General features: G+C 37.5%; 2 protein-coding genes across 8 annotated transcripts; one reads left to right on the forward strand and one right to left on the reverse strand.

Moving 5' to 3' along the window:
* The first annotated feature begins 4,974 nt into the window (after nt 1-4,974).
* LOC114456811 (BTB/POZ domain-containing protein KCTD12-like) lies at nt 4,975-6,460 on the forward strand. Its single transcript, XM_028438801.1, has one exon. The coding sequence runs from the start codon at nt 5,083-5,085 to the stop codon at nt 5,863-5,865; it is 783 nt and encodes a 260-aa protein (XP_028294602.1). The 5' UTR covers nt 4,975-5,082; the 3' UTR covers nt 5,866-6,460.
* A 13,845-nt stretch (nt 6,461-20,305) lies between these two features.
* On the reverse strand, nt 20,306-47,306 carry LOC114455986 (LIM domain only protein 7-like). Of its 7 annotated transcripts, none has more exons than XM_028437405.1 (29): nt 47,245-47,306; nt 47,043-47,143; nt 40,971-41,041; nt 40,432-40,501; nt 38,600-38,706; nt 38,205-38,235; nt 37,060-37,173; nt 36,813-36,978; nt 35,549-35,705; nt 35,264-35,323; nt 34,442-34,610; nt 33,769-33,917; nt 33,519-33,699; nt 32,742-33,383; nt 31,380-31,721; nt 28,466-28,580; nt 27,914-28,075; nt 27,637-27,803; nt 27,490-27,544; nt 26,773-26,808; nt 25,633-25,658; nt 25,425-25,529; nt 25,238-25,321; nt 24,443-24,600; nt 24,276-24,320; nt 24,101-24,153; nt 23,849-24,020; nt 23,561-23,749; nt 20,306-20,821 (listed from the first exon to the last, which is right to left on the reverse strand). In XM_028437405.1, exons 2-29 carry the CDS (start codon nt 47,109-47,111, stop codon nt 20,776-20,778), a joined length of 3,741 nt encoding a protein of 1,246 aa, XP_028293206.1. In that variant the 5' UTR covers nt 47,112-47,143; nt 47,245-47,306; the 3' UTR covers nt 20,306-20,775. The 7 variants fall into 7 exon arrangements, with proteins under 7 accessions (XP_028293206.1, XP_028293197.1, XP_028293227.1 ...); XM_028437396.1 differs by lacking the exon at nt 26,773-26,808 and adding an exon at nt 27,312-27,368; XM_028437426.1 differs by lacking the exons at nt 26,773-26,808; nt 35,264-35,323 and adding an exon at nt 27,312-27,368.
* Nucleotides 47,307-72,089: the final 24,783 nt, after the last annotated feature.

Here is a 72,089-nt window from a genome sequence, read left to right on the forward strand (position 1 = left end):
TGCAAGGAATGGAAATGCTTAAGCAGTGAAAAACGTCGAGGACAAAGAGATAAAGGGAAATGTTGGAAATCTCTTACCTCATCAGGACACCTTTCAGCTGCAGGCCCAGCCCTGTCTGTGTCGTGTGTGTGTGTGTGCATCTTTGTGTATATGACGTGTGTGTGTGTTTTATTGGAGTGTCTTTAGCATCACGATCAGTGGCTCTGCTGAATCTGAGCCAGAAGATCCATTAGAGCTGATTGAAGAGCACAAGGGTGCAGATTTAACCCTGGAAGAAGGTGACACACTGACACACACACGCACGCACACACACACACACACACTGGAGACAAGAATTATGGCACTGACAAGTAAAAAAAAAAATAAAAAATATGAAAAGCTTTCTTCCTAAAATCAGGCCATTCAAAAAAATAGGATTTTTAAATTTTTAAAACATTTTAATGTATTCTTCCTTAGGCACTAAACACAGATAATCTCAGTGTTTAGTGTCTCTAAGTACAGTTCACATTACTCATCTCTCTCTTACATAAGACTAACAGTGTGTGAGAAGCTTAGCAGAGTTGGAGATGGAAATACTGAAGCTTACATCAATCCAGTCAGTGAGACATTGAATCACATTATGGTCATATATATATATAAATAAAAAAAGGTGTTTTTTTTTTTTTTAAAGACAACATGGTTGTGTTTTGGTTTGTTGTGCAGGAATAAACAAAACATATCACCAAAACTTAGCACTCATTTCCATGTCACAATCAATCACAATTTAATCTAGAAGATGTATGATCACAATTAAAGTGATTACAAGTTCTGATTTTGAAATGTTAGCATGAGTATAACTAAAATGATAATATATACTTTTGAGAGTCATTATAGCAAAGAAAAATATTTTAAAGACTCTAATTTAGGTTTTTTTTAGGGACAGTGAACACTGATTCTTGCAGAATAGTAATGATAAAAATAGGTATTTATTATAAGAAATTCTTTACTTTGAGAAACCCATATCAATGAGTCACATTCTTTTAGCACAACACATCTATAGCTAAAGAAGGTGCATGACTTTACACTTTTTCAATGTTGGTGACATTATTACCACCTATTGGTTTAGTCAGTTCTCACTGTTTGCTTGTTTTTTTTTTTTTTGTGTTTACATTATTGACTGGCTGCCACTTCTTGCTGTCATTTCTTTTCCTTCCTGGTTAGAAATATTGATTTATTAAAGGTGACCACACATTTGGTTTTAGGTTTCTAAGTGTAGCCTTTGTGAAAATGAGCTTTTCACATGACAAGTGTGAGTTTCCTCTGGGTGAGTATAGATGATAATATCAGATAATGCAGTTCTTCAAGTTTAATTTGATTTTTTTCCTCAGAATTATGTACAATAAAATCAAGAATTTACAGATTTCATGTTTACACATAATAGTCTTGCTATTTCACTCTTGAACCACTAGATGGTGTAGTAGTGCTGAAAGGAAGGAATTGTCATTAGATTTCACGAAAATTAATATTTTTTGCCTCATTTAAGTGAGCTTTTTGTCATGGATTGTAAAAATCAGTGAGGCAGACTTTTGTTTTCACCTTAAACTAAAACCATCCAACAGTCTTAAGATATTAATCCTTGTGAAAGTTATGGAACAGTTATTTCAGTTGACATGGCTGGGGGGGAGAAAGCATTCCAAAGTCTTGTGTGAGTATAATTCAGCACTAAAATAGTCGGAAAGTTACTCTTTACATTTTTCTTTGTCCAATTATCTCATAACAGAATGGGAGAAAAGCCTGACCTTTACTGACGACGACTCAGGCAAAAGGTCAGAGACAGGAGAGCAAGTTGGATGTCATGAAGGGAAAAATTAAACCACAGCTTCTTAATAATGATAATTACATTTTAAAATACACTTTAATTTGTGCTTTAACTGTTTTAAATGTCGGTCAAATATATATATATATATAATACACACACTCTGCAGTCCACTTAGACTCCAAGTCAAAAGAATATAAGGCACAAATATTAGAAGACAGAATCTTTACTGTAATAATCCCAGGGGGAAATTAAATTTTTTACAGGGGCTTTATATAGAAATATTTGTGAAAACAAGTGCTAACAAAAAATACATACATGATTAAAAAGTAAAAGTAAAATGTAAACAGAGACCAAGACAACGATTTCATCAACACAAGAATCACAATAATGATTAAATATTAAATAAGGATAAAATATGAATATTTAAGATTAAACACAATTGCAAATATGCATTCAAATATAATACAAGAATAGACATTCGTCTCCAAATCTTGTTTATCAAAACGAGCACAAGTTTTCTCAGGGTACGAATAATGTGGGACATTGCTGGTTTGACACGTTATATTGAAATGTATTCGTAAACTTTTGGAATTTTAATTTTAAACTTTAACATTTCATTTCGAACGAATAAAGCATTTGTGTCAAAGTAGTAAATGGAGTTGATTTATATGGCGCTTTATCCCTACACTGAAGTAGTCTCACAGCACTTTACAATATCAGCTCATTCCCCATTTACACTCACTTTCACCCAACGGTCACCCCAAAAGTAATACAACATCCTGCAGTTTCCTTTGTTGTCCACTAGATGGGAGGCTAGTTTAACAATTAAATTGTCTAGAAAGCAGGAAAAAGAAGATGATGCGTTCAAGATTTCCAGGTAAATTGAAGACTCAAATTCAGCAAAAGCAACAATTTTGTGCCTAACGTGAGAAAGGATAGAACACAATTGTTTGTTCTGAAGTCGGATTAGACAGAGTTCAGAGTATATTACCGTTTTATCGTGTTGTATATTAAAATGTATGACATATAAGAGACATTCTTTGTAGAGTGTAAGATTTACTTATATTTAGTTTAAAAAAAAATCCACATTTGGTAAATATAATCTGGATTCAATAGTTAATGTGTAGCTAAGCACCAATAATGTTGTATTCATCCATCCATCCCTTGTTTTACTGTCAGCATTAGGTTTAAACCGAATAGGCATTAAAAAAAAAACACAAACTGTCATCAGAATAAAAGTTTTTCTCTGCTTTCCATCACAGGAAACAGCCTGAAGTAATGAGTGACATTGCCTAAAATAATTATTAAATGATCTGTAAAAAGGATGGTGAGAACTGCTTGTGCAGTCATTTAAAAATAGAGCAATGTCATAAGGTCAGGTCTCTGCTTATTTCCATTCCAGGGCTTCTGGTTACTCTCAGTTTTAGATGAGTAATGTCTAACAATATGTTTGGCCGTATATTGTGCTTGTCATTTCTTCCAGACTCTAATATGTGAAAGCACATCCCAGTCTGTGCCAGCTGCCAATCATCTGCTGTAGATGGATGCAATGTTTAGTGTCGATCCGTCTCGTCTCCTACATTGTGGAAGGTCTGAGAGTCTGCACACGGTCTCAAACCCAACGTTTATTTTTAGTTTCAGATAAATATTTGTACTTCAAACACATTGTAATGCCCTTTCTCTTAGACTGTAGGTATCCATCACAGCTGAGTCTGGTTCTGCTGGTAGTTTCATTCATATTAAAAGCAGGTTTCTTCATGTATCCGCTTACAAATAAACAATATAAATATATATTTTAATTTACTAGAAATGAGAAACATCCAGTTCTCCCAGATACTAGACATGGGCAACTGGCGGCCTAATTTTATGCAGCCCCGAAAGTAAATCTACAAAAAAGACAGAAAAACACTCATAACAAAAGTAAGAATACATTAAAAGATAAATAAAGAGATACAAAACGACAATGGTATTCAACAAAATTACTCCAAAAAAACAAAAAAAAGTACACAAAGACAAGAAAAAAAAACAATGACTGCAAACACACAGTACTAACAAGCAAAACGACAACATAAATACACATTATGAATCCATAAAACATACTTTACAGGAAAAATACACAAAAGGACAACAGAAATGCACAAAACGCATTCATAATAGCAAGAGCCAGAAACAACATCCACAAAATGACAGAAACACAAACACATTTACTATAAAAACTCTTTGTTTTCTGTGTTAACGCTCAGATTGGTCATTATTCTTAATGCTGATATGAATGTTGATAATGTGGCCCTTCGATCAAACACGTTTTTGTGGCCCCTGCTGTGAGACAAGTTGCCCACCTGTGCCATATACTGCTATGATTCTGTGAGTCCAATCACGATGCTTTAACAACATTGAGAGGCCAGCTATTGTTAATATAAAAACTGAGTATAGTTATTATAGTAAGTTTTATTTTTTATAACATCTACTACTGACTAGTTGTATATATAAAGTTGTGTATATATATATATATATATATATATATATATATATATATATATATATATATATATATATATATATATATATATATATATATATATATATATATATATATATATATAACAGGAAGTCTAGTTCGGTCCATTTAACAGTTGTACTTCAGCAGAAACACTGTGTAGCTGTTAACAACACGAGGCTGTCAATGAGTGTCATAAAGACATTACAGCAGACCATACATCATTTACCATCATCCATTATGGTTGGAAGAAGCTTTGAGAGGTTCACTGACCCTGTCTGGAATGAGAAAAATAAAAAAATAAAAATAAAAAATGCTTATTTATTCTAAAGATATGCGTGTGTTGCATATGTTTGATTTATAATGTTATACAAAAAGGAAAAAAATAATACTCTCATTTAGTAACAATATTTATTCATGGTAGCTTCCAAGATAAGGTCAAATTTAATTTGCACCTTATTCACATCACTGCCACTTCATTATATGGGTGCAATTTTCGTCATTAAAAAACAAAGATGCAAATTCTACATAGAGAAAAAAAAAAAAATGTATACAATAGCAAATGCATTTAAATAGGGTATCCTAAACCAAATATCGCATAATGTGAAATTATTCGTGGAAAGCAGTAATTTACGAGGTGCACTTGAAGGCATCATGTAGTCATTTGAACAGTTAATGTCTGAGCTGGCCGCGCGCCTTCCTTCTCCTCCCACACAGCCTCAGCACTATAAACATGAGTGGACGGTGAGAGACTCCCCAGGCTCGGGTCATCTGGACACAGGAGAAGATGGCACAGACTCACACTTTCCCCGACATTGTGGAACTGAACGTGGGGGGCCAGGTTTACGTGACGCGTCTGGAGACCCTCACTGCGGTGCCCAACTCTCTCCTCTGGGCCAAGTTTACGCAGAGCGCTCCGGCGGACCTGCCCAAAGACGGAAAGGGCCGCTTCTTTTTCGACAGGGACGGCCATCTATTCCGATATATTTTGGACTATCTGCGTGATTCGGAGATTTTCCTGCCGGAGTTTTTCAAAGAGCGGCGGCGGCTGCAGAAAGAAGCGGACTTCTTCCAGCTGCCGGAGCTGGCAACGCGCCTCGCAGAGGTCAGCAAAGATGACTCGTACGCGGAGGAAAGCGGAGACCCGGAGGAGGCCGAGCTGTCCAGCCCAGTCACCGTCTCCACGGACAGAAGCCCGCGGTCCCCGGGGGCCGACGCAGGCTTCATCACCATCGGATACAGAGGCAGCTACACCATCGGCAGGGACATCCAGGCGGATGCAAAGTTCCGCAGGGTTGCCAGAATAACTGTGTGCAGTAAGATCTCTCTGGCCAAAGAGGTTTTTGGAGAAACTCTGAACGAGAGCCGCGACCCGGACCGGCCACCAGACAAGTACACATCCAGGTACTACCTCAAGTACAACTTTCTGGAGCAGGCGTTTGACCGTCTGTCTGAGGCTGGCTTCCACATGGTGGGCTGCAACTCCACCGGTACCTGCTCCTACGGCAGCACCGACCCGGGAGAGGACAAACTGTGGACCAGCTACACCGAGTATGTCTTCTCCCGATAAACGTGCACATATATCTCCACCAGTGCGTCAGAGCGCACGGCAGGACCACAATCTTTTGAATTAAACACATTAGACATAAAATGATGTACAAGCCAGCTTTATCTGGTTCACTTTCTCACTATATCATTTCTTCCTAGTTCAGAATTTAGTGCACTTTTTTCCTCTATGCTCTGCACAAACTCACATACAGGTCATTATGGATTAAATCTAAAGCACTTTTTTTAATGTCTTAACATATTTTTGTAGGTTTCTTCTAGTCACATGCAGGGAACCTTTAACTTTTGTGGCCTTTTTGCTTTTTAATAATGAAGCCGTCAGATTAATTAGGAACTGCATTCTTTTTTTTAAATTGAATTGCTCACATGATCTCCAGATGTGATTGTACATCAGGCCATGTTCTGTAAATAGTAATAGATACTGCAATCATGATATCTGTCATCTTTTTGTCATTCAGAAATGTTGAATGTGAATGATTTTTTCTATCGTACACCCAGCATTTATAAAGTGCACACTTGGAGTGTTTCTGTGCCAAACGTGAGATTTTGTGAATGCTGTGAAAATGCTGCTGTAAATAAAGTGAGTCACCCTAAAAACACTGTATTCTGCCTTTGTCTTTAATAAAAATACAAATGTGATAAGCATGTATTGTTAAATGTATCATGCTTAATGGAGATTGCGTTAGTTGAGCAGAGTCAGTGTTGAATTTTATTGAAATGTGTTCGTGAAACATTGGGTTTCCATTATTGAGTTAAATTGTTTACGTCAACCACTTCTTAGTTCTGATTTACTGTTTTTCACATCTGACATTTACACCCTGCATTATCTCACAGGCCACCAATAAAAAAAAAAAAGATGACTGTAAAAGTAAATAGAAGCTTGAGGCAAACTGGGGACATCCTGATAAGTTCTGCAAAAATATTTAGAAAGTTTTCCTTTCGACTTGTTCCAGAACTAATGTTGAGTTTTAGATAAGATTAAAAAACATATACAAGTAGTAGCCGGCCTTAACTAGAACTTGGTCGATCTGGCAAAGCTTAGCTGCCTTCTTGGCTACAAAACAGACAAGCTTTGTCATCTCCCCCAGGCAGGATGGGAAGGAGGAGGAGGGGATTTCTCTTAGCTTGACAAGTACAGTAATCAAAGTCTTGTTGGATCCTTGGACGCAAATTCAAGGATCCCAGTATGAAGCCGGGCACAAAAAAAGGCTTTGAGTGGGTTGTGTTAGAGTGTACTCGAACGCTAATGTGCAACAAGGATGAAGAATCTACCAAATGAATCATTTATTTGTCAGATTTCCAACAGTTACCGAACACATTTCTGTGTGACGGATTTTTGTATTGTCTGAATTTTAAATCTAAATATACACATGAAAAAAATCCAAGTTTTTAGTGTTTGAAAGATTGGCAGGTCAACAAGAGTCTGCATATATCTGCTGATAGCTGATGTTGCCATCTGGACAGGAAAAGGAGGGATCAACTGTGACTCTGTGTCTATGTGATCTCTAGAAACAGGAAGTAGAGAGAAAATGAAATAACGTACTCAGCAATGTGAAACAACAACACTTACCCTCAGGGGCAACAGTACATAGATGAACCCATGTGAAACCACAGGTCACCCCCAACCAAACAAATAAACACAAAGTCTCTCAGGCTGGGCGTGGCACCTTTCTGTGTGCAGTTTGCATGTTCGCCCCATTTCTCTAGTTTCCTCCCACAGTGCAAAAACAAAAACATGTCCACAAGGTTGATCTAACGCTCTAATTTTGCATGTGTGTGTGTGAATGGTTTGTTGGTCTCCCTGCAACAGGCAGGCCTCTGTTACTGTGTATGTCCTACATCAGTGTTTCTCAAATGGAGGTACATGTACCCCTTGGGGTATGCAATGGAACTACAGGGGGTACTTGAGACAGACAGTGATTACTCTTGTGTTGTATTAACAAATAAATTGTCAGTCTTGGTCCCGAAATGATGCAAAACTATAGAAATCAATCTATTCAGGAGCCACTAAATCAGTGTTTATCAACCTTGGGGTCAGGACCCTATGTAATGTAGCCTCAACTTTAAATGTGGTCGTCTGAAATTTCTGAGAAATTAAAATAGATTATATATATATATATATTAATTATTATTCTTTTAAAAAATAAAAGAAAAAACACAATCTTAAACAACTGTATTTTTTTTAATTTTACTTTGTGAAATATAAATCTAGTTCAACTAAAATGCAGTAAAAAAATAAATCTGAGCTCAAACATGATTGAAAATTAATTCTTGAAAAAAAAATGTCTGTCTTGGTCACCAGAAATTCTTGATATCAAAATGGGGTCACGATCCAGAAAGGGTTGTGAACCACTGCACTAAATACTGCTTCTTTTGACTTATTTACAAAATGAGATTCTTTAAAATGTGTGTTATCACTAGTTCATTCCATCATTATGATCTATAGTTGTTTTTAAATCGCTTTTTCTAAGCAAAATGTAGCAGTCGGACAAAGGGAGCACTTGGATTCAGAAATAAGAGAAAGGGGTACTTGAGCCAAAAAGGTTTGAGAACCACTGGACTACATAATGCAGTGCCTTGAACAAACCTTTTAATCAAAAACACAATCTGATTACTCTGTCTGCAGGAGAGGATACATCACCGCAGGGACTAATGACGATGACCCCTAAAATCTGATTGGCCACCCCATCTAGATTCCCAAAAGACAAATGAAATTGTAGCTTGTAAAAATATATATATATATATATATATATATATATATATGTTGAAACAGGGATAAATGTACAACCTTGTGCAACACACATGGAATCTAATATTTATTTTTAAATCAGGTTAGGGCCACTTTCCTATTTTTTCACTTTCCTATCTGCTGTCGTGGCAGCAATTTTATATATTCGAACTATATAAAAAAAAAAAAAACATGTATTAAAGCTTACGTTTTTTCTTTTAGGAAAACATTAATTTGATTTACAAGTTGTTGCAATGATCAACACACAAATGATAAACTATTTTATTGAATTAACTACATATCACATACTTTTGATGTTTAACACATTTTGTAGCTTCAACATAAAATTATTATTTGCAACATGGGCATTTTTCTTAGCTCATTTAGGGTAAACAGTATTATTAACTGTAATATGAAAGGGTTGTTTTATTATTTGAAATTTATTGTGCCATCTTATTCTGTGCCCCTGCAGTGCCCCCTAACCAAAATTTCCTAGACTAACCTGTGTACGCGTATGAATGACATGCTGTGTCGCAATGCAGCACAGTATACCACAAGTAAAGATGATACTTAAACATTTTAAAAATAAGTAAATAAAATAATGCTGAAAAGCAGACTTTATGTTAGTATGTTCACATCTAGATTGTTCCATAACCCTAACAAACACTTCTTAAAACAAGGCCTTTAGGTACAAATTAATCGAGTGTACTGAAGTAAAGGTGTTAAATAGACACATGGAAACATGCCAACACTGATTTATTTTCCAGGATTCAAAATCACAAAGTTAAACACATATGACAGATGTAGTTAGTACTTAGTAGAGAATAATACTGCTGCATGTGATTAAGTTTTAGTATTAAATTAACCATCTTTCAATGTTTGTTTTCACTGACATATTGAGACAAATGTTGGGTGTATGGGTTGTGGTATGTTACATATAAAATGATATATTTTTAAAGATGCAATGACATGACATAATTGTTACATTTTACAAATGTTATATGTTTCATAATGAGTTAAAAGTTGTTTGTTAGTAGCTAGTAAAATAGGAAGATGATCATTTCTATGAAATGTAAAAAAAAAAAACAATTGCACAAATTAGGAGAAATAAAGTGGTGCATGTTGAAACTTACATTTTTTTTTTTTTTTTTAATCTTTTTGAGTTACTGCTAGCCTTCCTTTTTATTTTACCCTCTAATTAAAGTGAAATCTTGAACATTTGGTATTTAAGAAGTGAAACGAGTAGCCCTTTGGACTATTCACTACCAATGAAGTAGCTCAGTTTTAAAAAGGTTGGTGTCCCCTGTCTTAGAGTATGTAGCATTTCAATTTATTCAGGGCTTTTATTTCTGTGTGGATGTGTTCAATGGATTTAATCAATGTCAATGTCTAAGTAAGCTTTATTATCAATTCTACAGTATGTACAGGGCATACAGAGGATCAACATTTCATCTCACAGACCCTTAGTGAAGATGATAACTAAAAAAATATAACCATAAAATACATTTAGAGGGACATTAAACTAAGAGGAGATTGTAAGAAACTTATGAACGCTACAGCTGAAAGTCAACTATTTTCCCATCCTAAAAGGCCTGTTTGTGATTGCTTATATGAACAATTCTACTCCCAAACAGCCTCCAGGCATAAAAACTGCTCGTTGCAGGATGAGGATGAATTGTTTAGAGATAAACGTCAGGCAGAAAACTTCATGTTTATGCCCAAAAGTAACATCAGTGAGCAGGTTTGTTCAAGTTTCTTTGTCACCATGTTTAGTTTTAAATACCTTGTTTTACGTAAGCATGGTTCGTGTCTGTGGTGACAAAACACCTCCAAAACACATTTCACCCAATAAATGCTATTTTTCCCTGCAACAGGCTTAAACGCCTGCCAACATGTAAACTGTTCCTTCACACACACACACACGCACACATTACATGCACGCTGAGAGCGAAGGATAGATGAAGAGAGACACATTAGCCAATTTGCAGTCTTGGATAACACAGACGTGCTGTTTTTTCTCTCAGATTTGCTTCTTGGTGTTAAATCTTTCACACGTTTCCTCTCAGCGTCTGTATCTATCGACTGTGTCCGTCTCTAATGTGGTTGGTTCTTTCTAATGCTCCTCTGATGTAGACACATTGCACTGTGGCATAAAGAACAAAGCATGAATAATTAATCAAAAGCAGGTTTTGCTTTGTTTGGATCAGGTGTGAGAGCAAAAATAAAACACGGTCAAAGCCTCAGAGAGCTGTAGCCATACATGCATTCTGCAGTTATTACCATGCAATCTAACCTGCCCACTGACGGCCACTTATAGCAACGATCTTTAACAAAAGTACCAATCTGAGCATTACCATGGGAAAGAGGGTTTGTGTATTTTAATTGTCATTTTTTTGTTTTTTGGAATCAATTTTGTGTGTTTTTGTTTTCTCTATGTTTGTACAGTACATTTGTGTATTTCTGTACCAGTTTGAACATTTATACTTTGTTTTCTCTCATTTTGTATGTTTCTGTTCCTGTTGTCTTTTTGTGTATTCTTTTGACATTTTTTTGTATTTTCAACTTTTTTTTACTAGCTTTACATTAATTAACATAACAAATTTACTCCAAGAAAATTAACATCCTAATGTCATTAGGATACCCTCACATTTGTATTAATCATAAATGAAGCCAAGCTATCCTATCAACTAGAGTTCTAATGGTTTGGGACTCAAAAGCGACTCACATTTTAGACTTTTCAACAGTTGGTGACAATAACTTTTTTAATCTAAGGACATAATTCTACTAGGTAATCGCTGCTGTGCCCAAGCATGTTTGTTACTTAAAGTCTTGATTGTTTGGCTGTAGGTGGAATTGTGCAGTACTCGAGCATTACACACTTTACTGGTACAGCATGATTGGAGAAGTCACGCTCCTAGAATGCAACTTAAGTTCCTTTTTGTGTTTACCTACTCATCAGTAGCAAAGTAAAATGTTTCTCTTAGCTTTTTGAGAGCACACAAAACGACCATGGTAGTTGACAGAACGTTGTTCTCTCTACCTGCCATCTGCATGGGTTCTATTTTCCACCAGTGTTTATTTGTTTGTCTGTCTGCAGGACTACGTCAAAAATTACATTTTGGAGGGGATCCGGATTTCCAAAATCAAAAGACCCCATCTCTGATAATTGCTGACATTTCAAAAATTCCTATCTTGGTTCAGAACTGACTGTAAATGAATTGAAAATTGACAGTTATGTTGTTAGTTGGTTCCTCAATTACTTCAATTAGTTGGTTTAATCCAAATTGGTTCCATCGAGATTCTTTCCAAAAAAAAAAGGCGGTGCCCAGTACTCTTATTTTTTTACATGTTCATTAATTATACGCGCACATGAATAGAACTAGATTACAAATTGTTCGCTCCAACTGCCATATGCATGGGTTTTATTATTACAATAACCTTTTTTTCTACCCTTGACCAATTGTAATAATCTGTATTATAAAATGTAAACTGCACATGCTGTCGTTTTAAGACATTTGCGAATTTTTACATTTTCCGCAAAAGCTTGTGATTAAGCAGTGATAGTGGTTCTTAATAAAACCATTTGGTAGGCACATTATTCTTTGACAAGCTGGCTAGTCCATTACAAGAGAAAATACAGAGATGACATTGATAAATGATCTGGTTAAATATTGTATCCTCACTAGTTTAATATTCAATGAGTTGCATGGTATCCAAACCTTGATCAACTGAGTATCCCTTCATTTAGAGAACATGTATAGATTAACATGTATACATTGTTCTTCTGAGTGTTTGAATGGGAATTAATTCTTGCTGCCGACACAGTGAAACAGTTTTTGAAATCGCTTTGTAGTTGATCTCTAATAAGTCACTTTTAGATATTTGTAATTCCAGATCCGTGCTCGTTTTCAGGCTCTTCAATCGTTAACCTCAGTTGTTTTACCACTTGTTGAAACACTGCACTGTTTGATTAAACTCCCAGATGTTCCTCAGCTGCTAATAAGTACATTTATGGTAACTGTCATATTCCCACAGGCCAAGAATATTAGTATTTCAAATCTTAACGGCTTGTTTCCAATAAGAATCTGTTTTTTACATTTGTACAATCATTAAAACTTCTAAGAAAAAAAACAATATTCTCCTTTGAGTAGGTTTGTCTCATAATGAAGAAAATTCATTGATGACCTTTTGTTTCTTTGAACGACTGAAGGAAAACATCCTCCTTCACTAATGCTTCCCTTGAGCAGCATTTTGGTAGAACCGATAAAAATCTGTTATCCCGCAATTCATCATTTGAGTGATTAGTTCTCAAATTGCTTTTGTATAGCATATCACTACTAGTGTCACTCATTTAATAGCTTCATTCAAACTTAAAATGAGGCACTTGTGACTTTTCACTGCATCTCCAGTTTTAAACACTGGCATCTGTTGTCTATGTGTTTGTCTTCAAGTCAAGGGCAAGATTTAATTACAGCTTCACCAAAGAAAGAGAAACAGGAAATTAAAGCAACTCTAGTGAAAGCTGACATAAGCCTGCTTCATCATATCAAATCCTCACAGTAACATCTTTCACACAGCTCTGTGGGAATAAATACCAGAACATTCAACTATAGGTTTAATCAGACTATACAACTCAATAGGCCTTATGGCGCGTTCACACCAAACACGTTTCGGGCGTCAAAACTGCGCCTCATGCCCCTAGTTGGACTCCGACTCCCGTTCATTGGCTCTACATTATCTAGAGAGTGGCTTGGCTTTATTTGATGAAGCCAGACAACATCGTCCAAAGGCACCTCGGCGCCATTTCTGGATTTGCTTTCAGTACTACATCCGTCTCTCCTGGGCCCAATTTGACAACTTGCTGACCCGCATCGGCGCTCCCATCTCCAGTTAGTGTTTTTTTTCTTTTTTATTATTCTGAATTTGTAATGGTTGGGGAAAGCTCTTGATTGGTCGACATGGCGATAGACCCCAAAAGTTCAACAATCCCAACTCTAGCGTCGGCCACGTTGGAGGCGCCGGACGCACGTCAAAGGCTTGAAATCTCAAACTGTCCGGTGGACGCTGCGCGTAAAGCTTCAAACGGGACCTCTCTGCGCTCCGAGAAGCGCATCTACCCTATTGTGTATGTACACCTGACGCTTTTGATGCTTTCGACACATCTGGTGTGAAACTATCATTATTTATGAACCTTGCCTGAAATCTGGTGCAAATTTGAGTGCACATTTGGTTGTACGACAGAAATGTGATTCATGAAACATTCATATTTGACTAATCCTAGCATACAAATGATTGAGTGTTAAATGTGGCGGCTGAATTCCATTAACTTGTTACAGCCTCCAGTTTTGGAGGCCCCGCCCACTGAGGTCAAAAAGGAAGCTTTTATAAGATGAAAATCGGCATTCTTACATCTGAGGTGGAGCAAAACGTGCTTTTTGACAGTGTGGAAAAGGGAATTAAAAGAGCTAAATTAAACGCTCTGCGGGACAGGATCAGCAACTGAACAGGTGACGTTTAACCTTGTGTGTGCACTGCGACAAACTTCACAACAGAGATCCTAGAGACACACGGATATGACGTTTATCAACCTCTGTCCACACGCTTTAGGCAATAAACATATTAAAAGAACTTAACGATTGAAACACTTGTCTGTATTTATTATGCCTTTAGCCAATTTCATCTATAATTAATCACATCAATAATTAAATACTGCAGCACATTTGTAAAAGTTTAAGGAACTATTTACATTTGAAATAATAAATGAGGTCCTATTTCCTCCATAAAGCCCCCAGTGATGTGCTGTACGGTCGCATCACGTAAACCTGACCACCCACGTTTAGGCCCACAAAGTTCTCCAAGACAGAGCATAGCAGCTCGTTCCGTGTGGGTGGGTGAACCTATGCGCTTCTGCTTGGTAGCAGTTTATTAGCGGGGTTATAAGGTATTCCGTGAAAGGAAAAGTGTTAGTCATAATGTGTGCTTTTTTAAAATTTATTTTATTTTGTTTAATTTGTTGTAATCTGTTTAGCTCTATACTGAATGCGTGTCTGCTTATGCTTAAATGACAGCAGAAGCTTGTTTATGAATTAATTTTTAGTCTGTCAGATTTGGCTGTGCTGAACCACAAATCCACACACATTTTACGTACACAAGCTCAGACCTGAAGTGAGATCTGATCATAGTGTACGACCAACTCAGAAATGACTAATACCAAAGTTTGCTTAAACATGGTTGAGTGCACATCGCAGGCTCAGATCTGTTAATAAATGAGGGCCATGATCTTTTCAATCTGTGGCCTGTCGAACATCATCAAAATACACCTAAAAGAACCACATTCTCTCTAAAAAGCACACATTATGCATTGATATGTCCTTTATAAACCATCTTCATGAGAAATTAAGAGCGAATTTAGACTTTGTATTCAATGATTCATTTATTCCCAACACCCAGGCTCTACTGGAGTCAAACCAATCCCAGCTCACATCAGGCACAGAACACACCTTGGACAAGAATACCTCAGGAAGTTGGGTTGTTTATGATTTGTCAAATTAGTGGAAACAGCTTTAATTTTTTTTTTGGCAATGTTTGGTTTTAAAACAATGCCACAAGTCCTGCAGCTGAGCCAAGGCCTGACAAAAACAGCTGAGCCTGCAGACACAGATTAAAATATCTGATCCTCTGGTGGCTGTGTTATCTCGCTTCCCTGGCGACTACCTTAGAACAAAAGGATGAGAGCTTCTTTCTCTCTCTCTCTCTCTCTCTCTCTCTCACCATCTGTCTGTGCGGTTTAGCTTTTACCAGGTAGAAGGAGGGCTTTAAATGTCGCCAGTTACCACTGAGCTGCTCTCAGCACTCAGCAGCAGACCGGAGATTGGTGCAGCACCCATTGACAGAGCTGTGCCCTGCACTGAGCAGGTAAACTTAAAAGTAAATGGCTGCCAGCATCAATCAGCTGCAGGGAATAAAGGAGAAGTGAGGGGGCATCCGCCTCCCCTGCTGTAAATGCAGTGGGCTTATTCTCTCCCTCCCTCTCAGGACTGTTTGAAAAGGGCAAGATGCTGAAGATATCGCCTCATCATCCAACATCATTGATGCACTATCATATGGTTTCACTGAAGAAAACATACAGAATATATGCAGCTGTCAATTTTCTTACCTTTGTGCAACCTAATACTATAAGCAGAAAACCCGCATCATGTGTATAATATTTAACTTTTAAATTATTTGTGAATAATTAAGCTCATCTTCAAATTTTAAACAAAAGCCCAACATGGTGCAAACCTACGCCATGTGGCAAAAAAAACTCTGAATGATCATGGTACCATGTACCATGTTGAAAAAGCAAGTGAGATATCAGATTACCTGCCTTTTCAAACCCAGGTACTTAGTTGATATAAACATCTATGGCACAGGGATTGAAAAACAGGTATAAACTTTAAAAAGTAACTAAAAAAATGCTTTCATTATGGGCGGGGCTCCTTAAGCTGTTAAGACACAGGTACACTATGAAATCTCCAAAGAACAATCTATGCTATGCTTACCAGCTACTCAATACTCACTATACCCCTAATTCACTAATCTATCAATCTAACCTTCTCGCCACGGATTGCAAAGTCCACAGATGCTAATTTCAATAGGAGGGGCGGGGCCAACAGTGATGTAAGAAGCTACCAATACATCAAACCACATTTCTCAACCAAATGCAAAAGTTGTCACGCAGTCACTTACATTTTTACAACAAAACACAAAAAAATTCAAACACGATTGTCCAACTCTTGACATTTTAGTCAATCAACAACACTACTTCAAACCCAAATGAATCTGCTTTCAGTAGAAAAGAGGTTTTGGGGTTTAGTTATTCTTTAAATAGGGGAATTTATTCTGTTTCCCCACTAATCTCACAACACCACAGCGGGTTTGGTGGTTAGATGGATGCTAAGTGTAACAATTCACACAATGAGCACAGTGTTTTTTACAGTAAGAACTTCTCCTCACAGCCTCCGTACATATTAAGAATGTGTGAAATATTAAAAAAAAGACCTACCAACTAAGAAAACACAAAGCTCCACTCAGCTCTTTTAGCACCTTCTCTGATAAACCAAAGTGACCACAGCTGATTCCTGTTGGCTGTGTTTGATGTCTTTATGTCACAGATTATCTGTTATCCTTCCAGTTAATGCTACTGTTGGTATATTTCACTTTGGACCAAGATGTCTGCGAGGTACACTTCAGTCTTTTTTTGTAAGTGGCACCCAAAGATGAATGTTTCACAACAGATGACTGACACTCAAGCGTGGGAGGAATGTGCCACATGATGGTTACAACGATGACATTCAATGTCATTCTGGTTCTCAGTAGGATTATATAAACACAGAGGCATCTTATCGCGACTCTTTGACAGCAACTTAGTGTCAAACTATCTGCCAAATATGACTCCTCAGCTTTGATAAGACAGTGTATATATTTGTTTGCTCAGTACCAAAAAGACAAACTTCCCTCTAACTGTATTTTTAGTGCAACTCGTACTTTTCAGGTCTTAGTCATTACCCTTGTGTAAATAATGTACTCAGTACATGTCTATGTCCAAGAAAAGCCCAAGATTTGGAATTTCCCAAGCATTGAATACTATAGGGTCACCATTTTCCACTCATCTCATGTTATTACCTCTGCCGAGGAGATACAGTTTTCTGTCTGTCCATCTGGTAATGTGGAGGTTTGTAAACAGGATATAGCAAAAAGTTGAAAATTAAATTTAAATGAAATATGGTGTGCTGATATAAACTTGGCGGAGATTTGCGCTCTCTGAGTGCTCTTGTTAAAATAGGTTTACTGAAATAAATTACATTTAACAAAGAGTCGTCAACATCCCCCGACAAATTAGTTCTCATTATAACTCACAACCTTTTCTTAAATGTCCTCAATCTAAGTTAAATGTATACTCGCATCAAAATTTTAAATTACTATCTTAAATGCTTTCTAAGAAAAACTGTCCCTTTTGAAGATTCCTCAAACAGAGTAAAAAAAAAAAAGGGGAACAAGGGCAATGACTCTGATTGCGCACTTCTCATTTTAGAACTCCATCAAGGAATTTATACCCTAAAGCCACACACTGAATATGGTTATCCTATCTTAAACAGTTTCTGAGAAAAGCTGTCCCCTTTAACTCGGCTGGACAGAGCTCAAACCTACAGTATATCCCCTTTCCATATTTTGTGGTGGGGGATAATAATCTCAACTGTAAAGATTCTGCTGCAGTCAGCAGTTTGTGCACCTGTTTTTCGCCTGTGTGCAACCTATTAAAGTTTTACTAATGTATGTAAAGATTAACCATAATGCTATGAACTTACACACAGCCAATACAATATTACATCCTCCCGTCTAATATTGTGTAAAGGCATGCCTTAGTCCTGCATGTTTTGGATGGAACTACTGTGCTACCACACTTGTAATAAAAAAGCTTTCTTCATATTTTCCATGTGTATTCAGGCAGGTATGTTTAAACATGCAGGACTGTGGTCCTCCAGGACAGCAATTTAAGATTAATGTCCGTTTTGCAGCAACCTCCTAAAATCCCTCTATGTCTTATAGTTTAAATCTAATCACCTGCACCAAGATCATAAGAATTGAGGCCAAATACTAATGTAGTTTGGAGTTTTAAAGAAGCTGTAAGATATTTGAAGTAAAACCACAGTCATAATTGTGTAATATGTAGCAACAGTCTAACACAACTAACAGCTAATTAGAGTTTCTTGTCCAAGGAAAATTATTGTGTATGATGGAGAATTTGAATTCTTAACATTTATATTTCACACACTTCACATGTGGGTATAATGCTTCGGCTGATCGGTACAAAGCTATCCGAGGACATGGGCCTGCTCTGTTTCAGTGGACATTGATTATGATTAATCACAGGGAAAAGATGAACAAAGGATTACTTTTTCAAGAGCTTAGCCCGTGTGTTTACAGAAACTCTGGACATGATTGCTCTGCAAACATTGTCCAAAACCCATCTGCTCGTTCTTTCAACTCCGTGGATGAAGTTGAACTGACAGTAATGTCTTTAAACGTGTAGCATGCTCTGTAAGACCCTGTGCTGTTTCCAGTAAATTATACTGGTGGTATTGGAGTGGGTCAAACTGGAGTCACAAGTGTCATCTTTAACAGATGGAGCATATCATGAGCTGAGAAATGTCTCCACTTGAGCCTTAAGGGACGTGAACTCTCCTCTCTATTTACTAGGTTGTATAAAGCCATCAAAACATTTCCTTTCAAATTTCAGCGTCACACTTTAGGTTTAAATCTACAGAATGTTTTCAGCTGTAGTGAATACAAATGACACTAATCCTATGGCAGTCTCCACTCACTTCTGACTTTCCCCAGTCACCAACAATAAAAGGCAATGTGCTGTAGAGCTCTGTCTTGTTAAGGAAGTGCAAGCTATAAATTGCAGCAACTATCACCATTGCACAACTTCCTCATACAGATAAAACACGGTCCTTATTTAAGAAGCTTTGCTGTTTGTTCTACCAACAAATTAGTTGCGTTTACAAATCTGTCTTTTTATTTAAGTCACCAAAGTAGACACTTGTCTAATTTAAAAACTGGACTGATAGTGTAAGTAAAGGCCTGAAGGTGATTATTTTAGAGCACTCTCCCATAGTCAGGCCTGTTGATTGTTTAAATTCCTCTGTTATACCAACATGTCTATACCCACATCTTACGAACAGCAGATTATCTGAATGTGTACAGCAAACGCATAGATTTCCCCTCTTCTGGCTAAGAAAGAAAGTTAAACTTGCAGAATTACTTATTTGAAAAGAAAATAACATGTCGGTGTTTTATAATGAGAAACTACAGCAGTCAGTTTGGTTTGTGCAGCTTTTACAATTGCATTACGGACATTCACCAAAAATGACTAAGTAGTTTGCTCTGGACAGTGTTGTGGACGAAAAATGTCACAGAAGAATTGTTTTACTCAGATTTGCTATCGTCTGATGATAAGACAGAGCTTTCATGTTTATTAGAGTGCAAAGATGGTATGTTTGAAGGATTGCACAGAAATCAAGGCCCCAAAAACAAACAGGAACTTCTTTCATGTGTAGTGGTTTAGGAGTTGGACATGGATAAAAAGTACGACATTTATGAGCAAAATGTAGGACCTTGAACTTATAAAACTGTTCAATCAAACCAATGATGGCCTGGTTATTATCCCTATTTGGATGATTAGGAAAGAAGCCCTTTTTGGGGACAGCAGCGAGGATTCAGCTGGCTTTTCACCGAAAGGTTTGTTTGATCTTTTTCATTTGAACAAGACTGTTCAAATCTGCACTGCATTACTGTGAAACCAGCAGTGTCCTCAGCTGCCTCTGAACACTCATTTTAACACTAACCGATGACCCTAAGGTTTCAATTGCCGAAAACTTAAGGTGGGGAAGAAGTTCAGGAGCAAATCTCAATTTAACACTGAATAACAACAACAACAACAACAATAAAAGACAGCCAGCAAGCTTTCTCCTTTATTCTAGGGTGATATTAAACATGTCAACATTAACAGATGCCTTAAATCTACTGGACATCAATGATATAGAGTAAGTGTATTATACTAAATTAAAGGTGAATGATGTTCACATTAGATTTCTGACAATGTTAAACCAATAACGCCACCATGTGGCAACTGTAAAAATTTCAATTTAGATAACATTTTTAATATCCAGTGAACTTTATTTGCAAAAAAGTTTCAATTAAGACGTGACAAACACTTCTATCATTATAATAAGTGATATCTCCCACTGTGCAGTTTAGGACAAAGTGCTTCAGTACATTTAAAATGTGCTCACATTAACCAACACACTCGAGCACTATCGGGGCAAGATTAATTACATATCAAAGTGACAAACAACAACTCCAACTTCAGCATGCAAGCATAAACCCTACAGTATAGCCTTCACTACTTAGGTGTGTTAATTAAATGTAAATAATTAGCTTGATTTAGGTCTGCCTCAAAGTTGATCAAATTATATATGTATATATAAATATATATATATACACAAAAAACTACTTTAAGCATCTGCTTTGCTTTGAAATGACAGAGTGAAATTATAATCACAGGATGAAATGCTGAGTTATTAAAAAACAGAGTGATTTTGTTTGCTCAATGTTGGGTGATTACCAGACTTTGTGTTGACTCTAATCCTCAGTGGAATGGTGGATCACAGGCTGAGTGGAACACATCCTAAAAGATAAAAAAATAAAATAAAATATTTAAATCTGAAACATCCTATACATGCATCACAAGAGCAAAGGTTGATAATGCTTAAAAAAAAAAAAAAAGAAATAGCATTTCTAAACCACTTATTTCCACAGCAGTTATCACAAATTCAGATGATCAAATACTATGATGTAGTTCCCCATGTGCAAAATAATCAGCCATTTCCTGCTTAAAGTACATACTGTTTTGTCAGAGCAAGTTGAGGTCAGACTGTTGCAAAGACTTATAGTCACATTAGAGCTCAGTTGACGTTCCTGTTCCTGATTGGAACCTGGACTCATTTCTTAGTCTACAGTGACAAAGATGTTGAACTGACTTGTCAAAGGTGATGCCCAACTTATACAGAAAAACTAAAGTCTTTTTTTTAACTAGTCCTTCGTCATCTTAAAGCCACTTTTTCTGTCAGTGACCTTTGAGGTGGAAAGACGAGGCAGAAGTGAATCATTTTTCACAACTAGATACTAATGAATGTAGTCTGAACTTCTGCACCCCTTCAGCCTGTGAGACTTTCACAAAAAACATTGAAAAAGCAAAGCAGGTCAGAGGTCAGGCCACATTCTGTGCTTTATATGAGAAGCTGTCAAAAGTAGCATGTGTGCAAAAACTATAGCAGGTGACATAGTAGTAAACCTACACTAAAAGGAGCCATTTTGCCTCATCTCACCTGAATTAAAGTCCATCCGGAGCCAAAAAAAAAAAATGTCTTTTCAATGAAGACAATACATTTCTATACATAGTTAAAATGAAATTTATTAATAACATCTCAACATTTATTTTTTGTTAATGTATTTAAAGGGAAAAAAAAAAAAAATAACTTCAACTTGATAACACATGATCATGTCTGTCAACACGCTAAATGCTACTTTTTTTTGCCACATATCAAGCATGCATATTAAGCTAGCACGTTGGCAGTAAAATTAATCTGTTCCCACAATTCCCAAAATCTCTATTTTCTTGCAGAATAATCTTTTTTTAGGGATTTGAAACTTAAGGTTAGCCACAGTTGCAAGGTAAGTTAATAGGAGGTGAAGGAGGAAAGTGACAGTTATTGCACAATGTGATTTATTTTTAGGTTGGCAAATTGTTATATCATTATTTATTTGGTGCAATGCCATTAATAATTAAAAACCTCGATAAGAAAATAAAAACATTTATTTTAATATTTTTTTGAAAGCTCTAAGGAGCCATTGCAAAAGAGTCAAAGAGCCACATAATGCTCCAGAGCCGCAGGTTGCAGACCCCTGATCTAGTGTATCCTATTTGCTATAATGACCACCTACATTTATTTTAATCTCTTTCAGGTCTAAACTCATGCTTAAAAGAATATGGCTAATACTGTTTTACAGTGTTAGTTTAGACACAAGCTAAGAACTATACAGTTTCTTTTAGCATATGCTGAGTTAAAACTAAAATACAATCAAAATAAAATACCTTACATTAATTTTTGAGTAAATTAGCTGTGTTGATTAAACAGCATACTTTAAAAACTCTAAATGACTCAAGAAGACACTAAAAACTATTAATATTGTAATTCTTCCAAAGAGGACAATCCCACTTTGCCAATAAAGCAAACTTTTGTCGACTGCTTCGGATAAAAACAGAAAAGTTACGCTTAGGCTCATTTAAGGTTTAAAATGGTAACAAACAAAAACCGTTGGCGTACTTCCTGCTTTTCATCTGCCTATTAGGTTAGAAATAGGTGGTGACCGTTAAATGTGTCTGTGTTATGCTCTGATCAAACACTCAGACATCCACTCACACTGAACATGATGTGTGGCTGTGCAACTAACAGCAGCTTTACTTCCAGGACTCACTGAAGGTAAAGTGTGGCCCCATGGAGATGGTGTTATTTTGAGGAAGCACAGATGGCAACTTGTTTAAGTGCAAAACAAAAGCGTGTCACAGAGTGCAATGATTATGAATGCAAGCAAACTGCATTATATTGTCAACTTGTTTATTGGCAGGTATTAAAAAGCTCAAGTTAAATGGTCCCCTTCATAAATGTATCAAACTAATGTATTGTTTTGAAAATAATTTGGCACCTATTTCACACACTCGGCACACCCACTTTGTAATTGTAATTGGCATGAAAATTCTATAAAAAACTGTCAATTACAATTTAATTAAACACAAACCTGTGGAACCATGGTGCAGTTCTATGGCTTACACATATGTAGTTAATAATGATATGTTTCATATCAACTTTTCCAACTACCTGTCACTTCTCTTGAGGATCATTTTATCATTAAAACATTTTTAATCTAGGGATATACTGACACCAAAAAGGCTCAGACACCCACACCAAAAATATTAATACCAATGTATTTTTTATTGATTAGGAACCCTATCAAGGTAACTAAAGATGATATTATTTAGTGTATTTGACAGCTGATTTAGAAACATGGGTAAAAACTGACCCGTTATCATAAGAGATGCTAACAAAAAGCTAACACAAGAGGAAGGATATGTTTTATTGACTTATTTATCAAAAGCTCAGTAATTGTAATTGAACTCTAGTAATTGAATTTCAGGGATAAAATAATATTTTGTACTTGGAAAAAATACTAGTCATAATTATAAGTAATTGAGTTGTAATTGAACATGGATAATTGAAGTAGTAATTGTAATTGTAATTGACCCCAACCCTGGACTTCACAGGAGGGAACATGTGCATGAGTGAAAGATGTTTACATAAACGTGTACCCGTCTTGGTGAGGAGACTCCGTGGCTGTAATTTTCTGGGATAACGTGGATCCAGTGCTGTAACGGGAGCAGGAGTTCCTGCTTGGAGCACAGAAACCTGCTGCTGCTGATTGGGGGCGAGAGTAGCTGAACGAAGTGCTGGTGATTGGGGAACCACGCCAAGTGTCCAGGTTGTCCAGAGACTCATACCTGGGGATGAGAAGTCACAGTTAAAGAACAGAGCCACACAGGTTGCACAGCGTCTAAACTCAATGTGCAGTGGAATTTAAGTCGAAACTCAGGACCCACCTCTTCATGGGAATACCAATATAAACAGGCTCCTTGTAAAGGCTGCTGCTGCGTCGACGTATCCAGCTATTATCAGTCAGAAGCTGATTCCTTTTCTTCATCTCCTGTAAAATCCGCTGTCTATCTTGCTCGGCCTTGGACATTGTCTGTCCTTTACTTTTCCTCTGATCAGCTGAATACATTTCACAAAGTTCATCCAGTGTATTTTCAAGAATTTGAAGAAATCAAATAATAAGCGAGAGTATTACTCACCTCTGGCCTGTTGCTGACTATCAGTTAACACTGAAGTAGAAAAAGACTTCACCCTGTAGAAGACACAGAATACATCTTATTCCTTAAAGAGGAATTCCATTTTTTAAATAAAAAAAGTATTGAGTTTGTACATTTAAACTGAACGCTCACAGAAAAAACTGAAAAATACTCTGACCTGTGTGCAGGGGAGAGCTGAGTCATACCACAGGAGGAAACAGCCCTAAGGAGCAAGAGAAAAAATTCAAGAGCAGCGAAAAAGCCTTAACAAAAAGTACAGAAATGTACAAGAGGTTTCAAGAATTGACAGAGGACATTTTTAGAAAAAAAAATAAAGTTTAATACCAGTCTTTTTCCGGACTGTTGTTGGTCTGCGTGCGATAAGCATTGCATTGAGGATTTGCTTCAGATGATTTTAGCTGTGCTCTGTCCTCCACTTCTCCATTCACACAAAGCTGGTTTATGACTAGACTTTCACCACTGGAGGCTGGTTTAAATGGCATCTGAGTTATAACGTAGAAAAAAAACCAATATGTTCAGAAATGTAGGCTGTGGAGTGAAATCAGGGCCAAGCTACGTCAAGTTTTGTCTTGTTTGTCTAAATACCAATTGGCCATTTAATTTAAATACACAATCTAAGTATAGTCAGTTTAACAGATTCCTGATAATGTTTGTGTGTGGGGGGTAAATGTGAGATGGTATTTGTGCCTCCAAGTCGTTTCAGACTGAGCTTGGATGCATCAGTCCAGTATGTGATGTGGGTATGTGGTGGATCAGTAATGGGCCGCAGCCCATTGTTTGGAAACCCCTGCTTTAATGCATAAGGCATCCAGTGGTATACAAAACAGATAAAAACCATTGCTGTAACAAATAGAATAAGGAATTAATCAAAATACAGGATTCACTTAATGGGTTTTCCCCCTATTAAACATGATAATCAATTATATTAAATATTAGCCATTCACAAATGAGTCGTATCACAACAATGCACAAAGCATAAATCTGCTCACTTTAAAGCAAACCATGTCTCATAGTGAAAATCTCTTGTTACCTGTAAAAACAGGTAAACCTAATAAAAGTGACTTTAATATCTCTGACCATTGTTGTTTTTGTGGCACTGAGAATTGGAAAACTAATTACCTCTGGATTCCTGACTTCCATTACTTCCTGTTGTGCCTTCTGCCACTCAGCATGAAGCCTCTCCTGATCTCGCTGGTATTGCTCCTTAATCATATTAAGGAAAGCACAAAACAAACGTGTGTGGGTTTTACACTACACTGTATTTTACAATTGTTCCATTTCAATCATGTGAGAAATAAACATCTACCTGTAGGAGGCGCTCCTGTTCTTCCTGCCACTTCTCCTGCCGCCTGCGCTCCTCCTCTCGGTCCCAGCAGCTGGGTGAGGTGCTGCTGATGGACGGGACCTGAAGCTGCTCATATCCACAGAAAAAAATTAAATCACAAAATATGATTGAGGCACTGAATTGCATTGATCATTTCCAAACTGCAGAAACAATTGATGATGTAACTTACATCAGATATTGCTGATTCAGAACCACCTGTGAGAGAGGTTGATCATTCAGCAATAATAAAAAGAAAAATACAGCAGATAACTTTACAATATATGATCATGTTAGATTACAATGCATTGATTCCCCCCCCCCCCCCCCCCCCCCCAACATGATCAATAATGAAAAAGCGCTGATTGACAGACCAAGAAAAATGCAGGATAGGAAGAGGAAGGAATTCAGTATTTAATGTAACTTGCTATAACCGAGGCAATATAATGTGCTCAATTGTTAATAGGTCTTTTGAATTCGGTCAATGATGAACGTTGACTGAAATTTGAAAACATGGGGTTTTTAATTATTGTGCATATAATAAAAGATGGGCATAATCAGATTTTGATTAGGTTTTCTAAATGCAAGTATGATTCCCAAAAACTTTACATTGGAACCTATTTTTTGCATCTCAATGTTAAAATGCACATTTAAGATAATTCAGGGTCTTTGGTTCAACCCACAATAAATGACTACAGTGCTCTTTATTATCACGTTCAGATTTTAACAGTAAAATATGCGTCATCGACACCACTGCTATGAGCTTTTGTCTCAATTGAGGGTTTGAAATAAAAAAATCACTATTGCAGGCTACAGCATTGGAATCCCTTTAAGATGAAATGGAAAGTTTTTTTCCCCACTAATAAAAAAGCAAAGAGTTGTATTAAATGTATAATAATCATATTTCCTTTACTGCTGTCATATCTTGGTTGAGCAGTTGGTAGACAGTGTCTGTCACGTCTTCTTTTTTCACAATGACTTAAAGGTTTCTTTTTATCAGAAACTGGTCACAACAACAAGGTATGAATACACCCTTACCGGTTAAATATACTGTGTCTGATAAAAAGAAACATTTAAGTCAAGCAGTTGGTCCTGACCACATTTCAGGAGCAGCAAGTCTGAATAATTTATCAGAATAGATTAAAATTCCAATTGTTAAACTAAGATGAACAAATTCACAGCAAAGAGATTGCATTAAAAAAAAAAAAAAAGTTCTATGCAAATGGGACAGACATGCTTTGATGGTGCTTTACCACAAACACTGCACTTTCAGAATCAGGCGCTTGACATGCTGATAAAAACAAAAACAAGCAACACAGAGTGCAAACATTACCACACAAGTAAACCCATGAGCTGAATCCTGCTGAGCCTGAAGAGAGAAGCCATTGTAAGCCAAACATTTACACTCGATCGACACCACACAGGAGCGGCCATGCAAATCAGGCATCGTGCCAATGATCATTGGATTGTTGCTAATCGGGGAAAAGTATTTCACAGGCTGTGCTAGGCATGTTATTAATGATCATTGACATGATCAATGTTGACAACTCCGAAAAAGCTATTAAAAGCTTTTCCAAAAAAGAAGGGCACAGTTTGTTCGAGCAACATTCTGCATAATTAATTTCTAACTGCGACATCGTCAGACAATGAACTTTGGCTGACATTTGTCAAACGGAAACATTTCTAAATAGTCAACAGTATACAACAGAATAATATCACGGAGTAATGGTGATATCCAATATCTGTGTCATCATACTACAAACCTTTAAAGCCTATTCCGACATAAAATTGCCTGCCAATAAGAGCATTTAGCCAAGCACCAGCCACAAAGCTGAGATAAGAAGCCAGCATACATGTACTCATACACATTACCTTTAATTTTGAAAAACTCTGCCCTTCTTGTTTGATTTTGCTTAGTAATACCAAACTCTAGGAAAAAGGGCAGACATAATGAAGACCAGAAAATGTATATAAAAAATATATTTCTACACAAACCACGTCCATATTTTTTTGTTATTTTTGCATTTACAGATGTGATGCATGTTGATACCTGTACTCCTGGCTGTCCTGGCATAGTCAGAATTCCCTCCACTTTTGACCTCAGCCTGTTAGTTGCAGTCAGACAAATTATGTTAAAAATAATTTTTGACTCATGTTTAATTCATCAGTGGGGAAAGAAGAAAACAAAAAGTCTCACATCATTTTTCGACCCATTGCATTTGGACACTTTCAGTCGTTTCATTTCACCAGAGGCAGCAGATTCAGCAGGTTGATCAGGACAAACTCTCGCTGATGTAATCAAATTGATACTCATCTGCTTCTGGCTGGGTTGAATAGGTTCATTCCTTTCGTTGGTGCTCCAATCTAATAAAATCCCAAGGACACACTGAGAATTAGTGTTTATCAAACGTAGAAAGTTAAACAAATGACTCCCAACCATCTCATTTATGGGAACAAAGATCTCCTTCTCTTACCCTTATTCCCATAGCGCCGAATGTCCATTGTCAGACCACCAGTTTCCAATGCACATACCAACGTATCTTTCCACTGGCTGTAGTTCATTTGGGCCACAAAAACACCATTGACTGAAACGATCTCATCATCCACACACAGGTGGCAGATCTCAGCTGGACTGCCTGATTTAAAGTGAAGAAAGAAGACATGGAGAATGATACTGCATGATTACATACAAGGTTCATAAATTCAGTCCACACAAAGTGAGACCCATGCACAAGTAAACTGCTGGCTCAGCATGAGACAACTGTCAACTATTTCCAAAGTGATGCTTTCTTTATATCTAAACCTTTGGAAAATACAAAATAGCTGCATATTCAACACAATTGACACATGCAATTTTGTATAAATAATGTTTCAACTTCTGAATAGCACATTTTTGCCCTCAATGTTGTATTATTGATTCTGCTCACACTATCTTCAAAGACCAACTCCTAACACTTTATCACCCAAATGTGATCAATGCTCTAGTCACATAACTCCTCTGATCCAGAGCCACATTTGATTCTTACCAGGTAGGATGAATTTTACTCTCGCCCCTGTGTTGTCCCAGTGCGTGTGGAAGCCAAAGTCTGGTACGTTGTTGGGTTGAAGAGTGAGGCTCACTCTCATGTCACTGTGATCCACCTGCAACACACAAAGGTAAAGGTGACACCCAGTGATCCAATGTCCTGTGCTTCACGGTTGTAATTAGAGACAGAGCAGAGCGCTACACTCATGGAATGAAATGACTCCTTAAATCACCCTGTTGTAGGAAAATACTGGGAATGATACACTTTTTTTTCACAAATAGATATGTACATGTCAGTTTCAGACGAATAACAACAAACAAAATAAGGCATTTTCTAATATGATCCATTTAAAGGTGCAAATACACTCTAAAACCAGTGGTGCACAAAATGTCCAATGCAATTAGTGTCAATCGTCCAGTGGAATAAAACTATTAAGCTATGTGTGAGCACCTCTACTATAAACTGCTCTGCTGACTTCAACATAAGCTACACTAAGGGGAAGATTTACTACAGGTTTGCAGCTGTAAAAATGTGTGCAAATGTCACTACGTTGTGTGCTGATAAACTGTGCAAATACGCAATCAGGCACAATGCATTCAGCACTTTCTCCACTGATGAATATGCAAATGTTTCCGGATCAGCTGTGCGGAGCAAAATATTGGGAGAAAATACAAATACATTAATAAGGTGTACAAATTAACAAATTCATTAAACCTGGAACTGTTTGCGGTGCACATTTTTGCCTATAAAGTTAGTACCTCCCTAAGGCAGGTGGTAACTCACAGTTTCACATGCAGAGATGGCTGCTGTGAATTCTTCCAAGAACACGCAGGGAAAACAAAAAGAAAATGAAAAGAAAGGATGTTTGATGCTTAAAATTTCTTTCAAAAGTAAGTGATCGAGAATAATTACAATAAAGCTGTAGTGTATAATAACAGCCACCTAACAGAGCAGCAGAGTAATTGTGAGGTAAGAGGTGTGTGGCTCTAGTGGGCACCAGTGGGAACGTTCCGATGCGCTTAGAGCGACTGAGGTGATGGTTCTGTGGTTTACATCAACATCAAACACGCTTTCCAAAACACTGATGGCGAGAGTCAGCCTAGACACAGCGCGGACCAGCTGCTCTATCTCAGAATCAACTTTTATGGCCATGTATGATATACACATGAGGAATTTGACTTTGTGAACTGTGCTCTCTAAACATTAAATAACAATCAACAAGAAAATATAAACCGTAATTAAAGACTAATAGGTGCAAAACTAAATAAGATAATATAACAAGACAATAATAGGATAGTAGTGCAGTGATTAGTGCAAAAGACGATGAATTAAACATGAGTTAATTCTTTTTCAGTATTTACAATGAAGAGTGAAGGTGAACGTTTAAATTAAAGAGTATACACATATATATGTACATTCGCAGTTCTCTATCAAACACTATCTCAATGTTATAGATCATCTCCAACATCAAATTACTTCTTTCTTTTGACATCGGCTTCGAGCTCAGAAAATTTAATTTACATCTGTTTAGAACGTTTTGAGATATCCTGCTCACAAACACATTAACAGTCAGACGGCGGTGAAAACATTACCTCCTTGGCGGATGTAAAAAATAACGTATGTTTTTAAGTCCATTTGAGTAACATTTATATTCATTTGATAGCCATGATTGTATAAATTCAGTGTATTAACTAAAATAAATGAGTGTTTGTGCAGTTATCTGCTCATAGCAGAAAGGGAAGTGCATGCACCTGCTGCTTCAATGCACCGTCACCACCGCTTCAAATTTAAATTTGTGCTTTCACCCACTCAGCTCTCCTACAGTTCCCATATTGAACAAAACACATGCATAATGCTCATTTAATAAGGGCAGTCTAAATCATGTCTGCACATGCACTGATCTGCGCTGAAATCAATTAACTTGATTTGTATAGCGCTTTATAACTATGACATCCTTTATCCTGTTCTGTTCTCCTTTTTCTGTCCACTAACCCCAACCAGTTGAGACAGATGGATGCCACCTCTGAGCCTGGTTCTGCTGGATATGTCTTCCCTTGCTGATGCTTATTCACGTGAAACTGAACAAGCAAAGAGATGACAATGAGATAATTATTGTTCTAATTAGCAATACTTAAATAAAGTTGAACTGAATAACCACTGAGGTAGTTCCAAAGTTCTTCACAAAAGATCATTCACCCACATTCACAATCACACACCTATGCGACACAGCTGCCATGCAAGGTGCTAGCCAACCAATGGGAGCAACTTAGGGTAAGGTGTTGTGCCCAAGGACACATCAACACAGACCGGTATAACTCTGGGATGGAATCCACTACCTCTTGATGAGAAGACTACCCCTCTATAGAAGGGGTCGCAGGAGGTTTTACGCCCTTTAAATTAAAATCTCAGTAAATCTGTCCCAAAGTGTTCTCTCTTAATCTGATGTCATCAAAAAAACATTTTAATGGCACTTCGGCTTGACATATCTTAAAAATATGGCTGAAGTGAAAGCCATTGTTCAATCAAGCTTTCAATAAACCATGAAGGTGTCCATGGTCGACTATACTGAATGTCACTCACAAAATTTAATACCCTTCATTACGTTATCAAACGCAGCACAGGTACTATTCTCCTGCTCGGTTCCAAAGGCAGAGAAGCTTGCGAGTTTCCCGTCATGATTATAGGTTATTCCTTTGTCTACTATCATATCTCTTTGAAATCATTAGGAAACTAAACTCGTCTCCTGGATCAAAACTAAGTTGTGTCCTTTAGAATTGTGTCAATAAAAATAAGAAATTGAAATGCAAGTATTTATTTTCCTTGCATTTCACCGGTAATTAACTTCAACCGAATAGCCACAACATGTATCCTCCAGGGGCAAACGCTGCTTGTGTGGAAAAGAAATGGAACAAACCTTGTGGAATTCAGAGCTTGCAGTTGATGGCAGACTCAGGCTTTCACTGTGGCAAAGCTGCTGGCTTGAAAAGGGTTGAGGCATAAGGTGGTTTTGCACAAATGACTGATGGGAGTTGCTGCTCGTCTGTAAGGAAGCCGAGCGGAAGTAACTGGCACCATTGACCTCCTTCCCTTGTCTTGCAAAGGTCTGCCTGGCCTGATTGGCTTTCCTCTGTCTCACTGATGGCTGGTGTTGGGAGTGCGGGTAGTTGCTTGAAGTTTGTTTTTTGAATGATGAATTTGTGGTTGATGACTCTACTTTCTCACCGATCAAAAATGACCCCTGATCATCATCATCTACCTACAAAAAAGAGAAACAAACAAAACACAGGTCCTCAGAACATTAAAGGAAAATTGTGGTTCTTTGATCAACTTTAATTAAAACCAGTGCTGATGTCATACAAAAGTTGTTGGGTGAAGCCATTCATTATCAAACAATTATGTTTCCTCTTTAAATATATAAAAAGAAACTACCCAAGGGTATGTAAACAGGCCAAGGTAAGAAATAAAATGTGAATATTTGTAGTAGGTTTACATTTTTTTAGAAACAGGATGGCTTTTTTTGGGGGGGGGGGGGGGGGGTTGTGCATTTTCAAAGGTATAAATCTTTTTCCTGGTAAGTTCTGTTTTTTGAGAATCCACATAATTATTTAATTTGAAATTGTATTGTGGTACTGGTCTTGTCCCTGCTATTTGAGGATGTTGCAATGACAATTTTTCTAAATACTGTAATACAGGGTAAAAAAAAAAGATACAGTTTTGATATACCAAATACACCATTTGCAAGCACTACTTATGGCATTTACAGTCAAAGTCTCCAATGTCAATATTTCTGGCAATTCAGATGTCTTTAGGAAAGACAAACCTACCAAAGGGACTCATAGGAATGACTGTTCTGTCTCTGTTCACAACAGTGGAGTAGCATTTTAAATATTAATGAGAGTTATCATGATAAGTTGGGTAACATAAGCTTGCTTTAACTTAGTGCACACATATTAAACAATTAATTCAAAGTATGCCAAAAAATTGAGATTTCAGAAAGCATGAATTAAAAAAATTGGAGTTCAAATTGGCTTTACAAATTGAATAAATTACAGCATAAAAAAATCAGAGAACTAGAATTTCAACGGCAGGTTTTAAGACAATCATGCACAAACTTATTCTTGGTCTTATTCAGACAATGTGAGGTCCGTACACAATGTTCAAGTTTTTGACACATTTGCAATACAATACAGATGACAAAACATAATATTCAAGTTACTATTGGGGACTTTACTTCAAAAGTATGAAAAAGCTTCAGCTGTAAATCTTATGAACTCACATTGCACATTCTTGGTAGTGAAGAAACCCTGGACTGGTTAGTCCCAAATGGTCTTGCTGTGATGGCGGCGGACAGACGAGATGAAGCCAGGGACCGGCGGAAACCTCGGGGAAGACCGGCTGAGCCGGACCACGACCCAGCCCTAGTTAGGTACTTCTGCACATTTGCCTGCTGCTGGGATGTAGTTCTTTCCATGACTGGGTCACAAGGTACCATCTGGCTTTTTTCTTGAGACTTAATGTGAATTTGATGCAAAGAATCCTGCAAAGCATTTGGTCCACTCTGATTTGATGAATCTAATACCAATGTTTGAACTTTCAGATCTCCACTGACTCTAGATTGTTCTTGACTAGTCAGTAAAGGGGTTGAATTCTTTCTCATGTATGATTTTGTTGTCTCATTGCACTTAATAGTTGTGAAAAGAGTGGAGATTTGGTTTGTTTGGACGCTTTTAGGCTGGCCCATCTGTACAGGGGCATGAACAGCAGGTGGGCAGAACTGTACTTTGATGTGGTTTTGAGAAACAGGAAGGCATTTCAAAGAGTGGGAAACACCTGTGGGATCTGAAGCCAAGGAGGAGAAGTGGTTTTCTACTACCAGGACACTTCTTTCAGGTTTAAACATGGCTCCAATTGGCGATACCTAGGATGAAAGATCATCTCTCGATAAATGGTTTCTGGTGTAGCAATGAAAATTAATAAGATTCCTAATTATTACAATTTTTTTTAATAGCCAAAGGCATTTAATAATGAGAGGTAAATTAAATGGCAAATTTACCTGAAAGTCAATTGAATTACAGGAACCAAATGCAGCCGTCTTGCTAAAAGACGACTCAGTGGCGTAACTTCTGGATAGCGGCACACGAGTTTGTGGTTTAGGCTCAAAGCAAAATGATTTTGTTGGAGAGGTAGAGTGAATTCGAGGGGCGGGGCCATCCTTCCTTGGTGACTGCAGGTCTCTGGTGGATGAACATGAAACATTTAGAAAAAATGTGGCTTCTTACACTAACCCTGCAAAGAGAGATTACCTTTTGTACAATTTACTGTGAGCTTTATTTTTCTCATAGTTCATAGCAGCTCCATTGCTCATCTGGTTAATGACGTGTTCTCTGTCTTGTGACTTTATAAAGAGGTCAGGCTTGGTGCTCCTGCGACGATTCTTCCACTTAGTGAAGTCCTGACAACAATACAGACCAAAATTATGACCTGTGTGCAGACAACCATAATTCAGTACCATAACTATAAAAGCCTTTCTATCGCCTCTGTTTATACAGTTTTTTTTCCCTTCCTTATAAGAGCACTAAATGGCTTCTATGGTCATTTACCTGGCACTTTACCTAAACCAGTCTAAATTTGTCACATTATAATGTCTGGATAGAGCTCAGTGGGAAAAACATTTTTTTTGTAAAAACTTGACAAAATTCTACATCAACTAATGTAGGATGTTTCTGAACCATTTTCTTTATATAAACAGGAAGGCTTAGGCATCGACTTTGAACAGTTCTGAGATTTTACCAGTTAATGCTGTGATGTTAAAATGACCCACATGGTATTTTATCAATATATAGTTATTAAACTTTTCCTGTCCAATTAATGTGTGAAATATCAATATAATACAAGTTTAGGGTTGCTTAGTTTATATTTTAAACAATTTTTATTTCACATCATTTGATTTCTGAAATTAATAATCACTTTACTTACATCCTGCCACTTGACTTCACTGTCCTTGGCAGTCACTGTGCACTTTCCAATGCTTTCTTGAATCCATGCCCGTGCCAGCTCAACTTCTTGGCCTTCATAAGGATTGGGTAATTCATTGGAGACTTTACGGGCTGGGTATACCATTGGAATATCACTCAGAGATTTGCTCCTGTTTCAAAAGACACAAATCCCTGACAAATTGATGGATTTCAAAAGTTCAAACACTAGACGACTGTGGAACTTACTATTGCATTAAAATTATAATTTTGAGCATCATGTAGCAAAACAAGCATTATCATTTGTAGCACCAATGCAGCAGCACAAACCTGAAGTCATAACAAACAAACATGTCGGGCCGAAGCACAGCCGGCTATAACAGTGCAAAGTGAATTTCAATCAACAGAAGCCTTAGCCCTGAGCATGCAGCACAGTCAACTGATGCAGTATCCATCGCCGGCAACAGATGTTACCGTCTGGAATATACAACAGCAATGACTGGTAAAAGCAATAGCACTGCTGTGGGCAACAGGAGATGTGAGATGTAGCAGTGAAATTATGTACAACAGCATTTAGCTGGTCGTATATCAAAACTGACAAATGGTTGAAAGGAACAAAGATGGTGATCACAAACAATCTTGCTTGTTGCACCTTCAGTCAAATCTGTTAGGAAATCATTTTTGGGCAAGTCAACCAAGGGATTCTTCATGAAGACAAGAGCTGCTTGACACATGACTGTGCTTATAGGCAAAGCAAAAAGCATGTTTGACAAAGCAGATACACAAACAAGTGTTGCATACTTTGGCTCCAAAATTCTGAACTCACCAAATCCAGCCAGGATTGACCTGACCTGTTCTCTCATGTCTGACTTTGACTAGATTTGTACTACAGAGCAAAAGACACAAACATGGAAACTGAAGACCTCAAGGTTATCTGGCTTAAATAAAGTTAAAGGCAATTACATTAAATTAGGCAACTATTCATTCATTCTGTTAGGACATTACAAAAATGACCACAAAATGAAAGGGACATGGGCAACACCCATGGACTGGCTTTAGAAAAACACAATAGGTCCGTTAAGAGTACGTCTGTGGCACTAGCTTAGAGTACCTGGAAAGTGGGCTCCCGCAGGTATTTCCACCGTGTTCTTTTCCTTGTTGTCTTTGCAGAAGCAGTTGTGGTTTTGTAACACCTTTGATGTGGTTCAGTGAAGACCGCATGCTCTCCATCCTAAATACCTGCTCAGCTTCTGTGTCACTCCCACAACCTGAAGAGACAAAAAAAAATGGTGTGAATAAACAGTTAAAGACTGGAACAGAGGTCACATCTTCATCATGACTTAGCTTTCCCAACAAGTCTTAAGGTAGCATCAGGTCAATCCACTTTGCTGCATACTTTTCCAAGGGAATGTGAAAATGGAAATAAATACTCAAGGCATATTAATCACATTCAGACAAATGCCAAAGACATGAGAAGAACAAAAGCTCAGAATATTGTCAATTTGCCTAATTTGAAAATAGGCATGAATTCCTTAGTTATTCTGTGTGTTCCTATTTATTGTCTCCTCACCCCTTTTTCAGAGTTGACGTTTCAACAGTTTATTAATACTTAACTCATTTTTAATAATTTGTTTACGCAATTTCAGTACAGTAAATGTCTCTGCTACATTTACTGTGAAGCACTTTGGTCAGTTTGTGACAGGGGTTTGTAAAGACATTGCTGGGAGGCCTAAAATAAGAGGATTTCTGCTTGTTCCAACACACATGAATTTAATCAATGTTCATCATGCAGCTCTGCAGAAAGCCTGCTGACAAGCCTCTCAGTACAGTTCAGGACTGAGTTTAGACAGTTTATGGTTATTTATAATTGGCTGTATAAATGACCTGATACACTGATTGAGGCCTCACTCTTATTCCGAATTAAAACATTAAGGCTATGGCCCACTTTACTCATAAAAAAAAAAGCTGTACACCACCATCTATCATAGTTTTCAATTCAAAACACACTAATGATTTGCACGTGGTTGGAAAAAACAATTACCATTTAAAATGGATGCCATAAGTGGCCATGTTACCTCAAACGCCACTCGGGGGCGCAGATAAACCAGTATTTACATGGACAACTTATGAATTAATTTTAACTTTCACCATTTATGCTTTTAACATGACCACATGGATTTACAAGTGTTGTAATATTCAATTGGACATTATCCCTGTAAAGCATCTTTGAGCACTGTAAAAGCGCTATACAAATAAAATGTATTATTATTATTACATTGTTTTAAGATTTCTACATTAAATACGTATTGGTAATTTTTTGTTTTGGCACATCAGCACATTTGAGGAAGTAAAGGGAACGGCACCAAGAAACCAACCTTCACTACTTGGTTGGACAGTCCGTGAGTCCAAAGAATCAATGCTGTCCACTGAATTTTCTCTCTTATAGCCAAGGCTGGAGTGCAGGCTCTCTTCTCTCTCTAGGGAGTTGTACTCTTTGGACTGACTGTCTCTCACCAAAACATTACTGCCATCATCCAGAACCTACATTTGACAAAGGTACCAATTACTTTAAAGACAAAGCCAGGAGATTAAATACAAATAATCCAAGAAGAGGAAATTTACTTTAGACAAGGCCAACCCTAAAAGTCCCTCAAAGGCCTTGAAATCAAGCGGAGGACCATTGTATAATGAATCCAGCTGAGCTTTGCGACCAAGCCAGTAGATCGTGATGAGAACCTGCGGCAAAAACAGGAAGAAATGCAAGAAGTGGCAGTCACTGAGACACTTCACAAGAACCTCTGAAAGATTATATTGGAGGTTCAGAACACAGAGGAAAAGCCTGTATATTATTTTTTATTATTAGCGTCACTTATTTCACCAATGCATTCCCAAGCTTTCAATCAAATTCCAGATATTTACCGGTACTTCTATTATGTATGAACTAGAAGAAAAAGAATCCCATCATATAGGAAGAGCAATTAAAAATATTTCCAATTACTACTAGTGTGAAAGAGCAGGACAAGTCATGAAATGGATGTTTGATTTATGTACACTAAAATTAAGAATTCCTTCTCCTTCAAAAGTCAGTCTTTTGTGGGTTGAAATAGCCATAATCATCCAGAAAGCATCAGTAGTGTTTAAAAAAAAATACAGTATTATGATTTGCAGCAGTAAGGCAACACTATAAATACATAATATTCAAGTACCAGCATCTGTTTTCTGGATGGCAAACTCCTTTTCAACTGTGGGTCTCAATGGGCACAAATTGACCCTAATTGGTTAATTCAAAGGGAAATGCCATGGCCATTAGAATGAATGAGCATTGTGACAAACAGCCTCAGGGTCCCCATAGCAAGCTATTGTGTGATTTAAATGAGGCTACCCTGATAATCAAAGAAACTCACAAACTTTAAAAGTGAAAAATACCACCAGTGCACACAAGCGTGGGCATACAGACAGATAGGACTTGCATGTCCCAATTATGCATACCACAAAGTCACAGCTAAGAGTGTTATTTACAGAAATAGAATGTGGAGAAGTGAGGGAAATTGTGGCAAAATCAAACTCCGATTCAAACCCTTCTTTTTGTTAAAGAGCAAAGTTAGTTTTCTAGTCAATGACTGCCAATTAAACCAATTTATGCACAAAAAATATACATTTTAACACCAAAAACAGGATGCAGTGCTGCTCGTCTTTAAAAGAGTGTCATGAATAGTTACTGAAAGGAATGTCTGGGACTAATAGTCATGAAGACAAATGCAACTTACATTTTTAAGTCTTCTGCTACTTTCATCTCGTCTGAAATCAGAGTAAAAAAAAAAAAAAAAAACGATTAATTGAAAAGTGATCTCAATTAAGTTACAACTAAAACTAATTGATTCATGTTGCTAAAATATAAATAATTGATGCCCATTAAACAGCAGCTTTTAGAAAACTGTCAGTATTCATTATCAGCTGTTTAATCATAGCATGAACCAAAAAATATCAAAGCTTTAATGAATGCAAAACCAGCTGGTTTACACTTAACTGACCTTTAGAAAGTCTAATGCAAATATTCATGCTTTTCAAATAACAATATTAATCCTATTCAATTCTGTTCCGCCACATTATGTCATAACAATAAGCACTGTGATACTTGTTCACTCCTGTATGAATGCTATACCTGAAGGCCACACGAGTAGACGGATCCTGCAGGTCACCAGGATGAAAGAGCTGTGATTCATTAAGGCCCAATTTTTCACAGCCTTTCAGGAACACCGACACATTATCCTGTACCATAATAAAAAAAAAAGTAATGAACCATTTTAGGAGAATAAAACTACATGCATTGAATTTTGGTGATTGGACGACATGTGTTGCATTGTAACTACTTTTAACACAACTATAGGATGTGTGATATCACGTGTGGAAAGCGCGGAAAGAATGGAACATTTGAATCCCTCTACACCGCGTTGTGATCTACAAGATGATTGTACGGTGGATGGGAAGTGTCAGGTGAATGCATTTACAGAAACGAACACGAATGCAAACAGGTCACAACACGAATGCAAACCGGCCACAACGGAAGTGTTTCCGACGGACCGGTATTACAGTCGGACGGGTATTATGATATGATAGCCTGATATGAAAAATATAAGAGTATCCTAATCAACTTTCACTTACTTTCATACGCGTTTTGATGTCTTCTTCTTGTTCTTCTCTGTTCTGGTGGGTTAAAAACATCCGCCAGAAACGTGTCCGTCTGTAATACCGGTCCGTCGGAAACACTTCCGTTGTGGCCATTTTGCATTCGTGTTGTGACCTTTTTGCATTTGTATTCATTTCTTTAAATGCATTCACTTGACACTTCCCGGCCACCGGGTTTCCGCAACGGAAGTGTTTCCGACGGACCGGTATTACAGACGGACACGTTTCTGGTGGATGTTTTTAACCCACCAGAACAGTTAAGAACAAGAAGAAGACATCGAAACGCGTATGAAAGTAAGTGAAAGTTGATTGGGATACTCTTATATTTTTCACATCAGGCTATCATATCATAATACCCGTCCGACTGTGCGACTGTAATACCGGTCCGTCGGAAACACTTCCGTTGTGGCCGGTTTGCATTCGTGTTGTGACCTGTTTGCATTCGTGTTTGTTTCTGTAAATGCATTCACCTGACACTTCCCAGCCACCGTATGATTGGGCTCTAACAGAAGAAGCAAGTCTGAGAGGCCATCTACCCACATTCACTGATAATATAATCTGAAGGCACTTGCTGTCTTTTTTTGAGATAGCTTTGAATGTGTTTGAGGTGAATGAAAAAAAACATTTTAATAGTGTATGACAGCACAAAAAGGCTAATATGTTTTCATGAGTCAAAGTGAAATATTTTGTGCGGTTAATTACCAACGGCAAACATCTTACAAAACTATCATTTATCTATTGTGGGCCTGAGGAAAAGGTTATTTGAAAAATAGCAAAAGTCACAGTTCCTTAAATATCACTCTTGCAGTGAAATACATATCAATTTGATAATTTAATACAGTAAAACGTGCACGACCACCAGCATGACCCTTCAGGCTGCGAAACGAGCTCCTGAATCTCAACTACATCCCACAATCACTCCAATCTCTGCATCCAAAGCTGAGGGGGGAATGTGTATCAACCCTCAATGGGAAACTATACTATTGATCTATATATGCCCTTGCTGTAGGCAGATTTGGTAATTACACCAGCATGATGCTGCTTATTAGAAGAAAAAAGAAAAAATCTTATATATCATTGACGTGTAGCATTAAACGAAAACATTCACATTTCTAGACCTGACATACAAACATTTTATTTATTTATATACTTTTACCATTCATTCACTTTAAGTGGCACTTTATCTTACTGGCTTGGCAGGAAACCACATCATACACCAACACTTCCTGACTAGCATGTGTCTCCCTTGCATGCTCTGATTATAGTCTTCCATACAGCTGCTAAGGTGGAGTAAAGTCAGAGACTTACCAGGCCAGCAATAGGAGTAGAAAGCCTGTTCACACGCTTGATGACACCAGGCCTTAACTGGTTAATCAGGCTGCAATTCAAACCAGTGAATTAGGACACACATACATTGGCATTGTGACACATTGAAACCAATGAACTCATCATCACATCCGTTGTATAAGAAAGACATTTATATTAATTGGCTCTAAGTTTCAATATAGGCTGGACAAAAGGGAAATAACCTCAAATCAGAATCCCATTGTTAAAGTCTTTAAGTTTAAATTCACAATTTATAAAAATGTCTTCAAACTGCAGGACTTCTAAGCTATAGTGATTCAGTTACCTCTGAAAACAGCCACTAACTGAACAAAAGCAATTTCGCTTCATGTCAGCTGAGTGCCAAAACATTTAACCTGAAATTTCAGAGAAAAGTCAGAATAATCACGGAAGTCCTTAGTTAGTTTAAGGTTATGATAATTGTAAATTGTCAGTTAAGCATAAGATTTGTTTGGAAAATTCTTTCAAGACGATATGAACACATCCAGGTTGGTTTTACTCACTCGCAAAGCAGGACTCCGTTCTCTAAGGCCGCTCGAAAGTCTTTGCAACCAAATGATTTTCCAGTAACTTGCTAAACAAACACACAAAGAAACATCCCAAGTTAAATTCATACCCATTGAATATGAGATGTTGCATCCCAAAGGGTTATTCTTCAAGTACAACTTTCACACAAAAACCCAAGCTTTGCTCAGGTCAAAATGGCAACCCACTACATTATGCCTTGCAATTAACATTTTGCTTATTAATTTCCCCGATACTGAATGAGTAAACAGGAACCAGTGTCTATTGACAGTGGCTGTTCTGTTACTGGGCCACACAGAAAGACATAGTCTTGTTGAATGGAACAAAGAAGCTGTTACACATGTAAAAAAACAAAACATTTGTGTTTAGCGTGTCAAAAAAACAAGGAAAGATTGGGTCTGATAAAGTTATAAATTTGTGTTATAATGGTTTATTAGCATCTCCATCAGATTATTTGATCATTTTTATTATTTATTGATCTATGTAATGAAATTACAGTATTTCAGTATTTCATTTCAATCTGGAGATCAACACCAGCCTTCTGTCACATATTTCATTAAAAAACCCATTGCTACACCAATTTGTTGCGTTTGTAAAATATTGATTTATGTAGTATACTTGGTATAAAAATGCAGGCAATCACTTTCATAATTAAATTAATTTCTTTCTAGAAACTGTAATTAAGAGGATTTTATGCTATGATCAATACAAAGCCCATCATATTGCCCTGCATAATACTAATAGACTGTTGGTTTTGGCTGGTAATCCAATACACTTAATCATTCAAAGCACTCGAGCAAATAAGACAATCAAATGTGAGGTTTAAAATTCACCAAACAATAATTGTTTTTTTTCTGAAGTCAATAGAACTGGAATAATAAAAGAAATTCTAAAGCTGTAAAGGATTTAGAAAAAAAAAAAAAAAATCCTCACAACACTTAGCATCAGACTGCTGTCAATGCAGACTACAGTGTGCATTGACAGCAGTCTGGTGTCAAACAGAGACTAAGAATAGGCTGAGGGAGGCACATCTAAACCTAAGTAGTTTTGCTTTTCAGTTTCAGACACTTAAGGTTTCGTTTGTGCTTTATTCAACAACAGACCTTCAGTGGGGACTTACAGTTCATGTTTGAAATGAGATGAAAAGCAACAGGTAAAAAGAATAAATGATCTGAGAGTGTAATTCAGTTACATTGTATTTAAAAAGTGCCAAATACAACACAGACATCTGATGGCACTTATTATATAAAAATTAATTGTTGAATTAAATGTAACATACAATTTAAGATAGTATTTCTATCTAAATTATTAATAGTTAGACATTTCCGTTCAAATATGTTATCGTTTTAAAAGGAAAAAGTAAAATCAGTGGGAAATACAGCTGAAAAATCTGTAAGCATACTTGCCTTATTGGGTTTCCACAGGAGAAAGTGAAAATGACAAAACATGAATCATTGTGTAAATTACCAAATAATTCAGTTAATTGTACATTTTTCCAAAATCCTGCAATTTTTCTCAAATTATTGCACAAAATCTCCCCAAATTAAATACAAATTGGTCAAAAAATAAATAAATCAAAGAACATTTTGGTATCTGTCACTGATTGCTAAGATATTGTTGATGCCTTCCATACTTTGTTTAATTTATAACTGGAAGTGGAAACTTGGCCACAATAATAATGAAACTGATTGTTTTCCCACCTAAAATCTGCTGCCCACTTGTGTTCAAACTGGTCTGTATTTGGCCCTTGAACTAAAATGAGTTTGACACCCCTGAACTACATTGTTCATAGGGTTGGAAGAAATAATCGATGTATTGTCATTGAGACATAGTAATCGATAATCAACTCGTATAGTTCCAATAATTGCTAATTTAAGTTACAAGAAATACTGTAGGAGGATATCTTAATGGATTAACTGATGTTTTAAAAGTGCTATAGTAATTGAGGTGCTTTTTAGTTCAAACATTAATATATAATTTAAAACAGCCTTTTTTCTTTTTTGTATATGTTCCAGTAAGGATGCTGCTACTTTGGCATTTTACTATGCAGTTCTAACTGAGCGGTTTACAAATGTCCGCTGCTGCTTTAATAAAAGGTACATTTATCTCCTGCCTAAATGCAATTGCTATGTTTTTAAAAACAGCAATTCATAAGTGGTCACGGTGAGAAACAAAGAAATACTGCAAATAAGTGGGGATGCATTGATTCATAATCAAATCACATTCCCTATACTTGTAATGGAATGGTGCGTAAAGACTCCCACCCCTAATTGTTCATGCATCATTTGAAACTTCATACTTGATTTCCCTGATAGCATACATACATCTCACCGACGTCGGCACAATGAATAAAGTTGCACTGGCGAGACGTAATATAGAGAGCGTTTGCTCATTGGGCAGACGTCGCGGAGAACTCAGCGTTTGGCCGATGTATTAAAGATGCTAAGCGCGGCCTCTACAGCTTATATTAATCTTTATTTAGCTCGGATCATTCAATTAGTATAAATATCTCCATAGTCCAGTATTTACTTAAATCCGATAGGAATATGGCAATATCACAACAACAAAAAAAACCAATATACTACCACTAAATAGCTTATTGTGTGTGGACAAAATAAAGAGAGACAGTTCATGATAATAAATCCATTGCATAGCCAAAAGAGCCCCAGCACAAAAACAGCTTCGTGGAAGTGACATTTTACAGTTCTACAATTTTATAAGTGGTATCACCGATTTGGGAGGGAAAAAAAACCAAACTGATGCATTAGGAGCAGAATGCTGACGCACTATCTGAGGCCAACATCAGCGAGACATGTGCGTGCTATCTGGGTTGGGTTATATACTAATGGGTAGCTGCCGATTAGGTCTTAATGAATCAATTTTTCTAAATTTTAGGGCTGTACTACGAAACTGGATAAATACATCTGGGATGTCTCTGTTATAAATCCCGGAAGTTAGCATAAAGGGAGGAAGTCCAACTTGGTAGTATAGGTCCTTAAGGTTTAGTAAAAGCTGTAATATTTATTTACAAACAAGCCAAAAATCATTGTTTTTAGGACTTCCCAAGATTGTTAACAGTTTTGAGAATAAATTATTAGCAGTACGTTTTTGACCTTGCTAAATTTGAGAAGTTTAAATAACAGACTTTAAACTGTCAAATAGGTTTAAATGTTTGTTTTACAGTGTTAGACGTTGCAAATCTCTAGGGGGAGAGAGAGGGACAGACATCTGATCATTTCTTAAAAATGCAGAAAGTAGGGATCCACCAAATATTCGGCTATTCGGTTTAGTGAGTTAAAAGCAAGGCCGAATAGTAGCGTGTGACACAATCAAACAACGTGTAGTGATTTTGAGTCGGAAAAGTGTGTGTGTGTTGCTGCAGCAGCTCATCCTTTACTCGCACAAACACAGCCAGACTCTGTCCGCTCTCCGTCACCGCGTGAAAGTTGGAAACTATCCGAGTCCGTTGTTAGCGGTGAGCCACGACTCCGTAAACATCCCCGTCGTTTCCTCCTTACACTACACTGGGTCTTGCTGCATAGGCTGGTGTAGCATTAGCATAGAGTGCTAACAGCTGATGTGTGTAAACAATGGGTTCGTGGCTCCAAGCAGTGACTCTCAACACGATCGGCAGCAGAAAAAGTAGTGCAGTTTGGGGGTCCAGTAGTGCAGTTTGCATTTACATATATGGCAATAAAGTATAATATATATTCTATATTAAACAGCAGTGTTGTTTTAGCTGTTAGATAGTTGGAGAGGGAGGAGCTCACATTCTAGGAGGTGTGTTAGGGGACGTCACCTACCAACGTGGGCAAAATCTAACTCGCCCATTTGGAGCTGACTTTTTACAAAATGTGAAATAACAAGGGAGGGAGGAAACAGAACATTTTCAACTGTGGCCCTCTGAATGAGGCTAAAGGGATGCATATCACTGTAGCAAAACCATTATAGAATGAATTTTTCATCATACTTCCCCTTTACTTTAGTTTTTTTTTTTTTTGGAATGCATGTTCTGTTTTATTTGAAGGACTAATATAAATGAAAAACTTTGTTGTGCTTTTTATGAAAAGCAAAGGCTACTGAAATATTTAAAAAATGTCATAATATTCAATAAACATTTACTTTCTTTAAAAAAACATGTCTAAAAATGTATTCTAGGCTATTTATGCACAGTTTAAAAAAAATAGAGTGAAAAACTTAACCGCATTCGATATTCGGCCAAGCTTTTATATTTTATTCGGCTTCGGCTTCAAATTTTGATTTCGGTGTATCCCTAGCAGAAAGTAAAGTATGCTTTTAATTACGTGGTCAAGCTTTGAAAAGAGGTTTGTTTGTGGACAATACAAAGCATACAACGAGATAAAATGAATGATTTTACATAACAGAGACAAGCACAAGGCAGGATAACTTTGTAATGAGCACATAAAAATGAGACCATTAAGATTTAGCCTCGTAGAGGGCTCCAAAAGGCTATTCTTCTCACTAATTAGTACCCCCAGGAATCCACAATCACAATTCTTTTGAGTGCATGTGGGCATCGGGCACAGAGTGGGTGTTTCTCTGAAGAATCCTACAAACATTATAGCACAAGGAATAACTATGCAACAATGTACAGCATAAAGATTTTGTCTTTATTGTTGCAACAAACTCTAATTAATTGATCATTTTATTATTCAATGGTCCCCAAGAGGAGTGGAACTAAATACATCTCAGCGACATATTTATTTTGTAATGACGGCTTCACTTGTTGATGTTAGTAAAAGCTTTAATATTCTGTAAGATCACGTTCACCCCAGATGAAAATTACGCATGTCAGTGAGTGAAAGAGAATTAGTGCTAGCTAATAGCCCACAGCATGTAAAGAGTCAGGGGCCATCTAATTTATCTGCAATGTAACATTTCACATCCTCCAAATGAATGTCAGCAGTGTCACCCTTAAGCAAAATGACCATCGGTATTAATAAGAGCTCAAATGGTTGTTCCTCCATCATGTGCAGAGTAAAAGTACACGAGATGTCATGCTAATAAGTTGAACTGCAATGATCTCCACAACAAACTAAATTGCCTATTTGTCTGACCCATTGTTACACAGATCAAGCAAATCATTAAATTGTAACCATTGCTGTGCTAATGATAAAAGACCACAGCAACTCTCTGATTTGCAACTTGTGAAGACTATTGGATTAATGATAGCACAACTGCACTGCATAAGACAGCATGAGCATACATAAACATCTCTGTTTACCAGCACTGAAAAACAGATTTATAGCAAAGGCTGACAAAAAAGCCATGAATATGTTCCTCACAGTGATCTACAATATTATTACCAGTCCTATTAGGAACTGGTCATCATTCTGTGTCAAGTGTGTTCCAGATAGGTTAATGTTCATTAAGGGACTTCTGCTGTGTTTGGAAAAGCACACACGGAAACAAGGCTGAAACTGGTTTGTTCAAAAAAAAAAAAAAAAAAAAAAAAACCCACATCCTCCATAAGGCAGCATGCCTGCCTACACAGTGTGAAACAGTGAAGTGCAGAGATGCTAAAAGCTACCTGATTAAATCAAATTCAAATCAAAAGCACATTAGAACAATACGTGAATAGTATGACAATAAAAAGTTAATCCTAAGTGATGTCATGCTTTTCATCATAGGATGATTTACTCGTTCATTTCATGTTTTTTTTTTTTTTTTTTAAACAAGCATTTAAAAAAAAAAAAAAGTTTTTTAGAAAGAAAAAATAAATAAATTCAGATTTTTGTGTAATGCTCTTCCTTAATTAGGATTGTGACTTAATAATTTATATTTTTTTTTTAAAAAAACCCAAAAAAATCGTAATTAATGTGGCAAAACTTGATTTATGACCAGATGATCTTCTGAAATGTGGCCTACTTTGACTCTACACGTCAAACAAACATGATGCAACAACACTTTTTTGGTCTTCGTGTAAACGTTTCAGTTTCCTCTAAGACGCTTTTTCTATCTAACTATAGGCATGAATGTTATCAGAATGAACCAAGAGACAGGCTTTTTGTTTTGAATGTGTCCTGTACCTCAATCCAGCGTCGAGCCTCAATGAAAGCATGAGCACAGCTGACACTGGTCTGCTGTCGCCACTCCATCTCAGTTTTTACACCAGGCACAGTCCTTAACTCTGGTAAAAAATAAATTAAATTAAATTAAAGATTTGAGGACTTAGGTACACAAAAAGCAAACTTTACTGATCCTATTGCTTTAAACGGCGTATTTAATCACCAGGAGGCGCGTGAAGCTCTTCACCGGTGGTCACACTCTTCTACTAATTGACATCCATGGTTGGTTACTTTCCACATAAACGGCAGGTCACCATTCAGCCAATCGGCTGTGTCGAAATTTCAAGTCTCCGCCCACTCAAAGAAACTTTTGTAGACAAAGTTACAAGTAATGCAAGGGCTCACCTACCCCCTATCGGTCACATGATATACTACAGTTTAAATAAAGCCATTGACAGTGATTTTTTTTTTTTTTGTTTTTTTTTTGTAATAAATAAAGAAATAATGCCAGAGAAAGAAAGATAAAGGGGTTGCAGCCTGTTGGAATATGATAATTAGTTTCTGGTGTGCACAAGTAACATATATGTTTATTTTTTCTTCCTATGTCCCTTTAGGGGCTCTGTACTCTAGATGGGTACACCCTGGAAAGCCATCACTCTATGGTGACGCCAACACAAAAAGACAAATCATCACATTTACTGGACCCTAACAGAAAATTCAGATTATTGTATCAAGTCGGGTGGAAGTCGGAGTACCCAGGGAGAGCCCACTCAACTAATAACACATGCGAGTTCGACACAGAAACACATAAAATCAAACCCCTTGGAAATATGTGTCTTTAGTGAGCTGTAAGTTTTATTCCCTTTAATACTTTGGAGTATTCTGTGTACAGATTGTATGCTTGAAAGATCTGCCTTTATCGTTAATGTTGGATATTAGTTCATGGTTCCATTGGCTTTCTTTGGGGTTCACATCAGGAGAATGCTTTGCACAGGAAAGTCTACTCATCCAATTCCCCTACTGCCAATTCCAGAGCTTTTTAGCTCCTTTCACCGCCCACTCTACAAAGTCTAATTCTTTTAATCAGCTGACCTGGAGAGGTAATTGGGAGAAGCCCCATGAGATCCCATTGAAGGAGTACACTAATTAAGCCAGTTTCCTCCTCAAATTCTGAATCAACAGTGCTCCAGATTGCTTCTCTAATAGGCACAGAAAAATACCTTGTTCCATGACATCTTACAGCTTTTAAACATCCAAACTATTTTTTTTTACTGAGCATTCCTGAGAGTGACACAGTTGTTTTTTTTTGGTCACGAAACTGTTCAAATCTGAATTTGTCTGAGAAAAAGTCTCTCATCCAAGGCCATTAGGTTGCTCCACCATTTCATTTGCCTGCTTGCCTTTTCATGTTTGAATATTTTCTTGTAAAAGAAGCTGTCTCCTCTCAGCCGCTCTTCAGAGTGATGGCTCACATTGTGGCTTGCCCTGCTGCATCTAACTTTGTTCAGAGAGATAAAACATTCAACTGAGGGGTGTCTGTTTACTTTGGAGAGGGCTTTGAAACTGAACCGTAGCGCTCGAAAGGTAAAAAAAAAAAAAAAAAAAAAGTTGTCAACTGAAGGCAAGAAGTGGCATGAAAGGCAATCCCTCTTTTAACACAATAAATGATAAGATTGTGTTCAACATATGGAAGCTTTAGGATGAAAACATTCACAACGTGTAATATTATCACAATTATAGTAAATATATTTGGGTACTATAATAGACTCAAATTGATTTGTTATTTCCACTGCTTTATCTATCAATGATAATGTTTGTTTTATAAATAAATATAATCATAATATACTGATTTGTATTACTCTGTGAAACCCTTTGTATTCTTTTTAATGAATGCAGGTAATGAAACCTGGTGCTTAAAGAGTGCATGGCTCCCTCTAATGTCTTACCTTTAATCTTAAAAGAAGAAAAAAAAGCAATGTCTGCGACTGTTTCATTTTCACACATGAACTGCACAAGTATATGATCTTTTTTTGAAAACGGTTTTCAGCTGAATTTTTTACGTACCCAAAAGCATTACAAGGTTCAAGTAGAAGGGCCTCATCATGTATTACAGCACATGCACGCTCCAATTCAATTTTTTGCCAAATGCTGAAGCAGATAGGTTATGAACAAGGGCAGCGATGGCATCATTATGATTGTAAAGTAAAATGAAGTTCCTGCGCTAAAGTACAAAGAGATGCTTATTAGGAATAGAGAGCACTTTAGAATCAAACTTCATCATATCAATAAAGGTGGGGGTCATTAAAATATAATTTTCTTTAGCACCTGTACCTCAACTGAATGGCAGACATTAAAAAGTCACCATTTAAAGTTTCATCATAAATTCTACTGCTAACCTTTTAAATACAGACTCAAGGACACACATCAGCCATCAGTCAATTGCTCTCTATTGATACCAGAAGACGAAAAAAGGACAGAAGTATAAAGGTATGATTGAAAGGATAACAATTATTCCTCTTTGTTCATGCACAGCTCCGTGATAGCATTTAGGGCAAAGGATTTTGTTCAGCGATTTGAGCTGTTTGAAAGAATCTTGAGTTATTGAAGGCTGTTTGTTTTCTGACATTGTTGATAAAAACTCTCAGGAATGTTTTTTTTCTTCTTCTTCTATCAGCAGCCAGCACTCTCAACAACAGCATATAAAACAAGAAAAATATGTAGCAGCAGTCACTAAACAGAAGACATTATTATTCTTATGGCCAACAGTTATGTTTATTGCACATGCAGATGAGACTATATAGCAGTGTGGGAAGTAACTGGTTGTGACAGTTTTACAATTCATATTGCTGCTATAAATTTAGGCTGTGGAAATCTTTTTAGGTTCAATAAGAATATCTTCTTTATTCAAATTTCAATAAGGAGTGCGTTCTCTCTCTTTTTTCCTTTCTTTAGATACTCCTCTGTTGATTTTCTCACTTTGGAACGATAGTGGTTTTATCTTTGTCAGCTGTCCATGTGTTGGTTTTCTGTGCTTGCTTTGGTTTCCACCCACAATCAGAAAGCTGTAGTTTAAATTGAATCACTCAATAGCAGACATAGGCAACTGGTGGCCCGGGGGCCACATGCGGCCCTCACTCTAATTTTGTGTGGCCCCCCAAAACAAAATTGTAATTAACGAAGCTGTAAGTTATATGAAGAACTGTAACGAGGAGGTGACGTTACTTATGGACTGTTACACTTATGAACTGTTGTAATTTAAAAAAGAGTCAATTGTAATACTGTGACAAACTGCAGTGCTTAATGAAATTAAGAGACACATTTGTTGTATTGGTTTAATTAATTTATTGGTCAAATGGTGAAGCACATGGTTCAGGCCACAGGATTCATCTAGTGATAAACACAGAAAATACATTTCAGTTAATTGATAAATAACTTAGCAGTGACAAGAAAGATAAAACAATTAAATATGTTCTGGTATTTTGCATGTGATTGAAATGTGATCTTCAACAAAGCTTACCTGTGCATGCTCTCTTCCTCTTTCCTGAGGTGTTCGGGTAAAAGGATTCCCCGGGGCTTTTGGACACCTTTTTATAGTTCCAGGTGGGAGAGACCAAGCAGAGACTAGGAACAGGGGAGCTGGATGTGTGTAGCTCAATGTAAATATGTAGTTTAATAATTTAGGAGATGTAAATAAGATTAATGATATTAATACAGGGTTAGTGTTGTGATAATGTCTGTTAGGAAGTGTTTGTGTAAATATTTATGTTGTACATTTAATATGCACATTATATGTCACCCCATGCTTGGTACAGGCTAATTAGTGGTACACCTGTATATAAGGACATTCATTCTGTTCAGTAGGGAGTGGAATGGAGATTGAAGTACATGGTGCGTGTGGTGCAAACTAAAAAAAATAAACAGATAAAACTGATGCATCAAAACCTGGAGCCTGGTTTCCTTATTGACTGCCTCCACTGCTACGGTTGAACCTTGACAAGAACATAATACACAAAACCATAGAAACACAGAAAATGACAGCGACATGTGCAAAATGTTAAGAAAAGTACAAAAAGTAAAAGAAAAAAATATATATATTAAAAAAATTATTAATAGAACACACAATTTCAACAAGCACACAAAATGACTACAAGAACAACAGCATACATAAAAGGACTAGAAAGACACACAAAATTAAACAAAATGACAGAAAAATACAAAAAATGACACCAAGAACAGAAAAAATATAATAAAATGCAAAAAGACAACAAAAATTGAATTTCCCATATTGATGAGAAAATCTACAAAATGAATTTAAAAACACACAAAATGTGTTTTCAAGCTTGTATTAATGCTCATATTGGTCATACTTCTAAATGCTGACATGGATGTTGATAATGTGGCCCTTGGATCAGACAATAACATGTTTGTGGCCCCAGCTGTGATAGAAGTTTCCCATCTCTGCTCTCAATGGTTATATGTGGACTCCTTCAGTGCTGGTTTTATGTAAAATAGAAAAAAACTCTGTGATGAACTGCTGACTTTGCCAAAGATGTACACTATCTGATACCTTGTGCATTTTATTCTTGATCAGTACAAGCAGGTATTAATAGGGCTGGTTTCATTTTGTCTGTACAGCACCACATACACCATGAAATATCTCCTTCTTGGTTCTAAGTCACATCTTTTCTCACATCTATCAAACGTGTGTGCCCCAACAAACATAAACCCAGCTTTGAAGATTATGCATGAAAAAAAAAAAAAAAAACATCACTTTGCAGAGATGAACACTGTGCTTTGGCTGGTTGTATTACACTCTATTAGTGCTGAAGGATAACCAGTAGGTGCTGCTCTAACTGCATGTCTGTGTCTGCATCAGGGACGTGGCTTGTGGTGATGTTACAGACAGAAGGAAATGGACAATGACGACAATTGGATTTGCCTCCACACAAAGCTATGGTTCTTTTTCCATATTTTCCATTTGTGTGTTCCCCCGAGTCCCGTCCTGAGTGAGGTGGAGGGTAATGTGATGCTGCTTAGAGTGCTCGGTTGTCAATCACATCTACTATAATTATTGTTATCAGCAGCACCAACATCAACATCAAAAGCAAATCTGCTGAAATAAAGAAGCAAATGTCATTAGCACTTAAATGTGCACCAAAATAGGAAATCATTTCTGATAGAAAACACTTTCATGCTATGCTAAAAAGCAGAGACACTGTTTGCAATGAAGTGGAAATGTGTGACAACAAATGTAAGAATTTGTATTTATGTATTTTTGTTAGTGCTCACAATACATACAGAATTTCACGTTGAGCGCAAAAAATATCACATGCAAATGTACTAACTTATGCAAAAATATCATTTGCTGTGACTAAGTGTGCTTATTGTAATAAAATATTGAACCATCTGCAGAAAAGAGCAAATTGACTCATGTGCTTTGAAAAATTTGTGAGGTTGATTTGTAATTAAAATTAATGACAAAAACTTGCTGGGAATATTAAAGCCCAACGTATGCACTATTAGTTTTATATTGCAGACACAATAGTGTGAATATCCACTTTAAACACGCTTTCTTCTGCATGGCCAAAGTAATTTCTTTCCTCTCCAAAAACGATTCTACACATTGAGCAATAGCTCCGCTAGTAACGTTATACCTTGTGCACAGACTGCATTAGTAAAGCATTAAGCCCCTGATACTTAATCTGAAGTCATTAGCTGCAGTCATCAATGAAATGCTGGCAGAAGCCTTGGTGATCTGTTGATACTTTACATGCAGTCATTAGATAATCACTGTTGTGTATACTTGTGTATTTTCCTTTAGCTCCAGTCTTCAAAACTCTCATCACTAACATATTTTAGTTTTCAGTGTATGTATGTAAAGTGAACGATCCTTTTACTGTTGATTCTCAAGCAAAGATATCACCAATATTCATTTGCTTCAGCTACAGCATGAATATTGCCATAAATACTGATATGAAATCAGTCAGAGTAACACAGACAATGTTGGAGGAATGAGAGGAGGATCCTGGTCAAACTGCAAATAGTTTCATTTAAAATAATTACCGTAACATTGGATGACTCCTTCAGCATTATTCTTTACAATTACCTTCTTCACCTACATTGCCCTCTCCTCCTCATTGCCTGGTGTGCATGCTCCCTGCCAATGTCTGAAACACAATCACAACAGGATGTGGGTTGGGATAAAACTGAGAGTGCTTCCTCTGCAGTGCCAGTCACCTGGGAGAACCTCCAATTATCGTTGCATTTTAATGTAACTTCTGAATCTGAGCTGCTGCTTAAAGGAGACAAAGAGAAGTGGCAATATGGGCATTTCAGGGAGAAAAGCTGGGACAGTTTTGCATTTCTGGATACTTTTAAAGTGGTTTTGTATTAAACAGCACCTGTGTTTCCTCACAACAAATTATATAGGACAGAAATTGCTATGTGAGGAACTATTTCAGCGTATTCTGAAAAAAACAACAACAACATCACAATATTATATAGTAATACATTGAGATATTGAGCATTTATCTTGGCCTCTAAACTAATAATTACTTACATGGAGGGTATTGGTTCTTATGTACTGTTTCCAGTCATTCACACAAATGTATCACCTCTCTCCGAATCATTGAAAAACAAAGTGTTTAAATTAGGTTAAAAAAGAAGGATAAAAAAACATGGCTTTACCCAAGAATCAAACCTGCCAGATTGGCCATCTCAGATTAGCTCTATTTTACAACTAACAACTGTTTTCCTGGGAGAGGCAAGTTCCTTTAGGTTCAAACAAAACAAGAAACTTTACCAATCAAAGCATTAATAAGCATAGGCTAAGAGTTGTATTAAGGAAATTCATGGGTACAGTGTGTGCAATGATATAATCTTCAAAAGCAGGGAGCAATTTTGTCTCTGGTGTACGTGGGCGGAGAGATATGCAAAGATTTTTCTGGAAAGAAAGCATGAGCAGAATGGTAAGAAACGTGTGGCCCCTGCTCTGGGACAGTGAGGGGTTGATGCAAATTCAATATGGTAATCAAGGTCCAGGCACTGCGATGAGTCAGCACCTTTTGACTTTTGTCCTATGGATAAAAAGAGAGGATTAGTTCAGTCATCATGGTGGACCTTCAAGATTCAACGCTAAACAAGCAGTGATTGGTCAAAAAAATACTTCAAATACAGTCCGTCTTTCCTTAATACTCAATTGAATTCTATTATTCTCTGTATGTTGCAGGGTCATTTTGAGTTGAGCACTTAGCCAAAATATAGAATCTTACTGAAAGACATCAGTCTAGATCATCAGTCTAAAGGGAAATGAGAAGATGGTATGCTTCACTCTGCTCCCTCCATGGAGGTGACAGAGGTGACGGGCTTTGCAGCTTGAGCCGGAGTGACGTAGATGTTGTCTTTGTCATTGTCGTCCCCACAGTCCAGGTCCAAAATGTCCTCCCTGGGTGGAGGGACAAAGACAATGTCGGAATGGGAAACCCAAATGGAAACGAATCCCACCACAGGCTCCGCACAGGTCTCCGTCTCCATTTCTGCCACGACGGCCTTGGTGCTGAGAGCAGGAGGGAAGGGTCCCTGCTCCGATAGGCTGACTTGGTGTGCTAGCCGCCTACGGAGGATCTTCACCGTAAAACGGTGCAGTGGTGGCAGCAACCTGGGGCGTTCAGGGCGTGCTGGGGAGGTTCTACTGCGTGGGGTGGCGAGGGCGGTGTTGCAACCAAGTTGCCAACTGGTGTGTTGCGTTCGATGCTCGAGAGCCATGGTGTGGCGTTGAGTGAAGTGGTGAGCCGAGCCGAAAACAGGTGTGTCAGCGGCCGGCCCTCGACGACATTTCACCAGCCAATCAAGATTGGCGTAATGAGATAGGGCTTCTGAGATATGACGCGGAGGCGTATATACCATAGTGAGACATTGAAATGAATATTATAAAAGAGAACTAAATGTTTTGGGGGATGAATCTATTCAACAGAGACCAAAATAATACATTTTGATCAATAGGACAAAAGCAATTGATAATGTAGGAAATAGCAGAGATGTGTACAGAATAATTCGGTACATGATGGATGTACCAAATAATTTACAATGTGTTCAAAGAAATGAGAAACTGCTTTTTTGATGCAAACAAGTGACACAATGATGCAAAGTATTTCGATTCTGATCAAGGAAATGTACTAATGTGACTGAGGAAAACTGTAAAGAAATAACGCAATTTAGTGAAAGCATAATGCAACACTACAGTGCTAAAGTGTTCACTGAAAACTCAACAAAGCAACTAAAAAAAGTCAGGATCACTGACACTCATCTACTGTTTAGGGCAGCGTTTGCATAGAAAAAGCACAGAATTATAAACAAGCTCTCAAGGTCACTCAGAAAAGGTGGATCTCAGGGGGAAAGTGAGTCAGTGTACAGTCAATAAGCAGAGGAAAATAATCCTGCTGTCCAAAAATCTGACAGGGCTTCGCTTTGTATACCAGTCACAGTGACATGAAGATGGTTACACTTAACTTTACTTAAGAGAGCGTATGAATCAGCCGTGTTATTCTTTGACAGGTCATGAACATTAGAGAAATTCCCCTTCCATTTAATTGAAAGGCTATCACAGAGCAGGAAACCCTGGTGAAAAGGTTTGCTGTTGGAGTAGTTTTTTGATAAGCCCTTTGGCTATAATTGTTAGTGCTACAACTTCTACTCAACAGTAACACGCCTTTGACATGCTACATGCTGTTGGCTGTCAATCAGAAGTGAATGCTGACAAACTATGACCATAGAACAGAACGTGAACTCCTATTTGGAGCAGTGTAGCAGTAAGAAATATTGTCTGTTGTTGGGTTTCTAAAACAATGTCCGACAGTTGCAGGTATAGAGAGAAGACAATCCTGTATTCAGTTGAGCGATTAAGTCTCTTACATAGCCTGTTGTTGGTTGTTAATGCAGAGGAGTTGTTATCTCCTCCTGGAAGGGGTGGGCGGATGCTTGTGGAGAAGATGATGATCCACTGGGGGGAAAAAGCATGAAGAGTTTAAATTTTCAAGCCCTGTAAAATATAGGTAAATACTCCAAGGTTGCTGTGTGTGCGTGCAAGTGCTCTTTATTACAGTGAGTAATAAATACAGCCATTTACCCACAACATGAGCTATGGCTTTTTAATTGTATAAGTTATCTCATGCTGCCACTTCTCTACACCTCCCTGTCTGACTATAGCAAAAGAAAATATGCATCAGCATTGTGTCATTATAAGGTGGAGTTTTTTTTCTTTTCCGCTGCCTACACAAGGGGCTTAAGCTCACATTTCATTAAAGCCAGTGATACCACCATACTGATATTGAGGCAGCCATAAATCCATGGAGCCCACAAAGTTACAGAAATTGTGAAGTGTAAGCAGAACATAAGACATGTGACTAAACGTAGAAATGATGTAATCAAGCAGTTCATTGTCATGATTTTCCTGTGTGAGGCAGTACAACCCATACCCCCATATCCCTGTACAGTGGGGCAAAAACGTATTTGGCAGCCACCAATTGTGCAAGTTGTCCCACTTAAAAGGACGAGAGAGGTCTGTAATTTTCATCATTGGTACAACTGTGAGAGACAGAATGTTAATTTTTTATTTATTTAAAAAAAAAATCATTTGTAAAATCTTGCATAAAACAAGTTTGGATGAACCATGGCGGAGCCCGAGGAACGTCTCCGCGCCAAATAGCAAGTACCACGTTCCAGAGAATTCAGTCAAATAACTTGGTTCCAAAAAAGGTCTTCGAGAGGCTTTTGACATCTGTTCATAGAATATCCATGTCAGCCAGATTCAATGAGCATTAATGGAGGAGTAGTCATTTGTCCTTGCGGCACATACAGAGTAGTGGGCCCCATTCATACATTGGTATGTGTCAATGATTTGGTACCACCAACTGTCGCAATATTTGACTCACAAATAAATGAGAAAATTACTTTAATGGAAATTTCGGAAAAAAGGTAATCGAATTGTGAGTCATAATCGTAATCTACTTTGAATTACTTTCGAAACGATATATCACACGACTATGTTCCCATAAATTTGAAAATGACCGGAAACGGGGGGTCGGCCACCGGTCCCCATTTCAAAAAAAGGGCTCCAAGCTTCTCATCATATTCATTCATAGACCATTCATACCAAACTGCATTCTGATCTAACAAGAACTAACAGAAGAGTAGTCATTTGAAAAACGGGGCCCTGGCACCCCCGTGACATGTACGGAGTAATGGGCCCTATTTATATACTGGTACTGTATGTGCCAATGATTAGGTAGCACCAACCGCCGTAATACTTGAGTCACAAATAAATGAGAAATCGACTTTTGTTTTTTTTTTCTTTTGGGGCCCCAAATCAAAAATGCGTCGATGCGTACTATACATAGATTATACCTACCAAATTTCAGTCCGATCTGTTCACGAATAACAGAGAAGTAGGGATTTTAACTAGTGTACACAACAACAAGAACAACAACAACAAAGTGAGTGGTGTTTTGAGCCCAATTTCCCGGCCTAATAAGTATTTGGTACTTACAAACAAGCAATAATTTTAGCTCTCAGACCAGTTACTTCTTTTTTAAGAAGCTCTTCTATCCTCCACTCATTTCCTGTATTATTGTCACCTGTTTGAACTTGTCATCTGTATAAAGACACCTGTCCACACCTTCAAACAGTCAGACTCCAACCTCCACCAAGGCCAAGACTAGAGAGCGGTCTAAGGACACCAGGGGAAAAAAATAAAATAATAATGTAATCTTCCATGGGTCTAGGTCAATCTTTGCTTCTAATGCTGTTAAAATTTCTTTGGTACTTTTGATATGCTGTATATCTGCTAACTGACCACTAAATAAAAGCCAGTAAAAAAAAACATTACCTCCTTGGCGGAGGTAAAAAATATTGTGAAAGAGAAAAAATATGCATTGTTACCTAATATCATGTCAGTGTTATTAAATTATCCATGCCAAATGTAAGTGAGCTTTATAGTCACCACAGCTCAGTTTAGATACACCAGTAAGATCTGTTTACCTGGTAGTGCCTAATAACAATCAAAAAAAGGAAAATCACAAGCCTCCGAAAAGTAAACAACTATGGTTTTTCAATTGACATCTCTCAAGGCTTTGCAAAATAATACTCCATGAGGCAAATTTGCTAGAGTTAGAGAAACATTGAAACTGAAACAGAATGGCTATTATAGATTTGAGCTCAGCAATAATTAAAAATATCTTCTTCTGTATTTATTTTACAGTTGTCCCAATACAATCAGATTTGCATCTGTCAAGCATGCAACATAGTACACAGTACATTTTGCGTGTTTGCTTCAGTTGAATTTACAACATAAGTAAATCAGCTGTGGCGTGTTAAATATTGGAAGGAGAAAATGTACATACATTAATGTAGCATGCATTGTAGTGTATTTTTGTGCATAAATTCTAGACGTGGTGGTAACTGTAAAAGCTTTACACTCAGTGAGTGCTGCAGTAAATATCACAAGGAGAAGACACAGAGAAACAAAAAGCAACAAAAAGAACAAATGTTTACTGCTGGAGATAACATTTTTGGTATATAATAAAATTATCATAAATCTATAGTCCATATCAACAGCCACCTAAACAGAAAACACAGTGCATATTATGTGTGAGGTATAATGAAAGAAATATATTGTTTTTAAACTATTTTGGTTTCAAAATGAAGTAGTTACAGGAAAAAAGTAATGTCATTACTGTAACACGACTACAAATTCCTCCCATCTTTGTAAATCAGATTCCAGTTATTTATTTTTTTAAACTGCAGTGTTTTACTGTATGTCTATTAGACCAGATAATACATACAAATAATTGCATGAATTAAAAAAACATACGCCTATTCAAAAAAATACAGTATCCTATTATATATTCCAAAAGCATATAAACCCCTCATGAGCAAGCTTTATGTTGTATTATCTGATTAGAATCTCAAAGATATATTTAAACACAGATTATTTGCAAGATAGCATGAAGAAAGAAGTGAGGTTGTCTAAATGTTAAGAGATTCAATTAATTTTCATAACACTTGTCATATGTTTAAAAACTGCATACTGTATTTTGGAACTCTTGGTGATGACGAAAACTACAGTATTCTGGTGGAAAAATAAATAGTCACATTCATTTTAATTATAGTATCTGAGGAAATTAATGATTCCTATTCCACGGTTGGATATTGTGACCTTTATTATTATAGTGGCACGCCAACTTCCACCAATAAAACTTTGAATGTCCCGTTTATTTTATATGACCTGGCAAATACACAGGACTTATAATCTCTTCAGCTTCATGAATAATTACTAAAATTCACCTGACAAAGCATCAACTTTTTTCACATTAGCTGCGGTGGTTTGGGGTCAGCAGTTCTTTTGTGTCAGTGGATGGAGTTTGGTGGTGAAAGAATGAGGCTATTTGGATTTGGTTGGTAGATAGAGAGATAAATTAAGCAAAGTTGAAAAGATCAGTAACAATGATAAGCTATTAAATGTAAGCTAAAACCCTCCGCTTCAGATTCCACATTCACAAAATCTATCAAATGATAATTTATATTGTTTTGTCCAGGATAGGAAAAAAACATTTGAGGTGCAGATTAAAGGTTTTCATTAACTAATAGCAAGCTAGGGTTGCATGGTTTTGCACCATGGAGCTCCAGAATTTAGAGAAATAAGCAATGAGATCACAGTGGAAATAAAGTGCCATTATAAACCCATTTACCACACACCCCCTTCACTGCTACAGAGTAATGGGCAGGACGCTGTTGAAGAGCTTCTCCTCTGAGGAGTGTTGCATTTATAACCACTATTGAGACAAATGAACAAAGAAAAGCTTATGTTAGATTTAAGACTGTTAGGCAGAGCTGAGATTTGGAGAACCCAAGTGCAGAACACAGAGTCGGAGGCAGGGAGCAGGTACCCCTCCCAATCCACCAAATACTGTAAACCACTGCCCCGACAGTGCACATTCAGTAGTCTATTGACTGTGTGGACAGGCTGGTCATCCACCATCCTGGATGGAGGAGGGGGAGGAGTGGGAGAGCACAGAGGGCTGGAGGAGATAAGTTTGTTTTGGGAGACATGAACGTAGGGTGAATGCGGAGGGAGGCAGGAAGCATGAGGCGAACTGCACAAGGGTTGATAGCGAACTCAATCTCAAAAAGGCCAATATCTCTGAGTGACAACTTCCTTGATACCACTTTGAAAGGGAGTTTTTGGAATTGACAGCCAACTCTTGTTCCTGTGCAGGAAATAAGAAAGGTTGGTAACCAAGAGAGCAAAGGAAGGGTGACATACCAGAGGAGGCTTTAAGCAAGGTGTTGTGGACATATTCCACCCAGGGGAGTAGGGAGTTCCAGGAGGATGGATTGAAGGAGGTGACAGCGAAGTGCAGCCTCTGGTTCTTGATTGGTCCTTTCTGTTTGACCGTTTGTTTTGTGGATGGTACCCAGAAAAAAGGCTGGTGGTTGCTCCCAGAGCAGAACAAAAGGCTCTCCAGCCTTGTTAGGTAAACTGGGGTCCCCTGTCAGAGACCGGAAGATCAACAGTCTCCCTAGCCAAGGGACAGTTAGGCAGAGTTAGAAGATTTTTAGAAAAACAATCAATAATTGTGAGAATAACAATTTTACCATCTGAAGGGGGGAGACCAGTGACAAAGTCCAAAGTGATGAGTGACCATGGACGACTGGGAACTGGTAAAGGACGAAGAAGACCAGAGCTTGGTTGGTTGGATGTCTTGTTTTGAGCACAGATGAAACAGGCAGAGATGGACAAACGGGTATCCGCGTCTATGGTAGGCCACCAGAACTAATGACGGAGAAATACTAGGGTCCGATTAATGCCAGGTTGGCAAGTTAAATGGGAGGTGTGAGCCCACTTCAAGGAACAAAGTTAGTCCGCTTGATTGTTCTGGGCCTGCCTAACTAGGGAGTTGATCTCCCAGATAATAGCAGCTACCACACAGGTTGGTGGCAGGATTGGTTCTGGGTCAGGACTGGGTTCCTCTGATTGGCATGATAGGGCATCTGGCTTAGTGTTGCGGGAACCTGGACGGTAGGTAAGAATGAAGTTAAATCTGCCAAACTACAAAGTCCATTTGGCTTGTCTCGAGTTCAGACGTTTTGCAGATTGAATGTATGAGAGTTTTGTGTAATCAGCCCTTACTACAAAAGGTTGGTCTGCCCCCTCCAGCCAGTGGCACCACTCCTCTAGGGCCAACTTTACAGCAAGCAATTCTCAATTGCAAACGTCATAGTTTCTTTCTGCGGTGGATAGTCTGCAGGGAAAAAAGGCACATGGGTGAATTTTTATCAGTTGCTGCTCTTTGTGATAACACTGCTCCTACTCCAATATCTGAGGTTTCCACTACCACAATAAATTGACGAGCAGGGTTGGGTTTGACCAAAATGGGAGCAGTGGCGAAACAACGATTGAGTTCCTTGAAAGCAGTTTCAGCCTCTGAGGTCCAGCAAAAGGGGAACAGTGTTGAGATGAGAGCAGTGAGAGAAGAAATGAGGTGGCTGTAATTTTTGATGAACCTCCGGTAGAAGTTGGCAAACCCCAGGAATCGTTGAAGCAATTTATGGTTGGTAGGTGTTGGCCATTCAATAACTGCAAAAACCTTTGCTTAATCCATTTGCACCTCTCCCTATTGAAAAGAGATTTTAAGGACATGAATTTCACATTTCTCAGCCTTCACAAACAACTTATTCTCCAGTAGATGCCGAAGGACCAACTGTACATGCTGCTTGTGCTCAGAGGGTGTCTTGGAGAAAATTAGGATATCATCTAAATATATACAAAAACAAACCTGTTTAGGATATCACGGAGGACATCGTTCACTATGGCCTGAAGCACCGCTGGGGCATTGGTCAAACCAAAAGGCATTACTAGATACTCAAAATGTACCAGGGGAGTGTTGAATACCATCTTCCATTCATCACCCTCCCAGATGCTAACCAAATGGTAAGCATTGCGCAGATCCAGTTTGGTAAAGACGGTGGTTCAATGGAGAGTGGCAAAAGCAGAACTGATTAAAGGCAATGGATATTTGTATTTAACAGTTACATTGTTCAGTCCACGAAAGTCAATGCATTTGTAGCACTTAAATAAGTGTTTGCTAAACTGAAATGATTCTCAGAATTGTTAGAACTGCATGTATTGTAAAGCCTGTTTTGTTTGACTGTAGTGGTACCTACCCGCCAGCGGGTGGCGCTGGAGAGCAAGGAGATGCACTAATACAGTGGGAGAGTGTGAAACAAAAACGGAGCCTTGACTGCAGTGAAGATGTGTTCCTTTCTGAGGCAATAAAGAGCTCATTTTGACAACTACATCAACGTGTCCGGGAATGATGTAACACATGGTCTAAGGGTTTCATCGTTTTTGCCCACAAAGAAAAAACCAGCACCAAATGTAGAGGAGGAGGGACGAATGATTTCTGATGCAAGAGAATCCTGAATATACTTCTCCATGGCCTCATGTTCTGGTTGAGAGAGGTTGTAAAGAAGGCTGTTGGGGAGAAGGGCTCCAGGTTGCAGGTCAATAGCACAATCGTATGGACGATGAGGTGGCAGAGACAGTGCATTTTGTTTGCTGAATACTGGCGCAAGGTCATGATACTCTTCAGGGACAAGGGAAAGGTCAGGAGGCTCTGGCAGGGTCTGGGGCTCAGTGAAGGCTGGGACAAGGGCAGAATGCAAACAGTATGACAGAATGTGCTCCATGAGGTGATTCAGATGATCAGATAAGCGGGAGCGATCAGTGACATAAGAGAGGGGCTGCTGTGTGAACACTAACAAACATTGAGTCAAAAATGCTCTGCATGAGCTGAGATTGCCATTGTATCGTTCGGGTGCAGGCACAAAGGGCTCACAAATGACATGAGTTGGAATTGGATCCAGGTTATCTCATTCACTGCCATCCATTTTCAGAAGGGCTACCCCCCTCACTGCCAGCCATTTTAGTTTTTTAAATACCCACAGAATATTTTGTACTATGAGAATCTGAAATCTGAATCCAGATTCTGAAAGATTACAGTTTCCACTTTCATCAGATTTTTTTGTTTTTGTTTTTGTTTTTAGCTTGTTTCATTCTGTTATCAACAGTTGAATAGAAGGAAGTTTCACACAAATCGCCAGTTTCTGACAAAAAACTGAGGAAAAAAGTTTTTTCTGAAAAAACCTGTCAGTGACTTTGAAACTTTTTTTTTGATTTAGTGACACCTCAACATTGGTTTTCTTCTATAAAACTACAAAAACAACACTGAGATCGGGTTTTTGATGGCAAAATTATTATTATTTTGTTATCTGGGTCAGAATTAAATGGATTTCTGTTTTTTGGTCTTGCTTCAAGTCTCTCCCCCACTCCGTTGCACTACACGCCATTTCCTCCTCCGCCCGGACATGCGCAGTTGACCCGCTTGCCCCGGTTTGTAGATTGTTTTATCGTCTTCTCTCGTTGTACCATTTTCTGCTTCGTCCCTGTGTTTCCCTTCCCATTGATGGTGATAATCATGGCTAATGTTTCATTTAAAATGACGCATATATGTGTCAGTGGCAGTGAGTGAGTTAACTGCAGCGTGAGGTGGAGGCTGAGGGGTTGGGGGTTGAACTGGTGGAGTTATGGCCACCTGGGTGAGATGATCTATGAGGTTGGCGACTTGACTGTAGATGAGACTATTCTGTTTCAACATGGTTTGTTTTCTGTGAGAAATTTTAAAATCTGCTCATGCTGTCCCAAAAGACTTCCCTGGCTTGAAAGAGCATTTTGAACTACTGAAAAATCCCAGTGATCTTGAGGGTCTGTGTCTGCTGGGTTCATCTCTTCTGTTGGCCAGATCGTACTGTTACGCAGAGCTGAATTTTGAAGAACCCAGGTGCAGGTGGTGAGGAGTAATTGATAAACAAACTTGAATCTCGGGAGTGGTTCTATAGTTCAGGGGAGGATAACTGCAGGCCCGTTTGCAGAGGTGGATGGCAGGTAGGTGAGTCCAGACTATGTGTCGATCCTGACCTGAATCCAGTTGTCGCAGGAGTGGGATGGCGGCAGGAGTTGAGCGTAGGGTAATGCGGTAACAGTCTACGATCTGGCAGAGTGATGGAGTTGAAGCCCAGTATTTGTAGAAGAGTTGAATGAGGATGGTTTGCAGCTGCAGCCCAACTCCTAACCACCTGATCGCACTCCTGCGAACAAGACCACACACACAACCTGCACACTAGGAAGAAGCAGAGGTCATGACAAAGACACATTGTTATACAGTAAGTTTAGCTCCTTCCACAACATCACAAACACAGGTTGTTTTCTTACATAGATGTTTATTCACCTGTTCTTCGTCTTAACACACCGTGAAAACTAATACAGTACATACATAACATTACAAGTTAATGAGCACATTACACAAATCACACTGCAAAATTGATGCACACAACTGATACATGAAATAAATACCTTGTTAAGCTTATAGATGCTCCATACACACACAAAACCTGCTCCAACAGCGCACACTTCTTACACGAGGTTTAAGTCGATGAACTTTATTTGCGCTCCGTCTCCGCTCTGACTCTGCATCGGTTACTTGCGCCGTGCTGATACCTGATGCTAAACAAAGGTTCTGCCGCAGAAATAGAAGTAAATAATCAAAACAATTCATCAACTTAAATTTAAATGTCCTTTTCAACATTACAAATGATGTAAACCTTTATACCTCACTCAATAAATCATGAAGTCTTTACTTTTTAATATAATATATAAAGTATAAACATTAAGCAGCAAAACCTTTCACACAGCACTTACACTCCTACCAAAATCATCATATTCCTGTGAAATCTAAATTTGGGATTTTCTTGAAAGATTGTGAATCTAATATATCTTAACATAATGTTTCTTAGCATGAATAAACATGACTTAATTAGCCTCCAGTTTCAAGAAAAAGTTTTTACCTTTCCCTTTTGTTTGTGTCCAAATCTTCAACTACTTCTTCTAAGATAAAGGTTGTGTTGCTCTGCGTGTCTAAGAGAGCATAGACAATGATTTCTTTATCTGGTTGACTTGTAGATGAGACCCAGACTGGTACAACTGCCGATGTTTGCATACCCAAACCATCTTGTATTACTCTGTTTGTGGTTGTTGTTGCAGCTATTTCTGTTTGGTTTGTTTCTTTCTTTAGAATTGATGATCTTGAATCTCTGAATTTCTCATCATGCAAACATGTTGCGTGTCTCCTCTGATACGTTTCACAATGCTCTTGTTTTTACACTTCTTTGACACATTTTCAAACATCCAAAGCTAAGCTTCTCTGCCTACACAAACTTGACACGATCATGACACTGTCATTTCACCAAACTTTCTGCACTTGTCAAGGTAATGACCTGTTCTTTTACAGAATATGCATGTGATGCTGCTCTGTGTAGTATTTGTGGACAAAGTCTTTGCTTGAATGGTTTGGCTTTGTGAATGCTTCTGTTTTTCATTTTGTAAATTCTTGAGAGCTTGAACTGAAGATATGGGATGACAAGCGAGATCTGCTTCCTTTGACAAAAAGTCAAATACTTTGAAAGTCGGATATTCTATGTTTGTTTGTCTAGCTTCCATCATTTTGCTGTTCCATTTCGAGACCCACCAATCTGGCAACTTCAGCAAGATTCTTTGATTCTTGTTGCAGTCATTTAAGACTTCCAAAGTTTTGATGTTAGGCGTTGCTGCATCACAGCTTTTAAGAAAGTCTGCAAATTCTCTCAATTCACAGCCACTTTTAAGATTTATTTTTGGCCATCCATCTAGCTTATAGCTGAAGGACTTCCCAATTACAAATGGGTCTCCAAAGTGTTTTTCCAGTAACTGCCATTCTGAATCGTATGCCACATATGTGCTTAATAGGAAAAATTCTTTGATGGTCTTCTTCGCGGCTCCATCAACATATCTTCTGCGGTAATGCTGTTTTTCTTTCTTTGAAATAGCTTTTCTGTCTATTAATGTTTCAAAGGAGAGTTACCAGTCTTTGAATGTTAAGTGATCTCCACTGAATACAGCTGACTCTGGTGTTGAGAGACGATTGGCAGTTATTGCCTCTGCTAGCATGCTGACAAAATCTAAATTGTTCTGTCTGGATGGTGACGTTGGCAGGGCTTGATTTGTAGCTGTTTGAGTGATGAGGACTTGAAGCATTCAGAGTTTGGTATTAGGAATTTGAAGTTGTACCAAATATTTGATATCAGGCATTGGGTTAGCTGATCCTGAATTTTCTTCCGCATCATCATTAACTTTCACCCAAGCTCTTGCAGCATTTAATTTTTTAACCTCTTCTACACGTTCAAGCTTTCTACGCTTGTCTTGAATTGCTTGTTGTCTGGTTAAGGTCTCAAATTCAAACTGTACAAGTCTGTGTTTTTTCTTCAGCTTCTCGTCTTTGAATTTCAGCTTCCTCTCTATCTTGTTATTCCAGCACTGCCAAAACTTCTTAGGATGCAGCAGCTTCAGCTGAAACCTTATTCCTTTTGATTGATTAGATGCTGGAGTGGTTTGAGCCACATTGTGAGCGGTGAGATGGTGGCCTTGACAGAGAACCTGTTGAGTCTGGAATTGATCCTAGATCGACTCTGTGTCGTATATCTGGATCTGGAATTTGTATTTGATACAACTCTTCATGAATGTTCTGTACATCAGAGCAGCTATTTTCCACAGTCTCAATCAGATCTTTTAATTAATCTTCAGAGGCTTCATCTTTCAATGTTTCTTTTCCCCTCCGTGGATGGTAACTCCATTTCTTATAAACTATTTTGTACCGATGTTGTAGATTTTTTAGTTTTTCTTCTTGGAGTTCCTTACCCTTTTCTGTTAGAATTTGAATCCTTACACTTTATCTGACTTTGTCCTTTTACATCCTCAGTTTCTTCAGATTGGATATGTGATTTGTAATTTTTGTGTAGGTTTCTGAGGCTGTATCTGATATTTGAGACATCTTGACTGATTGTTATGTATAACTGTAACTGAGTCCACTTATTTACCATAATTTCCGGGCTATAAAGCGCACTGTTTTATTGGCCGCACTACAATAATTGAGTAATTTTCTAAGAAAAATTCACAAATGCCACAGCCTAACAAAGGCCGTACTCTATTGGCGATGAGGGTGCCCTTCAGACAACTCGGCCAATCAGAACGGGCAGGTAGCTGGCCTGCTGTACTGAAGTTAGTTTTCACGGAAATTTCCGTGTTTCAACTGATTAGTTTCCTTTACTACATAGTCTCCTCCTCACTGCCCCACGTCTACAAATCATCCCATTTACATCTTTTTATGGACACTTTTTACTGGAACCAGACTGATACACCGCTACGTCCGCTCATCTTACTGTGAACTACCGCGGAGCAATCACAGCGAGTCGGTGATTTGGCAACTTCATGCTGTTATTCTACTATTACAAACTGGCTGACTTTTACTGTAGCGGAAATCAGAACAGCCTGGATACAGCCTCTATCCAGGCTTTGACCCGAACCCAACAGGCATTCAGATATTCATATCCGAGCCCGACCAGAGAAACCGACAGTTAAAACAAATTTTTTTCCACAGACAAATGACATATTTACATTGGTTTTAATTGTAAGGCTGCTTTTTACGTCAAACACAAACAGGCGCAGGGCATGCAAGAGACAGTGGATTTATTTACATCATCCATATAACAAATATAAGGATAATCCATGTTCCTGTGCAGAAAAAATATTGTATCAACAGTGAATGCTTCAAGCCTGTTCTCTGGTCCATGGTGAGCAGAGGCTCACTGCCAGCTGCTGCTATAAAGTGACGTTAACAGATCAAATGCGCATCAAATCTGCCTCGGCCGTTCACACTGAAGAAGCTGTCTTTAACAGATCGGATACAGGTTGCATATGGGCAAAAAGATCGGATTTGGTTCGCATTTGCCTGCAGTGTGAACGTATTCATATTGGCCTAGTGCTTGGGAGCTGCTAGCCAGTGATAATGGTTAGCATATCTAGTGTTAGCAATGCTTCTTCCAGTCTCTCTGTGTGGAATTCACATAATATTTTCATCCTACTAAAATGTTTTTTATATATCCTATTAAAAAATATAAAACATATGCTAGATTTATTGGCATTATCAAGTTAGCCAGAAGTGAATGTTGTGATTCTGTTCACTCTTTGTTAGCCACGTGTGTTAGCCATAGCTAGCTGACACTGTGAGGACTTGATATCATCTTCAAACTCAAGCCCTATCTGTAATATATTATCATTTAGCTATTATTAAAAACACTTTCCTTTCAAACTTGGATTTCTTCAGTCTGAGTCAGTATTAATAGACTATTTTATACCTGGCCAGAAGCTTGCCATTCGAGAACAAGCTTTTTCTTGGAGCTGATCATTAATCTGAAGGCAATGTTAATTTTGACAGTACATTTTTTATTTGACTGAAATGTGACTTAGTTTTAAAATTTTAGTTATCAAGAATATTTAATTTATAGTCTACTTTTAGTTAACTAAATCACAACAAGATTTTAGTTGATTAAAATATAAAGCAAAAGAGTTTGGGAATTTTTAAAAGATTAAATGACCATTTATCAACCTTATATGGGATGTTAATGTTTGTGAATTCTTGGCTCAAGTGGTTTTTCATAAAAAACAACTATTTTGTGTCATGTTTGATTTGATTCAATTATTTTACCCATACATTTTCTACGAAGCAGTGATGCTTTTAACTTGAGGAACAAAACCAGTCTCCTTTCTCAAAGAGTGATTGTGCATGAAGTGTATAACATCTTACACTTCTGCCTCACATCAAATGCAACACGTCTCCCTCACCAGAAGCAGCACCTCCGTTCGTCTTAACGTGATGCCACAGCACGCCAGGATCAGATCATTCTGCAGAATCTGCCTGTACAATAATTTTAGAAGAAATCTTGATAGCTTAGTTTGACATTTCATTTAGTTTTAAATCAAAAGAGATTTATGTTTATTGTCATCTGATGAAAATATTCACTTTTGGGGATTTATTCAAAAACATTTTCCAAAGTAATATCTTCACAAAATCCTGTAAGGTAGAGAAAGGAAAATCCTCCTCGCAGGGGTTATGCATCCGCCTGAATAATAAAGCCATAAGTTGTTACTCGCCTTACATTTGTTACCCATGTATTTTTCACAAAGATCTTGTTTGCAATAACATATGTAGCAGAAGTGTTGGGGGGGGTGGGGGGGGTGTGTCCTACCCTAGACACAAGTAGCCCATCCAACTCCACTGGCTGCTTGAAAGCCTATAGAGCAACCAGAGAAGTGTATTTCCCTAATTTCCATTTCAATCTCTCATCTATCCATTATGTTACTTTTGCCTGATATTGCCAGACACGATGCCACATGCACACAGCTGGAATCCAGTTTCATTGTGCTACCATGATTCCTGAAGATAACTGTAAATACTTCTTTGCATACAGTAGGGACTATAACTTCTAGGAGGGTGATAGCGTATTACATTTATGGACTATACAGTAATTAGCAATTATAATTAATGTACAAAAAGCTTGTAGTTTGTAACGCTGGGTGGAAGCTTCGAAGACTGAATAAAAAAAACATTTCTTCCTGATAAAATGCCACATCCTGACCTTAACACCGACACAAGACAGCTCCATTATTCATTGTAAAAATCAATATTCACATTAAATGAAAGAAAAAACATGGTAGCTTTGTTTATGATTAGTGACTATTTAGCCAAGTCTGTAAATGTGTCTTAACAGAGCTTGACTTTTCTTTTTATGCAGGGTCTTAAGACATACAGGGTTTCTATCATAATCGAAATAAACAACACTGAAAACAGTTGTCGGAATGTGTCTGAAATATTTAATGAGTAAGGCCTTTACATTAAGCATAATCAAAAAGTAGATTACGTAAAAAGAAAAAATCCTCTGTCAATGATCCAACGTACTTTTAAATGGATGTGACTGAACCCTTGTAAAGTTTAACATCCTGCATCAAAGTCACCTCTATCTCTTCTTTTTTGTACATTATTTTTCCTGTTGGACTGAAGTAATACGAGTAAATACCTGTCAGACATTTTATTTTCAGTATATAAATACACGTGTAAAAGTGTGAGGTTTGCACATTGATTTTTCTTGTTTGCATAGGAATGTACTCTATCTTGAGCATTGATTGGAGGGTGGTTCGTATTACTTGTGTGGGTGTTGATTATGGATGGGCTGCTTTCGGCACATCCCTTTAGTCACGTGTGAAAAGTAAAATTGCTGCAAGTTGAATTGTATCTCATTGTATGAAGTAGAGAGGTAAAAAAAAAAAAATACTATCAACTTTGTTATAGTTGCAATTATTTTTTTCATGCTCAGACAAATCTATGCTTTCAACATAGAAAGCATTCTGCAATTATTCTGAGAAAACAGAATAATTGCAGATCACTTCCTCTGTGGTGGCAATGGACTCAACAAGTGACAACGAAGACCTAAATCCTAATTAGAAAGAGTATTGATGTTACAGCTAAAAGGGCAATCCAATGTGGATGAAAAAAAAAAATTTAAATGAAGGTATCCTATGCGTAAAAAAAAAAGCTGAGACAAAAGAGGAAGCTGTTGCATTGATGTTGAAATGTAATCTTAAGCATTGTGCCCAGCCGGTTTTACTTTATTATTGAAAAAGAAAGAGTGACTAAAGGTGAAGGAGGACTCTCAAAACTCATTTTCTCCCCATCGGCCCCCAAGTGCTTTTCTTGAAATAGAGAAATCCAGGGTTTGAATTTTTGTGAGAAATCTGGCCTGACATCATCCATTACAGCGTGAAAGAATTTTCTGGTTGAAACATGAATGCTTTGTGGTAGTTTAGGTGGAAGGAGCTTGATCAGTATTCAGTTTTTTATTTTATTTATTTATTTATTTTTTTTATTTAAGTAGGGACAATACATATTAATGAACATTAAAAGAAAAAATCTAAATATGCCAGATTGTAGCCAACGGCTAATTTCCATCTGTTGTCCCTAGACAGGCCGATGTAATAAAATGTTACACTTAACAATAAGACATGGCGAGACACAAAACAATATATAAAAAGATTACGTACAGGACAAAAAACATAGGGATCATAGAATACAGTAACATCTCATGTAAATGGAACACTGGGACCAGAACAACTACACTCAAGAGAAATGACAGGATGCTGTGGGGCCAAGAAATGTACAGGGAAAAGAAAAGCAGTTCACTTCCACATAGTCAGGGTTGGTCAATCACAGGAGTGCAACAATAAATTTACATTATCATAATAATTTATTTAAAGTGCCACTGTACATTGCAAATAGCTCTGAATTGCCTTTTAATAAAAGAAATTAAAAAAAGAAAAATAATAATATAAATAAAAGTATAAATATATTTAAAGTGCTGTAGTGCATTGCACACAGCCCTAAGGTGCTTCTTTCTATAATTTTTTATTATATTTAAAGTGCTATAGTGTATTGCACAGCCCTATTTTGCTTCTTTCTCTAATTATTATTATTCTTTTTTTTAATTTAAAGTGCAACAGTGCATTGCACGTAGCCCTAAGATGCACCATAAAAATATCAGTTCAAATCACTTGTGGTCACAAGTCTGGGTTGACCTGAGCTATTCCTTTAAATGACTTTTAAAAGTGTCTTGTCAGAAGAACTGAGGCGGCAGCACCTTTTGTTTTCAAGTATCTTATGAAGCATGGATGAAAAGAAAGATTGTAAAATTTAAAAAACAATTGTTCAGACAATTTACTTGAATTATGTTCATTTTGCTAAATTTGTTCAGTTCAAATTGGGCTGACTATTTTTATTTTATCTTTTTAAAATAAGGCTAATATCTAATCCTGGCTATACCGTACATACGTTTAAATATTAGTTATAGTAATATTAGATGTTGTATAACATATGTTTTAAGGATCAGTTGGTATTAGTTGATGATTGTGTAAAAAGTACATGCTTTCAAGAGTAAACCAAATGCAAATGCATGTACAGGTGCAGAGTTTATATGTTCTGCGTTTGTTTCTCTGAAGATTTCAGCCAATCAATATTCCCCGGCTCAGGTGGTAGT

The sequence above is a fragment of the Gouania willdenowi genome, chromosome 3 (assembly GCF_900634775.1).
Source record: "Gouania willdenowi chromosome 3, fGouWil2.1, whole genome shotgun sequence".
In the NCBI taxonomy this organism is placed as follows: domain Eukaryota; kingdom Metazoa; phylum Chordata; class Actinopteri; order Blenniiformes; family Gobiesocidae; genus Gouania; species Gouania willdenowi.

What these genes read in the sequence shown, in the direction of transcription:
- LOC114456811 (XM_028438801.1), top strand. Translation starts at nt 5,083, where the DNA reads ATGGCACAGACTCACACTTTCCCCGACATTGTGGAACTGAACGTGGGG.
- LOC114455986 (XM_028437396.1), bottom strand. Translation starts at nt 47,111, where the DNA reads ATGGAGTGGCGACAGCAGACCAGTGTCAGCTGTGCTCATGCTTTCATT. An exon ending in CTACTCCTATTGCTGGCCTG is followed by an intron (nt 38,707 to 40,431) that starts GTAAGTCTCTGA and finishes ATTATGGTACAG; the next exon opens with GATAATGTGTCGGTGTTCCT. An exon ending in TCTACTCGTGTGGCCTTCAG is followed by an intron (nt 38,236 to 38,599) that starts GTATAGCATTCA and finishes CTCTGATTTCAG; the next exon opens with ACGAGATGAAAGTAGCAGAA.